Source organism: Melospiza melodia, chromosome 27, assembly GCF_035770615.1.
Source record: "Melospiza melodia melodia isolate bMelMel2 chromosome 27, bMelMel2.pri, whole genome shotgun sequence".
In the NCBI taxonomy this organism is placed as follows: domain Eukaryota; kingdom Metazoa; phylum Chordata; class Aves; order Passeriformes; family Passerellidae; genus Melospiza; species Melospiza melodia.
The window spans coordinates 4,231,252-4,302,043 of NC_086220.1; the positions used below are offsets into that span (position 1 = coordinate 4,231,252).

Genomic DNA, 70,792 nt, shown 5'->3' on the forward strand with positions numbered 1-70,792 from the left:
CCTCTGGATCCTGGGGAGGTTGGCACTGCTCAGCCATTTGAGGGGAATTATGAAAAGTGAAGCTTCTGCTGCCTCCAACAGCTGGATTTTGCCCTGATCCTCAGTTTTACCCGGGGAAAACTCAGAAATTTTGCTTTTCAAGGTCAAACCTTTTGCTCATTTAACCAGCAGCTTTCCCTGTGAATTCCTGACATTCTGGATTCCTCATCCTTCTGTCAGACCGAAATCCCGCGTGGTCTGATGCAATTTATTCCTGGTTATCTCACACACTCGAGCATTCCTGAGCATTCCTGAGCATTCCCAGCTATCCCCAGCCCGGGCTGGCATTTCCCAGCTAATGAGGGAGTGATGGCTCATTATGCCCTGGGAACGTGGTGTTCCAGCAGGCTCCAAGGAGAATCAGGCAGGAAGCTGCATAAAGCCCTGGATTTGCTCAGCAATTTGCCAATTTATTTGTTGTTCTTCCCTAAAAGATAAGGTGGAAGTAATTGGGCTTCCTGCGGGTTTTGAGGAAGGTGGGAGCAGGTTTTTCTCGGAGCTCCTCCAGAAACAAATTGTGCTTTTCCCTGCCCCAGGGTGACATTTGCTGCACAAAGCAAGAGCAAAGCACCGTGTGATGTTTTGGGATGTTGACAACCAGATTTGCACGAGGATTTGTTGGATTTCTGCTGTGGGAAGGAGCAAGGACCGTGTCCGGTGTTTCTGGAAGCTTCACCTCCCTAAATCCCTGTACGACCTGTTCCTCTTCCCAGGCAGGGGATGGGGTCACCCTGAGCAGAAGGGAAAAGATGGCTGGAATTCAAGACAGAGGGGAAAAGTGAAAAAATAACCAGGGAACCAAGAACACAAACGGTTGTGGAGTTTTCCACCTTGCAGACATTGAAAAGCCACCTGGGCATGGTCCTGGGCAGCCCCGCTGGAGATCAGGGTCAGCTCCAGAGACCCCTCCCAACCTCCTTCTGTGATTCTGCCTCATGGATCAGCTCCAGAGTGGAAGGCAAGAGGGAAACAAGGAGTGTTTTCCTTTTTTTCCCCTTTGTTTTAATGCCTTGGATAAATCATTCCAAAGCTCACTGCTCCAGCTCTTTCAGCTGTCATGGAAAGGTTTCAGGGAGAGCCTGGAAATCCAGGGCAGTTTGTTCCACACAACCAGAGGTGACAGGAGACAGCAGGGCTTGGGGGACCTGTCTGACAGCAGGAAAAGAGTGCATGAAGAGAGAGGGATGTTGAATGGTGTGGAAGAGATTCCAGAGATGAGGACCCAGCACTTTCATGGACAGCTCAGTGGAAATGTCTCTCCAATCTGCAGCAGCGGCCAATGCTGTGAGCAGCTGTCAGACTGCATTTAGAACAAAAACTGAGACAAAGACTGACTGTGTTATAATGAGTTTTGTATTTTCTTTCACTAAGCCCCAAAGATGAGTTTCAAGAAGAATTAAGATGTTTAAACCTCCCAGAGATTTTTCAAGAACTGAGAGATCTGAAGCTCCTAGAAGTTTTCAAGAATTTAGAAGTTTGAACTTCCCAGAGGATTCCAAGCAGAATTGAGAGGTTTGAACCTCTTGAAGGTTTCCAAGAATTGAAAGGTTTGGACTTCTCAAAGGATTCCAAGAATTGAGAGGTTTCAACCTCCCAGAGATTTGCAAGGAGAATTGAGAGGTTTGAACTTCTTGGAGGTTTCCAAGGATTGAGAGATTGGAACCTCCCAGAGAGGTCTTCAAGAATTGAGAGGTTTGAACCTCCCAGAGGTTTCCAAAAAGAGTTGAGAAGTTTAAACTTCCCAGAGGCTTCCAAGAATAGAGAGGTTTCAACCTCCCAGAGGTTTGCAAGAAGAATTGAGAGGTCTGAACTTCCCAGATGTTTCCAAGCAGAATTAAGATGTTTGAACCTCCCAGATGTTTCCAAGAAGACTGGAGATGTTTGAACCTCCCAGAGGTCTTCAAGAATTGAGAGGTGTGAAACTCTCAGAGGTTTTCAAGAATTGAGGGATTTGCACCTCCCAGAGGTTTCCAAGAAGAATTGAGAGGTGTGAACTTCCTGGAGGTTTTCAAACCTCCCGTTTGCACCTCCCAGAGGTTTCCAATAAGAATTGAGGGACATGAACTTCCTGGAGGTTTTCAAACCTCCCATTTGCACCTCCCAGATGTTTCCAATAAGAATTGAGGGACATGAACTTCCTGGAGGTTTTCAAACCTCCCATTTGCTCCTCCCAGAGGTTTCCACCTGCGACAATCAACCCTCAGGTGTCACACACAACCAAAACCTAAAAAAAACCACCTTTCTGCTTTTCCCAACCACTCCACCACGAGTCCCAAGCGAGGAGCTGGAGGAACCAGCCCCATTTTACCTTTTTGAAGTCGGGCGCGCTGCCCCTGGCGCCCTCGGCGGCGCTGAAGGCGCGGCTGACGGCAAACTGGATGGCCAGGCCGGTCATGGTGCCCGTGGAGAGGGGCTGGATCCTGCGCACGGCCTGCAGCAGCGCCGCCTTGCTCTGGGGGCCCTGCAGGGCCAGCTCGCTGCGCACGGCGCTGGCGTAGTTGATGATGCCCACGCGGGTGGCGTTGGGGCCCACGTCCAGCGCCTCGATCACGCGCGACACGAACACCTTGATCTTCTCGAACTCGTGCGGCCGCACGCTGCGAGAGCTGTCGATGATGAACACCAGGTCCGTGGGCTTGGTCCTGCACAGGGTGCCTGGGGACAGCAGGGACAGAGGGGAAATCAAAGGGGAAGTGTCAAAGGAAAAGTGTCCTGAGAAGAAGAGATTGGTGCTGGTAAAGCAGCACTGGGTGGAGACGAGGATCAGGTTTTGGTCCGTTCTCTGTTTCACAGCTTTAACTGAATATTTTAAATGTTCTTAATGGTTTTCTAGGGAAGAAGATGAGTTCCTGGGGGGTAACATGGACATGTGGTGAGCAGGGTGTCTCTTGTCACCCAGGCTGTCTCTGAGGAAACCTCATCTGCCTAGGGCAGCACAGAGAGAAGGAGGGAGGGATAAATTTGTGGAATGGCAGCATGGGGGGACGGAGGGAGGAAAGGAGGAAAGGAGGAAAGGAGGAAGGAAGGAAGGAAGGAAGGAAGGAAGGAAGGAAGGAAGGAAGGAAGGAAGGAAGGAAGGAAGGAAGGAAGGAAGGAAGGAAGGAAGGAAGGAAGGAAGGAAGGAAGGAAGGAAGGAAGGAAGGAAGGAAGGAAGGAAGGAAGGAAGGAAGGAAGGAAGGAAGGAAGGAAGGAAGGAAGGAAGGAAGGAAGGAAGGAAGGAAGGAAGGAAGGAAGGAAGGAAGGAAGGAAGGAAGGAAGGAAGGAAGGAAGGAAGGAAGGAAGGAAGGAAGGAAGGAAGGAAGGAAGGAAGGAAGGAAGGAAGGAAGGAAGGAAGGAAGGAAGGAAGGAAGGAAGGAAGGAAGGAAGGAAGGAAGGAAGGAAGGAAGGAAGGAAGGAAGGAAGGAAGGAAGGAAGGAAGGAAGGAAGGATAAAGCAGCTGTGGTCTGAAACCTGAGCTGCATTTCTGCATCCAAAAAAAGGCTGGAAAGGAATTACTGCACTTCAGACCTGGATAACCAATCCCCACAGGTGTCAGTCAATGGGAATGGGACCAGCACCAGGCACAAGACTCAGCAATCAGCTGGGATTGGGAACAACATTCCCAGGTCAAGGGTTAACATTCCCAGCACAGCAGGAGCCAGAGCCCTGTTCCCCCATGATGGCACCAATAATAAACCCCAGTAACAGCACAGAGCTGGTTCACATCTGTCAGGGGGAAACAACAGAGAAATCTGGAACCCATAATTGATAATTAATAATAGATAATTAATCTCTACAGCCCCATAAATACCCACAGTGAAAAGGAGAGGCTATCAGGAGGCATCAGCAATGCAACAAACTGAATAAATTGTTATTATTATTATTGTTTTAATTTCTCGCTTTCATGCCATTTTCCATCTTCATTTTCAGCTGTGGCAAGACATAAAAAAAAAAAAAGCCTGGTGTTTTTTTATGATTTCCTAAATGAATGGCCCCATTTCCTCCAGCACATCTATGGCATCCTGTTCTTTTTAATTTTTTTCTTCTCATTTAGCCTGTCTCTGTCAAGTGCTCTGTTAATATTTGATTTCTGCAGGGCCCAGGGAGTTCCTGTCATAAAGGAGATTTCTGTGGACAGATTTTTAAATGGGAGCTTTTGGGCCAACAAATCAGCTCCAAATGATGGCATAAATATTACAGCTGGTCCTCAGTGTGAGATCTAATGGGTCTTTCAGTCTTTGAGGCAGATAAAAATAAATACTCAGTGATGGATCTGTAAATGAAATAATCAGGTTTCTTTCCTGAGAGGCATCAAGGCTGAATCTGCTCCAGAAAGGTCTGGGAAGGTGGGAGCAAAGCAGGCAGTGGTCACTTTGTCAGGAACTCTAATTCCCACCACAATCCAATCTAACATGTTCCCATATGGATGAATTTCATTTTCCCCCCATAATTCATTGCAAAGGAAGGAAAACTCCCAGGGAGATCCATCTGCAGCACTGGAATCCCTGTTCCAGGGGGGGCCAGTTTACAGGTGAGAAATGAAGGTCCAGGGAAAGGCTCAATTAATTCCTCCAGAAATAAAACACAGGTCCCCCTTTGTGCTGATGAATCATCCCTGGATTTAGTGACAAACCAAGCAGCAGAAGTTATTTTATTTCTGTAAGAACAGCTGGAGCCAATAGAAATTTTGAAGTCTATCTATTTTATTTATTTCTGCTCTGTGATTTGGCCCTAAATAACATTTTCAAGCTCTTTTTATGAGAGTGGAATTTATTTCAGAGAAGGGAAGAGTAAAGGAGGGATACCAGGTGGGAGATTTTTGGGATTTCAGCCACAGTCAGGGTCTGCAGGACAGGCCCATTCTCTGCAGGGGGTGACAGTCGCTTGCTTTGATTGGCACCTTGACTCAGCATAGTTTAGTTCAAACTGAAATTAAACCAGAAATAAAATCTTACTCTATATTTACAAATATCCACACTAGGAATCATTCAGGAAAAGCTGAATTAATGCCCTGACTTAGCAGAAAATTCCTCTCAGGGCATCTTTGTCATATCCATTAAAGCACTGGGAGAAGAGTTCAGTAACCCAGGAGTAAAAGAGGTTTATTTTAGAGAGCTGACTGCTCACAGCAGGGCTCAGCTCAGTCACTGCTCTGTTTCTCTTTGCACAGCAAAGAGAACCCTCCTTTCCCAAATTCCTGTGGAGAAAGGGCTCAGTTTATCTGCAATCCCCTCTCCCTCAGCCCCAGGTGCCTCTGCAGTCACTGTCACACCTGCACAGCTCAGGCTGCCCATGGCTGTGGCTGAGCCATCATCAGCACACCGTCCAAACATTTTGAATTCCCACAAGTCTGTCCTTGCAGCTGAGTTTTCCTCTCCTGCCAGATTTCTGGAGAAATCCAGGAATCCCTGGGCTGCCTGGAGCCCGGGAAAGAACAAAGATGCTCCCGAGGATCAGACGCTCCCTTCCTTTTGTGTCCAGCCCTATTCTGGGTATCCATCCCTTCCCTGGGTGCCCATCCCTTCCCTGAGTGTCCATCCCTTCCCTGGGTGTCCATCCCTTCCCTGGGCGCCCATCCCTTCCCTGAGTGTCCATCCCTTCCCTGGGTGTCCATCCCTTCCCTGGGTGCCCATCCCTTCCCTGAGTGTCCATCCCTTCCCTCAGTGTCCATCCCTTCCCTGGGCACCCATCCCTTCCCTGAGTGTCCATCCCTTCCTTGCATGTCCAGCCCTGACCTGAGTGTCCATCCCTGACCTGGGTGTCCAACCCTTGCTGGTGTCCATCCCTTCCCTCAGTGTCCATCCCTGCCTGGGTGTCCATCCCTTCCCTCAGTGTCCATCCCTTCCCTCAGTGTCCATCCCTGCCCTTGGTGTCCATCCCTGCCTGGGTGTCCATCCCTGACCTGGGTGTCCAACCCTTGCTGGTGTCCATCCCTTCCCTGCATGTCCATCCCTTCCCTGGGTGTCCATCCCTTCCTCGGGTGTCCATCCCTTCCCTGCATGTCCATCCCTTCCCTGCATGTCCATCCCTTCCCTGGATGTCCATCCCTTCCCTCAGTGTCCATCCCTTCCCTGCATGTCCATCCCTTCCTTCAGTGTCCATCCCTTCCCTGGGTGTCCATCCCTTCCCTGGATGTCCATCCCTTCCTCGGGTGTCCATCCCTTCCCTGCATGTCCATCCCTTCCCTGCATGTCCATCCCTTCCCTGGATGTCCATCCCTTCCCTCAGTGTCCATCCCTTCCCTGGATGTCCATCCTTGTCCCGGATGTTCATCCCTGCCCGGGGTGTCCATCCTTTTCCCTGGGTGTCCATCCCTTGCTGGCCCTCATTCCAGGCTGGGTTTGGAGCCCGTGCAAGCTGCAGAGCAGGCAGCTCCCCTGCTCCTGGCTGCCCACCCGGGAAGCCAAACAGAGCAGGATTCGCTCAGGATCGGATGAAGGAAATCCAGGGAAAGTCCCGTTCCCAGCAACCCGAGCCAGCCCTCCTGCTCGGGAGGTGACCCCGGTGCTGGGCCAGCTCCTGCTCCAGCCCCTGTGGAGCTGGAGAGGGGAGGGAAGGCAGAGCCCTTGTCCCACCTGGGCCTCCTCCAGTGCCAAGGGGTGACCGGGCCACCCGTGCTGTCCTCACAGGAGCCACCCGTGCTGTCCCCACGGAGCCACCCGTGCTGTCCCCACGGAGCCATCCCAGCCCCATGTCCCGCTGCCTTGGGGACACACCGGACGCAGCTCCTGCATTTCCCTGGCTGTTGCTGGGCACTCCTTACCCTTCCCCGTCCCCCGGAGGCACAGAGGGACCCCCAGCCCCGCCAGCCCCCCAGCCCCGGTCCCCACTCACCGCGGGGCTGCGGCGGGGCCCCGCAGGCGGCCGGGCTGTGCAGGAGCAGCAGCAGCGAGAGCAGCAGGGCACAGCAAATCCTGGCCATGGCTGAGCCGGGCTGCGAGTGCGGGGCAGAGCGCTGGCCCCGAGTATTAACCTGCCCTTCTGCGGAGGCTCCGAGCCAGCCCCTGACACGGCGGGGCCGGGGGGGCAGCGAGGGGAGAGGGGCAGGGAGAAGGAGCAGGAGGAGATGCTGCCGCAGGGTGGGGAGGGGGCGATGCCCAGCCCTGCCCTGCCCCCGGGGCCCCCAGCCCCCCACAATGGCCCCATTGCTGCCGAGGGCACCGGGAGCTCTGGGGAGCGGGGGAAGGAGCGGAATGCGGGGCTGGAACAGTGGCAGCACTGAGAGCAGCCCTGGGAGGGGCTGTCCGCCCGCAGGGCTGGGGAACAGGGCCCGGGGGACAGCGAGGGGACAGCGGCAGCGCCACACGGTCCCTCTCAGTCCTGCCTGTGCCGAACCCGGGACAGCATCCTGTGGGACCAGGGGCTTGGCTCAGAACAGCAGCGGAGAGAGAGGCACAGGAAAGCAGAAGGGCTGGGTGCCAGGCTCTGCGCCAGGGCACAGCGAGGGGACAGCGGCAGCGTCACACGGGGCCCCTCTCAGTCCCCGCTGTGCCAAGGGCAGGGCTGGAGATCCCTGGCTTGAGGAAGGCTCAGAGCAGCAGCGGAGAGAGGCGCAGGAGGGCTGAGGGTGCCAGGCTCATGTCCTTCCTTCTGCAGAGCCCGGGGAGGACACAGTGCCAATTTCACACACTCCCCTCTCAATCCCACCTATGCCAAACCCGGGACAGCAGCGGAGAGAGGCACAGGAGGGCTGGCAATGCCAGACTGGTGTCTTTCTCCCGGCAGAGCCCAGGGAGGGGACAGCACCAGTGTCACACGGTCCCCTCTCAATCCCACCTGTGCCAAGCCCAGGACAGCATCCTGTGGGGCCAGGGGCTTTGCTGCCCTCAGAGCAGCGGAGAGAGGCTCAGGGAGGCAGAGGAGGGTTTGGGAGCACGGTCACAATCCGCGATGCAGAAGAATTCACCTGCAGGGAACAGGCGCTGCTCTGTGTGGCTGAGTCCCTGTGAGCAGAGCGGGCTCCAGAACCCAAAGCAGATAAACAGGAGAGGCTGGGGACGGACAGACAGACAGACAGACAGACAGCTGCGGGCTTTGACTGAGCTGGCAGTGCAGCGTTCAGCTCCGCACACACGAGGGAGATGCAGCTCCTGACAGAAACCCAGCAGTCTCAATCAGCCTCCAAGGCTGAGGGTGCTGCAAATGAGGCGAAATTTCCTTTGTGGAGGAGCAGCAGGGAGATTTGGGAGCGGGGGAAGAGAGATTTAATGATGGATTTGTCACAAAGCAGTGCATCTTTTTCTGGTTTTTTAACGACTGTTTTACACTGCTGTCACTTGATTAAAGCCCTGCTCCTCGCATGGATTGGGTTCTGCTCACCTTTCCCAGCAGCACATCCTTGGATCCCTCATCCATTTAATCTGCATTGTGTGAGTGCAGGGCCATGCGAAGTACCTTTAACTCAAAGCACACTTTCTCTTCCCTTATCCAGAGTCTTTCTTCCAAAAGCTCTTCAGTGGCCTGGGAGCTCCCTGGGAGAAAGGCTCTTTGATGAGGGGAAAGAAGGACCTGTCCTCACTGAAGCTCCCAGGCCCCTCTTAATTCTTTGACATTAAAGATTTTAATTAAAATATCAAAATCTGGCAATGTTCTCATGCAAAATCAGCATGGAATTGTCCCACTGTCTGCCACAGCATCAGTCCCAAGCTTTCAGCCAGCTCTGGAGCTGACAGATTTTCAGCCAGGAGGAGGAAATGCTGCAGGTGAGGATGGAGCAGCTGTGCCATGAGGAAAGGGTGGCAGGATTGGGATTGCTCAGCCTGGAGAAGACAAGGATTGGGTTGACCTCATTGAGACCTTCTGCTGCCTGAAGGAGCTGCAGGAAAGACGGAGAAAGACTTTGGACAAGGGATGGAGGGACAGGACACAGGGAATGCCCTCAAACTGAAAAAAAATTGGATTGGATGGAATATTGTGATGGAATTGTTCCCTGAGAGGGTGGGCAGGGGCTGGGCTGGAATTGCCAGAGCAGCTGTGGCTGCCCCTGGAGCCCTAGCAGTGCCCAAGGCCAGGCTGGGCATTGGGGCTGGCAGCACCTGGCACAGTGGCAGGTGTCCCTGGGCTGCAATCAGCTGCCATTGAAGATCCCTTCCCACCAAACCACTCTGGCATTCACATTCCTGAACCAAGGATGGAAACCAGCACCAAAACCCATTGCAGCAAATGGAGAAAGGAAAGGAAAGAATGATTTCCTGGCTGGTTCCAGGTGCCCCCAGTGCCATTTGCCACAGGGGGTTTGTAGCCTGGCAAGGCCTGGTTAGAGAGGTTTGGGCTGTGCCAGGGTGCCCAGAGCAGCTGTGGCTGCCCCTGGAGCCCTGGCAGTGCCCAAGGCCAGGCTGGAGCACCTGGCACAGTGGGAGGTGTCCCTGTCATGGCAGGGGTGGCACTGGGTAGGATTTCAGGTCCCTTCCACCCCCTTCCTTTCCTCTGTGGATGCTTTCATGGATATATTTATAAAACCAGGGATTTAGGGCAGTGCAAACACAACAATCCCCTCCCGTGTTCACATACATAGAGTTTGCTCCCCAAATAAAACTGCCCCCATCCATTTATGACTGTCGGGGCCCAGAGTGAAATAAAAGCCTGAAATTTGGGAGATTTTGCCCTGGACCCGTCTGGGCTGGGGTTTCTCCTGTTTTCCTGCCCTGCACACAAGGATCTCTTGGTGCAGACAGCACTTGCTCCCCATGAATGGGGATCATTCAGAGCCCTCTGTAAATGAAGCCTCTATGGCTGTTCTTGCAGGGAAAATATAAAGTTGCTCTGTGTCATTCTGCTGTTAATTAGCAAAGATAAATACATTTCAGGTGGATATTTTCACCAGCAGAACTTGTGGCACACAAGCAGCATTAAAGCTTTGAAAAGAGGGCGAGAGGCAAAGGTGTGCTGGGAGCTCTGGGGCTGCATTGACGCCTCTGGAAAAGCAGTGTTTATTTTTAAAATATGAAACATCATTTCTCCCCAGGCTCCTGAGAAGGAGAACACTGGAGTCAATATTTCAAGAGGAAAATATGCATTTTGAGCTCTTCCTTAGCCTCCTGCAAGGTAAACACATAAACTGTGAACAGCCCGTGCTGGCCCCAGCATGGCCCTTGCTACTGTTGTGGCCTTCACGTGTCCTGGCAGGGGGAGGCTTTGCCTCTCCTCCAGCACCCTCAAACCCGTGGATCCTGACTCCAGAAGTGATGCTCTAATGTGGAAACTCAGAGCACTGGGAATATTTCTCTGTCTGCTCTGCTCTGACTCCCAGGGGAGCTCTGGCTTTGACCTTCATTCATGGAGAAGTTTCCTAAAGTTTCCTAAACTCCAGAAGTTTCCTAAAGTTTCCTAAACTCCACACTCACAAAAGTGTGAAATAGATTCTAGAGAGCAGTGTAGGTGCATCATTTGGTGAGAAATTGAGGTTTTGGGATTTTTAGTGTGTTGTGGATGGAGGCAAGATGGAGGGCACAGGGTGCTGTCCTGGGTTTCTTCTTCATGCTTCTTTCTCAGGTTGCTGTTGATATTTTCTGCCCTGAGATGTGCAGGATGTCTCTGTTTCAGCCCATGCGTCTGAAGAACGAGTCTGGACTCTTCACTTTTCGGTCTTGAAGTTGTTTATTAATTCTTATCTATAAAATTTTCTTTCTGCCCAGCTGAGGGCAGGGCAGGGCAGCCACAGGCACTCTGACCACCCCCTGTTGTCCTTTTACACTACAAACTACATATAACATATTTACACTTAATTCCCAATACCTATCACCTGTGTTAGACAGTGCACTTCTACTCTAAACCAATCCCAAAGTGCCAACATCACTGCAGAAAATGGAGAACAAAAAGAAGAAGAAGAAAGGCTGGACACGCCCAAGTTCCTCCATCTTGTCCCCATAACCCCCATACCAAAAATCCTAAAATCTACATTTTCACCCTGTGATCATTTTATTATTACACGATTCAAACCTCTGTGACTTTCATGTCTTCATACAAAGCTGGCAACTTTCTCCAGGGGTCACAGTCAAATCCCCAGGTGCTTTGGGCAGCATGCCAAGCTCTCCAAGCCTCCTGACGGGGTCCTTGGCAACTCTGGACAACTCAGGGATGTGCTGGGTTCCGACACTTCTTCCTCCTTCTTCATGGGTTTGGGTGGCATTTTGTAATTGGGTGGAAAAGTCCGCATTGGGGGCTCTTTGGGATCAGTTATTGGGTTAAAAGGAAAATAATCCAGGTGTCAGTTCTTAAGTGGATAATTTAGTCTTAAAAGACCTTGTAACCAGAGATTGTTGGCCATTTTGTGCCTTCTAATGAAAAGCTGCCAAACTCACAGTAGTGAGATTGTTTTACTGGTAAGAAATAATGAACACCTGAGCCCCAACATGAACTACTGTCTCAAGTACCTTCAATCCAGACCCAGAGAAACCCACAGCTGGTGACCCGATACTCTGAAACACTAAATGCTCCCTTTTCCTTCCACTGATGGAGAACCCAAAAATTTTGGTGCCACCTTGCTCCTGCTGGAGGCAAAAGGTTCAGAGTCCCCCATGCTGGGTATTGGTGAGGTGACATCTCAAATTTTGGGGGCAGGTTTGGAAAAGAAGGACATGGAGGGGCTGGAGCCTGTCCAGGGAAGGGAACAGAGCTGGGAAGGGTCTGGAGCCCCAGGAGAGGCTGAGAGAGCTGGGGAAAGGGCTGGAGCCCCAGGAGAGGCTGAGGGAGCTGGGCAGGGGCTCAGCCTGGAGCAAAGGAGGCTCAGGGGGCCCTTGTGGCTCTGCACAGCTCCTGCCAGGAGGGCACAGCCGGGGGGGTCGGGCTGTGCCCCAGGGAACAGGGACAGGAGCAGAGGGAACGGCCTCAGGCTGGGCCAGGGCAGGGTTTGGGTATTTGGGAACATTTTCTCAGGGAAGGGTTGTGAAGCATTGGCTCAGGTGGAATCAAGAAGTGCTGGAGTCCCCATCCCAGGAATGTCCAAAGAGGGTGTGGAGGTGGCCCTTGGGGACACGGTCAGTGGTGTCAGTGGCGGTGTTGGGGGACAGAAGGACTTGGTGATCCCAGAGGTCCTTTCCAGCCTGAGGAATTCTGTGATTCCAATATTCCAGTGTGAGCTTAGGAGCTGCAGTTTGTCCTCCCCAGCACAGACAACTGGGAATCATCATCTGCGCCCGGGCAGGACAGAGCTTTGGGTTCCCCTCACTTCCAAAGCTCTGCAAGATTCCCCAAATTCCTCGTGGTTTCCTCGTGGTTCTTGTTGTCCTTCGGCTCCTCTGTTGTTCTCCAGACAAATTTCCTGGTTTGCACATCCCTGATTTGCCAATTCCCCGTGGCAGAATTCCACTCTGCTGGACCCCTTCACCTTAAAAGTGCCAAATCTGCCAGTCTTGGAGCAGGGAAAGCGAAGTCCAGCTTCAGGATAAGTCCTGAAAGCACTAAAATGAAAACATTCAAGCAAAATTAAAGTTGGGGGAGGTGGCGACTCCTCATTTGTCATCACACAAATAACTGATGGAATAAATTATGTAAATGCAGATCTTCCTCCATCACAGCCCTTCCAGTAATGCTGATCAGCTGGGAAAAGCCAGGAAAAACAACACTAGATTTTCCATGGGACTGGAAATTCTTGTTTAGAAGCAGCATTGCACTCACGCCATTTGTTCTGCTCAGGTTTTAGTTCAAAACTGCATTTTAGCTTTGGATTTCCCTATTTCCAGTAGACACCCCTGACTGCATTTAATATCTTGCTGTAAATTTCACCCTGCAGCGAGCCCAAGTGTTAAAATCAAAATGCAGCAGCAGTCCCTGAGGCACTGCTATGGAAATGACCCAGAAAAATGGGAAGGTTTTCTGGGGGAGGAAAAAGGAAATCAGGGATCTCAAGATGTTCCCAAACTTCCAGTGGAGTTCCAGCAGAAGGCAGGATGAGGAAATCACCTCAGGTTGGGCCAGGAGAGGTTTTGAATTGATATTGAGAAAAATTTCATCATGGAAAGAATGAAATTTTCATTATGGTCAGGAATTGGCACAGGCTGCCCAGGGTAGTGGTGGAATCAAATCCCTGGAATTGCTCAAAAAATCTGTGGATTGGGCATTTAAAGATGTGGTTTAGTGGTGACCATGACTGGACATGAAGATCCTAAAGGTTTTTTCCAACCTTAACAATGCCATAGTTAAACACCGGATTTTTCTTTATTTTTTTGTAGCCCTGGACCAGAAATTCTTCTCCAAAGGGATCTGGAGGGTGCCTGAATCCCACAGGTGAGGCAGAATGAAAAGGCTGGGGAGGGAGCAGCAGCCAAATTCCGAGTTGTTTGCTGTTGGTTTTTATTTCATTCTAAACAAACCCAGGATTTGTAGTAAACACAGCTCTGCTGCCCTCCAGCCTCCAGGAAGTTCCAAGGTTTTACAAATGCTCTGTAATTTCTGCCTATTTCTGCTTTCCTTTGATGTCCCAGGTGAGTGTTCCAAGCTGAATTCCCAGCTCCACTTTTCACCCTGCAGAGAAATGATGACAAAAGCTCCAATTCTTGTGTTTTACCCCCATAATGTTTCTATTTTGGTTTGGGGGATGGAGGGACCCCTCCCAACCTCCTGCATCCCCATTTCCCACCCTGGAAATGAGGAATTACAGCAGTGGGGGCAGAGCAAAGCATCCAACAAATGATGCAAAGGAAAGGCTGGGGAGGCAGGAGTGGCTTTGAAAATAACCCCTGCACCGAGTCAGGATCAAAGGAATTTCTGTTTATCCTTCCAGCTGCAAAAAGCTGGCAAATATCCCTGGGGCTGCTGCTGGAAATAGCAAATGCTGTTTATGCCTGGGCGTTGTTTGTGTGTTTTATGGGTCACACTTATTTCACGGGGATCACTTTTTGTTTGTTCCCCTGTGCCCACAGCTTCCCCTGGGACTGAGCTGCCTCCTGGGCACGGTTCCTGCCTCTCCTGCTGGCCACCTGCAGGGCTCTGCTCCTCCATCCCTGCCTGCATTTCTCCACCTGTGCAATTCCTCATTTCTGGCCTGGACCAGGAGCCTCTGAGGTTGTTTCTGTGCTAAAAACGGCTGGGATAGCACCAGAACTTTGTGCAATTTTGGGTGGCACAATTGAAAAAAGGTCTGAATGTGTTAAAGAGCAGCCAAGAAGGGACAGGGGGCTGGGGAAGGATTTGGAGGAGCAGCTGAGGGCACTTGGAGTGTCCAGCTGGAGCAAAGAGCTCAGGGATCTGCAGCTCCTCCCGAGGGGCAGCTCCCATCTCTGCTCTGGGACTGGGACAGCAGCCAGGGCACGGCTGGGGCTGGGCCAGGGCAGCTCAGGCTGGAGATCAGGGCAAGGCTCTTCCCCCAGAGGGTGCTGGCACTGCCCAGGCTGCCCAGGCAATGGGCACGCCCCGAGGCTGCCAGAGCTCCAGGGATGCCCAGGCTGGGCTTGCAGGGGGCTCTGGGCAGGGTTTGGGGTTGGGATTGATCATCCCTGTGGGTCCCTTCCAGCTCAGCACATTCCATGATTGTGTGAGAGTGAGGGATGGGGGAGATGAAGGATGGGGGAGAAATTTGGGCAGCGCTGCAGGGATGGCCAGGGTGGGGTTGGTGGGGGTCTGGGCAGGGCCAGGGTTCTATCCATGATCCTGTGGGTCCCTCCAGCTGAGGATATTCCATGATTTGATGATCCTATGAAAGAATATAAGGATAGGATTTACCATTTGCAAGTATGGTCACTGTGTGGGTAGCTCCTTTTCTCCAAGGGTAATGACCCCAAACACCTGATGGATCAAGGCAAGGCACATAAAAACCCCAGAAATCAGAGGATCCCAGAATCCTGGGGAGTTTAGGCTGGAAGGGATCTTAAAGCCCATCCAGTGCCACCTCCTGTCATGGTTAGGGTCACGTTCCACCCTCCCAGGCTGCTCCAAGCCCATCCAAAATCGCTGTAAAATACTTCCATTGGCAGGAATGTTCTACAAAATCCCCTTTTCCACTGGAGCTTTTGCTGGGTGGAAAAGGCACAGGCAGCCAGGGAATTTAATGGTCATCCCTGGAGTCCAGGAACATCTCAGACTCCAGGAGATGTTGTTGGTTCAGTCAAGACCCTCTCATTTATCTGTGCTGAGATCCTCATCTCAATCATCAGCTCAATCTTCCCCTCCACCAGAGAACTGCTGCTCATTTCTCCTCTGCCCTGACCAAAATCCAGCTTGGAGCAGCGCTGGGATCTTTGTGTGAGCTGGGTCTGGGCTGGGGACACCTCCATAAATCAGTTTGGAGAAGCCAAACCAGAATAACAGGGACATTAAAAGGGTCTTTTCTGAGTCTCCAGCCCAGCCCTGGTGGGGCTCAGGAGCAGCCTGGGCCAGGCTGGGCTCAGTTTGTGTTGGCCGAGCCCTGTGGCATTTCAGAAACCCAACCCCACATCCTGTCTGCAGCTCAGCCTGGCTGGGAACTCACAATAAATCCACACATTTTATCAGGGCTGGGGAAACTGGAATGCTGGAATGCTGAGCCCTGGAGGGAAAGCAGAGCCCAGGCAGGAGATGGGCCGGCTTGGTTAGAGCCAGGCTCAGTTAGACCAGGTGTGAACCCACACTGAAACCAAGCCCAGCTCTGCCAGACACGTGCTGACCGTATCTCAGTACAGCAGCTCTGTTATCAAAGCCGATTAAAGCAAGAGGCCCAGGGACTGATTTACCCTGCTGCAGCCACTCAACAGCCAGGAACATTTCCCATTATTAGCAGGAATTTAATTAGAGAGAGCATCTGAACCACTGAAAGAGGCAGAGGAGGGGTTTTAACAGGATTTAGCAGGACCACATTGAGGAGCCCTCCTCTGGTTTGGAAACCAAGAGAATTCCCAACATTTCTCATTTGGGCAGCTGCAGTTAATGGGGTTTTGGTGGGAGGAGCCTGGTCAGATGTCCCAGAGCTGTCCCACAGCATCCCAGGCACTAATAAGGAATATTTAGGGGAGGATGTGCTTTTCCAAAGGGAAGCCCCATCCCCAGGCCTCCTCCAGGCCTGGCTTGGAGCAGCCATGGTAAGAAATAAGAAGAGTTCCAGCACCCAGCCAGGTCCTGTGGCTGTGAGCAAGAGCAGAAGTGTGAAATGTTCTGTCCCACAGCATCCCAGGCTCTGATATGGAATATTTAGTGCTTTTCCAAAGCAAAGGCCCATCCTGAGGCCTCCTCCAGGCCTGTCCTGGAGCAGCCATGGAGGGAAATGAGAATAGCTCCAGCACCCAGCTTGGTCCTGTGGCTGTGAACAAGAGAAGTGTGGGTGCTCAGTAACCAATTAATAATTTAAAGATCACATTTAATCTCCCCACAGAATAAAGCAGGAGATCAGCCTGGGCCTTGCTGCAACAATCTGGGCCTTCCTGTGAAGTTTCCTGGTGGAATTTCCAGTTGCTCTCTTACTCTTTGGTTACAGTTAAACAATTGGCAGATGTGGGGGCACAAAATTGATTTTCTGCTAGGAGGACTGGAGTAGTTTGAGCTTTTGGGGGGATTTCTGAGCATGTTTAAAAGCACTGGAACCACTGAGATGTCATCTAGGGCACCCTTCCAGACTCCAGGTCTGCTGTGGAGCATCCTGGTGCCCAGAACAAGGAGATGGAGAACAGAAAAACAGAATTATCCCCCCTTAATGGCACAATCAGCTGGAAAATATACAACCAACATTATCTTCTTCATCCCCATTACAGAAACGCACATCGAGTGAAAAGAGCAGGGGCAGCAACACATTTCTTATTCATCCTCTGCAAATATTCCATTGAAGTTTGTTGATAAATATTCCATTGAAGCCTGGTTTGTGCTGGTTCAGAGTGGAGCAGCCCCCTCTGGGCTGTGATCTGACTTCTGCATGAGGCTGGAATGGAGACTTTATTTAAGACTGAGAAAACCCCACATTTTCCCCACTGTGATGTTTGAAAAGAGCAGGAAATTATCCCAAATGGGGAGCAGATGTGGAATTCCAGGGACATCAGCAGCGCCATTGGTGACATCTACAGGGTCTGAGCTGTGCAGAGTCACTGGTGAACAGGCCACAGATCCTTATCACTGCTGATAAGGCAGAGAGGCAGGTTTTGAGAGGAAATTGAAGCAGAAATATCAGCTTTTCCTTTGCAGGCAGCACAAGCATGAGAAAGATGAGGACAAGGTCAAAGCACCATTTTTTGCTCACAAATTTTTTTTTAGAAATCAAATTATTTCTTCCTTACTCAGCAATCAGACACCCTCAGAAACCAGACTCACAGTTTGGAAGCCATTAACATTTTTATTTTAATTGAAACTCGTCTTCCAAGTGATATAAAAGCAGAGAAAAATGCACCCACTCAGGTATGAAACTGCAGAGCTGGATATTCTGGGTTGTGTCAATCACCACAAGCAGACAGGGTGAGGGCTGCAGTTCCTGGGGAATTTTTGTCTGATCCCTTTGCTGTAGGAATTCTGCTGGAGGAGCTGCAGGGCTGGGTTATCCCAGAGAAAATTCCTTCCCTGTTCATCCCTGTCACAGTTTGACATGGGATTTCCATGTCCCATGCAACATTTCCATTTCCATGGAACATTTCCATTTTCCCTCCATGTCCCATAGAACATTTCCATTTCCATGGAACATTTCCATTTTCCTCCCATGTCCCATGCAACATTTCCATGGAACATTTCCATTTTCCTTCCACGTCCCATAGAAACATTTCCATTTCCATAGAACTTTTCCATTTTCCTTCCATGTCCCGTGGAACATTTCCATTTTCCTTCCATGTTCTATGGAACATTTCCATTTCCATTGAACATTTCCATTTTCCATTTTGGTCAGAGGGACTGATAAGACACTGAGTGAGCCAAGCTACAGCCCACCAAGGGCACTTTTCTGAGTTTGTCATCTCTTTTGGAGTGGTAAGAGGTTTTGTTGTTTAATATTGTTCATTTTTTATGCTGATGAATGCTTTGCTTATTAAATAAACAGTTTTTTCCATTTGTCTCCAAGGAAATCTTTTTCCCGAATCAGTTAGGGGAGGAACCACTTGAATTTGTTTTTCTAGAAGAAATCCCTTTAGAAGTTTTTCTCTCAAAGTTACCCTCAACCAGGATCATCCTTTAATTCCTAAAGGTCTCCCTGCTGAGCCAGAGGAGAGCCACCATGGCACAGGGCAAAACTGGCAGGGCTCAGGCCAGCCCTGCACCCACAGCAGCCAAATCCCAGATTCCAGGGATGGCAACCAGAGCCAGAGTCAGGAATTTGGGGTGCCAGAGTATGGAAATTGAAGTGCCAGAGTCAGGAATTTGGGATACCAGAGCCAGGAGATTTTGGTTCCAGACTCAGGAAATTGAGGTACCAGAATCAGGAACTTGGGGTGCCAGAGTCAGGAGCTTGGGGTGCCAGAGTATGGAAATGGAGGTGCCAGAGTCAGGAACTTGGGGTTCCAGAGTAATGAATTTGGGTGCCAGAGTCAGGAAATTGGGACGCCATAGTCAGGAATTTGGGGTGCCTGGATCAGAAAATTAAGGTGTCAGAACCAGGAAATGGAGGTGCCAGAGTCAGGAACTTGGGGTTCCAGAGTCATGAATTTGGGTGCCAGAGTCAGGAAATTGGGACGCCATAGTCAGGAATTTGGGGTGCCTGGATCAGAAAATTAAGGTGTCAGAACCAGAAAATTGAGGTGCAAAAGTCAGGAAGTGGAGGTGACAGAGTCAGGAATTTGGGGTGCCAGAACCAGGAAATTGAGGTGCCAGTGTCAGGAAATCAAGGTGCCAGAGTCAGGAAATTGGGGTACCAGAATGGGGAATTTGGAATGCCAGAGTCAGGAATTTGGGGTGCCAGGGTCAGGAATTTGGGGAGCCAGAGTCAGGAAGTTGGGGTGCCAGAGCAGGACAAGACTCCAGCCGTTCCCTGGCAGGATGTGGCTGGAAAAGCCAGGGAACTGCTCTGGGTGAGCACTGGGGCTCGGCTGGGGGAGGCACCAGCAGCACCCAGGGTCAGCTCCCCCAAGCTGGGCTCAGATGGCCACGTAGGGAGGGGGACAATCCTTGGAAGGCAATTCCAGGGCTTCCTCATAGGATGGCAGCACGGCCTGGAAGAGATCAAAGGTTATGGGATCACAGGGATTTCATCCTGGAGAATTGAGACAAAGAGTTAGAAATTGAACTTAAAGTAGAAACTACTTTTAGATTTAGCTGAAGAGTGCTGTTTCAACTTTTTTAGTCTATAGCTTGCTAAACCTATTTAATCGACTAACTTACTGTGCTCATAAAAAACCTACAGAAAAAAACAAAAAAAAGTTAAAGTTACTTTAAAAACCACAAGTTTCTAAACTAAAGAGAGATAAGGAGGGGCCCCACTGACCTTAAAAAGAAAACTGAAGCTGAGTTGCAGACACAGCAATGTTACAACGACCTTACTAGAGAGCTGCACAGGCTCATAAAAACTGATGAGACAGTTTTAATATGAAATGGGACTAGGAAATAAATGTGCATGAACCTATCGTGAAACTTTATGCATATGCAACAGGTTAGGGGATAAAACAGACTCAGGAATTCTCAGAGGTACACCTGTCCTTTGGGGGAGCTATCCCACATGTGTCCAACCCTGAAAGAAATCAGACCAACTTTACAATTTTACACATTGTAGAGTTGGTTTTTTCCACAAATCAGAGTTCCTCTATATAGTAGGAGTCCTAGTAAAATCTATGTATTGTATAAGTGGCCTTGCCCCAATCCTAGTTGTTCTAAATGGGCTGCAGCTGTGATGTCCTTAATTGGGTGGCAGCTGTGGCTAATGAAGATAACTGGGATAAAAGGGGTGGGTTGGCTGGTCAGGGAGAGCCTTGGAGGAGCCCTGATGAAGAAGCAGGAATAACACTGCTGTGAAGAGCTGCGTGTGAGAAAACCACTCAGAAGGTATGGGACTGTAGAAATCAGATAACAACAATATGAATATAACCAGTGGTGACCCCGACGAAGATGAACATGGCCTTTGAGTTAAGGAGCTGTGAGAATATGGCCTTTGAGCAAGGAGCTGTGTGTGTTGTAAATGGCCTTTGAGTCATGGGGAAATGTATGTATTGTACTTGAATGTCTATATTGTATTTGAATATCTGTAAGTAGAAGAAAAGGGGGAAATATAGTAGTAGTCCTAGTAAAATATATGTATTGTATAAGTGGCCTTGCCCCGATCCTAGTTGTTCTAAATGGGCTGCAGCTGTGATGTCCTTAATCAGGTGGCAGCTGTGGCTAATGAAGATAACTGGGATAAAAGGGGGTGGGCTGGCTGGTCAGGGAGAGCCTTGGAGGAGCCCTGATGAAGCAGCAGGAACAACACTGCTGTGAAGAGCTGCTTGTGAGAAAACCACCCAGAAGGTATGGGACTCTAGAAATCAGATAACAACAATATGAATACAACACCTCTGTCGGGTTCCAAGCAGGGACAAAGAACCACTTGGGCTTTAGGGCACAAAGGGCAGAAATCCAGCAGGGTTTTGATGCACCTTGTGCCTGTGCCTCCCCCATTCCCTGGACAATGAATGGCCCAGGGCTCCTGAGTGTGCGGAATCCCAGCCTCATTCCCAAGGAAAGCTGAGGAATTTTGCACAGGGGCACTGCTGCTGGCAAGGGAGGGCCCAGCAGATTGGCGGAGATAAAAGCCAAACCACAGCATTCCATACCCTCAGCATTCCACATCCCCCAGCATTCCCTGTTTCTCAGTATTGAATCCCCTCAGCATTCCACATCCCCTCAGCATTCCATACCCTCAGCATTCCCTATTTCTCAGTATTGAATCCCCTCAGCATTCCCTATCTTCAGCATTCCACATCCCTCAATATTCCATCCCCTTCAGCAAGGTTTGGAACATCCCCTCAGCATTCCCTATCCCTCAGCATTCCCTATCTCTCAGCATTCCACATCCCCCATCATTCCATCCCCTCAGCATTCCCTATTCCTCAGCATTCCATCCCTCACCATTCCCCGTCCCCTCAGCATTCCATCCCTCAGCATTCCCTATCCCCCAACATTCCATACCCTCAGAATTCTACACTCTCAGTATTCTATCCCCTCAGCATTCCCTTCTGATCATTCCATCCCCTCACCATTCCATCCCCTCAGCATTCCCCATCCCTCAGCATTCCATGTCCCACGCATCCTTACAACACTGAAAAGCCCAACCTCTCATAAGAAAAGTGAAGAAAAAGCTGATTTTAAACACTTTTTAGCCATGGAAACCAAAGTCCAGCTGGAATTGCCCCTAAATTCCTGAATCAGGGATCATAGGGAATCCATTCCCATTTATCTGCTGTGTCTGAGTTTCACCTTCCTTGCACATTGACTTTAAAGATTTTATGCAGAAAATAAAGAAGTGAAATTAAGTGGATATATTGTAATTAAAAGCTGATTATTACCACTTCCTACTGGCGATTTGATGGGTTGGAAATTCTCTCAGATCCCAAAAAAGCAGAGATAAGGATCACCAATCTAAAGGATTCCTGCTCATGGAATAAATTCACTTTTCCTCACCTCTCCCACTGCTTTTGAGTCCATTTTCAGGAATAAATTCACTTTTATGCCCCTTTTCCACTTCTTGTGGAAGTGGAAGTGCAGTTCCTGGGGGATTTTTGGCTGATCCCATTGATGTAGGAATTCCGCTGGCAGCGCTGCAGGGCTGGGTTATCCCAGAGAAAATTCACTTTTCCACTGCCTGTGGCTCCACTTCCAGGAAAAAATTAATTTTTCCTCACTTTTTCCACTGTTTTGGGTTCACTTTCAGGGGTAAATTCACTTTTCCTCACCTTTTCCAATGTTTTGGCTCCACTTTCAGGGGTAAAATTCAATTTTCTTCACCTTTTCCACTGTTTTGGCTCCACTTTCAGGAGTAAATTCACTTTTCCTCACCTTTTCCACTGTTTTGGCTCCACTTTCAGGAGTAAATTCACTTTTCCTCACCTTTTCCACTCTTTTGTCTCCACTTTTGGGGTAATTCACTTTTCCTCACCTTTTCCACTCTTTTGTCTCCACTTTTGGGGTAATTCACTTTTCCTCACCTTTTCCACTGTTTTGGCTCCACTTTCAGGGGTAAATTCACTTTTCCTCACCTTTTCCACTCTTTTGTCTCCACTTTCAGAGGTAAATTCACTTTTCCTCACCTTTTTCTCTGTTTTGGGTTGACTTTCAGGGGTAAATTCACTTTTCCTCACTTTTTCCACTGTTTTGGGTCCACTTTCGGGGTAATTCACTTTTCCTCACCTTTTCCACTGTTTTGGGTCCAGTTTCAGGGGTAAATTCACTTTTCCTCACTTTTTCCACTGTTTTGGTCCACTTTCGGGGGTAAATTCACTTTTCCTCACTTTTTCCTCTGTTTTGGGTCCACTTTCGTGGGTAAATTCACTTTTCCTCACCTTTTCCACTGCGTGTGGCTCCACTTTCACCTCCTCCCTCCTGCTGGCTTTGATGAACTTGAAGCAGCTCAGGACACACTTGAACATGTAGGCCTGGAAAAAAGGGAAAAGGGAAGGAAAAGGACATTTTCCTATGGCATCGCAGGGCAAAAAAGGCATTTCCCCTTTTGCCACCAGCCTGGGATTTTCCTGCTCTTTTCTCTGGAGGGAGAAGTCTGGGACCACGATCCCAGGGCCTTAAATCAGTGTGTCCATCCTTCTCTGGGAATGTGATAATTCCATGGATTCAGAACAGCACTGGGTGGGACTGGGATCAATAATTCAGTAAATATGAAGTGGTTAAATACAAACCCCATTAAAGACAGCACTGAGAGCACGATATCCTGAGTAGAAAAGGAAATCATGGCCTTGATGTAATTTTTCAGAGCAGGTTATAAAGTCTGGATTCCATGAATTCAGAATACTAAAAGTAATATGAAGTGATTCATTAATAGAAATATAAATCTATAAAAATATAAATTGATTAAAGTGCTTATTTCCATGAATTCAGAACAATGCTGGGATAGGACTGGGATCAAGAAAATAAAAAAATAACTAAATGAAAAGTGATTAAACATAAAATCCATTAAAACACAACATTGGACACCTCTGAGATCACAATATTCTGAGTAGGAAAGGAAATTGTGGCCTTAATGTCATTTTTCAGAGCAGGTTACAAAGTCTGGATTCCATGAATTGAAAACACTGAGGTGGGACTGGAAATCCAGTAAATATAAAATGATTAAACATAAAATAATGGGACTGGGATAAATAATCCAGTAAATATAGAGGGATTAAACATAAAATCCATTAAAAACTCAACATTGGACACCTCTGATACCACAATATCCCAAGGCAGGAAAGGAAATGGTGGCCTTGATGTGATTTTTCAGAGCAAGTTATGAAGTCTTGATTCAGTGAATTCAAAACACTGAGGTGGAACTGGAAATTCAGTAAATATAAAATTATTAAACATAAAATAATCCCATCCCAATGTTGGAATGGGACTGGGATCAACAATCTAGTAAATAAAAAGTGATTAAACATAAAATCCATTCAACACAACATTGAGACCTCTGAGATTACAATATCCCAGGTTAGGAAGGAAAATCGTGGCTTTGATGTCATTTTTCAGAGCGGATTATGAAGTCTGGATTCCATGAATTGAAAACGCTGAGGTGGGACTGGAAATCCAGTAAATATAAAATGATTAAACATAAAATAATGGGACTGGGATAAATAATCCAGTAAATATAGAGGGATGAAACATAAAATCCATTAAAAACTCAATAATGGACACCTCTGAGATAACAGCATCCCAAAGAAGGAAAGGAAATCGTGGCGTTGATGCCATTTTTCAGAGCAGGTTACAAAGCCTGGATGCCTCAGGAAAGCACCAGTGGCACCACAGAGATCCAAGGACTGGCCCAAAAATCCCTTCATTCAGCAAAATCCCATTTTTGCACCTCCCTGACAGGACGTCCTGGCACCCCCCGGATTTATCCATGCAATAAACGGATATTTATCCATGCAATAAATGGATATTTATCCATTTGCTGAGGAAAAAGGGCTGATTGAGGGGCTGTGGCCCAGGGAAATAAGCGGGGTCTGTGGGGCTGGCCCTGTTAAATCAATATTTTCCCTGCTCTGAGCAGCTCCAGTCGTGTGCCTGGTGTTTGTGTTGGCCTGGGAAGGGGCTGGGAGCAGTTGGGATTTTCAGGGAACACAGGGAGCCACAGATCCCAGAGCAGGGCTGTGCAGCTGAGCACGCCCAGGACAATGAGGGCTCTTTGTGTGGGCACCAAGCCAAGAGAAAGAGGAGAAAAAAAAAATGAATGAAATATCTGAGGTGAAAAAATCCATCTCAACATTCCAGAGATCGGAGGTAAATCCAAACTTTGAGCATCTTTTGGGAATGTTACAAAACCCTTCCTGCTTCCAACACCTCTTCATCCAGAGAGCAAACCTGGAGCTGCCATAGAAACTCCAGGTTAGAGTTGGGTAGAACCTCCACTCATCCATGGGGAAAAAACCTAGAAATCTGAAAAATCTGAAAAATAAATCTAAGAAATGAATAAAAATTGCACAACAAAGGAATGCACTCCCTGATTTTGGTTTTGAAATAAAAACTACCCAGCAAAATAATGCGCTCTCTAATTTTGGTTTTGAAATAAAATCATACAAAGGACTTCATTATTCCCTGATTTTGACTTTGAAATAAAATCATACAGCAGAGGAATGCATTCTTAAATTTTGCTTTTGAAATAAATTAAAATCGCTCAACAAAGGATTTCATTCCCTGATTTTGGTTTTGAAATAAAATCATACAAAGGACTTCATTATTCCCTGATTTTGACTTTGAAATAAAATCGTACAGCAGAGGAATGCATTCTTAAATTTTGCTTTTGAAATAAATTAAAATCGCTCAACAAAGGATTTCATTCCCTGATTTTGGTTTTAAAATAAAATCATACAAAGGATTTCATTCCCTGATTTTGGTTTTGAAAATAAAATCATACAACAAAGGAATGCATTCCTCAATTTTGCTTTTGACATAAATAAAAATCACTCATGAAGGAATGCACTCCTTGATTTTGGTTTTGAAATAAAAACTACCCAGCAAAATAATGCACTCTCTAATTTTGGTTTTGAAATAAAATCGTACAAAGGACTTCATTATTCCCTGATTTTGGCTTTGAAATAAAATCTTACAACAGAGGAATGCATTCCTTTGTTGAGTGATTTTAATTTATTTCAAGAGCAAAATTGAGAAATGCATTCCTTGATTTTGATTTTGAAATAAAATCATACAAAGGATTTCATTCCCTGATTTTGGTTTTGAAAATAAAATCATACAACAAAGGAATGCATTCCTCAATTTTGCTTTTGACATAAATAAAAATCACTCATGAAGGAATGCACTCCTTGATTTTAGTTTTGAAATAAAATCATACAAAGGACTTCATTCTCTGATTTTTGTTTTGAAGTAAAATCATACAACAAAGGAATGCATTCCTCAGTTTTGGTTTTGACATAAATAAAAATCACTCATGAAGGAATGCATTCCTTGATTTTGGTTTTGAAATAAGATCATATGTAGGATTTCATTCCCTGATTTTGGTTTTGAAAATTAAAGCATTCAACAAAGGAATGCATTCCTCAATTTTGGCTTTGACATAAATAAAAATCATTCAATGAAGGGCTGCATTCCTTGATTTTGGTTTTAAAATACATCAAAATCATACAACAAAGGAAAGCATTCCTCCATTTTGTTTTTGAAATAAATTAAAATCATACAACAAGGAATGTACTTCCCGATTTTGGTTTTGAAATAAATCAAAATCACAAGGACTATTTTTTCCCCTTAATTTCTGCTTTCTTATCCCTGTGGTGCTGGAGGCCTTTATGACTCCAAAGTGAGGTAAAGATTATTGGAATATTTGCCCACCTGCCACCCCTGGCAGTGTCCAAGGCCAGGCTGGAGCACCTGGCACAGTGGAAGTGAGATGAACCCAAAGGTGCCTCCAGCCCACCTCACCCCATGGATTTAGGACCACTCACGGGTGCAGAGTGGAATTGCCCTAATGGTGCAATGGCAGCATCACCCTGCCCTTGGAATATTTTTTCCAAGGAATTTCGAACAGCTGATCCTGTTCCTACTGGAGTCCCACACACCCAGTCCCACACTGGCCTTGGAAAATTTCTTCCAAGGAATTTTGAATAACAGATCCTGTCAGAGCCCTACGGGCTGCAAAAACCCAGCCCCACACTGCCCTTGGAATATTTTTTCCAAGGAATTTCAAACAACTGATCCCGTTTCCCACAGCCCCAGCCATACACCGCCCTTGGAATAATTTTTCATAGAATTTTGAACTGGTTCTGCCCCCACAGGTAATGCAGGGCCAGCCCCGTGCTGCCCTGAGCTGGGAGGCTGCAGGGAGAGAATTCCATGGGATTTTACCCATGGAAAAGGAGAGGGAGTGGCACTGGGATTAAAGGATGGGGGTCCTGATGGCTTTTTAGGGTTTTATTATCCTACTCCATCCCTCCTGTTACAACCCCAGCACAAAAACCCACTGAAATTCCAGCATTTTGTGGGTAGAGCTGTGGAAAATTCCAATTAATCCATGTGCCAGGTCAGGGAGATTCCTGCCAGCTGGGGCTCGGGGTTATCTTCGCTCCAGCTGCACACTCCATGCAAATATTAAAAAGAGATTTTAAAGCTTTAAATGCATCCACACAAAACTCTCCACTCCCCACTGGCTTATCTGGCCCACCTGGAGGGCTCGGAATATAAAATGGTTTCCAGCTCACAAGCAGCGCTTTCTGTCCAAGCACCTGCAAGATTCTGGTTTTCTTCACGGGGCTGAAGGTGAAAAATCAGTTCTCTGGGCCACTGAAGCAATAAAAGAATAAAATTCCTCTCTAGTGGAGCTTCCTGAGGCGCCAGCAGGGTTTAGCCCCCAATTTTAATGAACTTTGGGAGCGTCAGGGTGGAGAATTCTGCTCCCATCAGAGAGGACACAGCCACTCACCCCGTGAAAGATCTCACCTGCTGCTCAATAATCTCATTTATTTGGGCACTTTACAGCAGAGCACTTTGCTGTGGGTTTTTCACCCTTTTTGTCCTTCTAGACAGGAATGGACAGGGCTAATTTGAGGATATGAGAGGGATTTTCCTTGGTAACTCACACAGAGGAGCAAAGGCAGGGATTTGGATAAACCATACAGAGGCACAGCTCCCACTGTGCCTGAGTGTTGGATTAGACTTTTTTCTGACCCAGAGATGGGGTTACTGAGAGTGTTTTAAAAATTTTATTCTATTTTCAGTCTCATGTGAAGGGTGTGACAATACAGATGTTATAATTCACACCATCACAATCAGAAGCCAACTATTTCCTAATTAATAAATAAAAGTGTTTCTTGGCTTATCAGCTTTAGCCACACCATGCTGTAAATGCCTTAAAGCCAATCATCTAAAATTCCCCCTCGTGGGTCCCACTACAATGCGTCTTTCACAGTTCTGTTTCTCCAAAGTATCCAGCCTTATTTGCAAGGCCATCCTTTGAAACTTGCTCCTAGTTCCATTTCTCACTCAACAGTGTCTGCCCTATTCCATGGCATTTCTACGTCAGCATTTTTTATCTCAAAGTTTCCCATATCCAAGGAGAGCCCAACAGGGCAGATCTGGAAGAGAATAAAAGCTGAATTTCCTGGGGAAGCCTCACTTCAGAGCCTTTTACCTTGAGGGCGAGCACAGCCACGAAGGCGATGGTGAAGGTGATCATCACTTTGACATATTCCTCTGCTGGCAGCTTCTCCAGGGCTGGCAGAGAGCCCTGGGGGAAAAGAGAGAAGGTCTCAACCCAAACCACTCAAGTCTCAGCCCAAAACATTCGTTCCCTCTGCCAGGGGCACCCATAGAGAGGGGTTCAAGGTTCAGGCAGAGCAAGGAATGAGGGATCTTCACTGGCAGCAGGATCACAGGGATATTGTTTTCCACCTGCCGTTTCCACTCCTTGGGCAAAGCCCTGTTTAAATGAACTTTAAAAATTTTAATTTCCACTTTTGCCACCAGCCTGGGATTTCCCTGCTCTTTTCTCTGGAGGGAGAAACTTGGGACCATGATCCCAGAGCCTTAAATCAGTATCTCCATCCTTCCCTGGGAATGTGATGATTCCATCTGTTCATAACAACACTGAGGTGGGACTTATTAAATGTGACTGTTTAATAAAGATGAAATTTGAGGCATTTTCCATGCCAGCAGCTCCACAATTTGCATCCATCAGATTCTTACAAGGAGAAACAAGGTGTATTTTTAAGGAACATGGGAGCTGTCAGTCAGGAGTAATGCTGGGAGAACAGAGAAAATCCCCTTTGTTGTCAGACTGAGCAGTTCTGGATGCTCCAGAGGAGCTGCACAGCCACGCAATGAGAATTTATAGGAGTTCCAGGGTGGGAAATGAGCAGAGCTGGCTCCAGACCTACCCCACTCTCCACAGGCTTGAGGCTGAGGAACGTTGGCACCTCCATGTAGGAGCTGCACAGGGTGAGGATGCTCAGGCAGAAATCCAGCAGCTGCAGCGCCAGCAGGGGAGTCCTGGAGTGGCCCTGCTGAGGAGACAGGAATTGGGTTACAATCACAGCATTGGGTCACTTCTGCTCTGCAGATCATTCATACTTTACACAGAGCTGTGGCTGGTTCACAGGGAGTCTAAACCACTAAATTCCTGTAAATTCAGCCCAAACCTCCCCTTCTGCTGGCCCAGAGAGTGAGCAAACTGTTTGTGGGGCTTTATCAGAGCTCCACAGAAGCCTCTGGCCAGGGCAGTGGCAATCTCAGTTTATCTCCAGTGATGCCTTGTGAAGGCTGACCTGGAACAGAGGCTGGACAGAGCTCCAGAATAAAGCAGGGATTCATTAAAAGGCCTCAATGGATCTACCTTGGGCAGCACAACCCAAAATGGCCACAAAAATGGATGAGCTCACGGGGTCTCTCATTTTTATAAGTTCTAATCCATTTGCATATTGGAGTTAATTGGAGTTAGCCCATGCAGTCCCACCCTGCTTGTTTTTCTCTCTCCAGCCTATGGTGTTTGTGCTCTTGGGCTGAGATTTGGATCATTTGTCCTTGGTGCCCAGCTGGAGCAGGAATTGTTTTTTCTCCCTGCTCTGTGCACACAGCTCACCATCCCATAATGTGAAGCCCAGACCCACACACCAAAGCAGCACAGAACCTGAAAATATAAAATTTAAACACTGAGGCATCACCAGCAAACCCCTCCTGTTAGGGGCACATGCAGAGCCACCTCCCTCAAAGCCAGGAGGAAATCAACATTTCAAGACAGGGGATGATGAATATCCCAGCTGCCACTGGTTTCCTTCAGCCTCCAAGATTGCATCCTGTCTGGCCAGGAGAAACCATCTCACATCTGGATTCAGGATCCTGACAGTCTTTTCCAAACTAAAGGATTCTATAACAAAATTCCCAAGATAATGATCCTTTATTCCAACCTTCCAGGTTCCTGAAGGTCTTTTCCACCCTAAATAATTCCATGAAGAATTGCAGCCCAAGATAATGATCCTTTACTCCAACCTAAAGGATTTCATGCAGAACCCCAGCCCAAGGCAATGACCCTTCATTCCAACCTTCCAAGATCCTAAAGGTCTTTTGCATCCTAAAGAATTCTGTGAAGAGCCACAGCCCCAGGGTAACCATCCTTTACTCCAACCTTCCAGCACCCTAAATGTATTTTCCTTCCTAAAGGATTCTGTGACAAACCACTGCCCAAAGTAATGATCCTTCATTCCAACCTTCCAGGATCCTAAAGGTCTTTTTTACTCTAAATAATTCCATAAAGAATTGCAGCCCAAGATAATGATCCTTTATTCCAAACGAAATGATTTCATGAAGAACCACAGCACGGGGTGGTGATCCTTCATTCCAACCTTCCAGAATCCTAAAGGTCTTTTCCATCCTAAAGGATTCCATGAAGATTTGCAGCCCAAGATAACGATCCTTTACTCTGACCTAAAGGGTTCCATGAAGAACCACAGCCCAAGATAATAATCCTTTATTCTAACCTTCCAGGACCCTAAACATATTTTCCAAACTAAAGGATTCCATGACAAGCCACAGCCTGGGGTAAAGATCCTTCATTCCAACCTCAATGATTCCATGAAGAATGGAATCATTCCCCACACCCCAAGGGAAGGATGCTCCATTCCATGCACTCCCCACCTCAGGAAAGCCAGGAGCCTCCAGGAGGTGAGGAATCTTTGCTTCTTTTCTGCCAAGGTCAGGGCTAAATCGTGAGATGGTATTTCTCATTTGGACTCAGATGTTTGTTAGCACTTATCTCTGTCAGAATTTCACAAACCCTGAGTTCTGCAGCACTTCACTCTCACACACTGAAAATGGAGCCCTGTCTCTCTCTCTGCAAGGCCTTTGAAGGATAAACTGTCCGATTAAGAAATGACACCTAAATTATTTTTACCTTTAACCCAATAACCAACCACCTGTGATCTGCAATGGGGACTTTTTATCCAATTACACAAAACCACCCAAACCCATGGAGGAGAAGGAGGAGAAGAAGGAGGAGAAGAAGGAGAAGGAGAAAGAGAAGGAGAAGGAGAAGGAGAAGGAGAAGGAGAAGGAGAAGGAGAAGGAGAAGGAGAAGGAGAAGGAGAAGGAGAAGGAGAAGGAGCAGGAGAAGGAGAAGGAGAAGGAGAAGGAGAAGGAGAAGGAGAAGGAGAAGGAGAAGGAGAAGGAGAAGGAGAAGGAGAAGGAGAAGGAGAAGGAGAAGGAGAAGGAGAAGGAGAAGGAGAAGGAGACTCCACCCCAAAGCCTCCATCTTGGTCTATATCTATTACTACATTCTAAACCCCAAACTCTGAGTTTCCCTCCCTGTGATCTCACACACTTCTACTCAAACTCCACACCCACAACCCCAGTTCTGTCATTCCATTCTGGAAGCTTCTCCACAGCCTCAGATCAGTGCAGTGTTCTCTGGGGGTCAGTGCCTGGCAGCACAGAAAGTCTCAAATTCTCAGTGACCAGGGCTCCAACAAGGAGGAGGAGATGTCACCCACCCAGAGCCCCCAGGAGGAGGAGCTGTCACCCACCGTGTGGCCCAGGGAGGACACGGAGATGATCGCTGGCACCTGGATGTAGGAGCTGAACATGGTCAGGAGGCTCAGGAGGAAATCGATGACTTGCAGAGCCAGGAAGGGGATCAGGAACCGCTCCTTCATCTGAGGAGGAAAAGCAGTGCTGGTTATTTAATATAACCATTATATTTCATGGTTATTTTCATTCCAACTGGGAAACGAGACCAGCTGGCAATACCTGGAATGGAGCACCTTAGATGGTGCTCCAAGAACTAACACTTCCCTGGAATTTCTGATTTCAGTGACAACGGATCCAGAGAAAATCATCAAAGATGATTTTTTTTCACCCCTTTCGAAAATTCCTGTGAATTCTCACTCTGTGGCATTGGCACTTCCCATCAGAGCTGTCATCCCACTGTCCCTGAAATTCGCCTCTGCAGAGGGAGAACTGGGTTCACATTCCTGGGGTTTCCAGGCTTGGCCATTCCTCCTCCTACCCTGGGGAATGAGTCCCCGCTGCAGCAGGGCAGTGACAGCTCTCTCACAGACCTGACTTGCAACAGGGCAAGGAAATGAGGCAAGAAAACATTTCTAAATCATAAAATCCCCTTCATTTGACACCAAACATAGCCCTGATGGAAATGCTGCCCAGATTTGGTATATCTGGGTGTTCGAAGCTTTTCCCAGGAACCTGAAGATTCAAACCAGTCCCTCTCCCCCCCCCTGCAACAGAGACATTTTTATCTGCCTTTTGTCCCTGTGTAATTCTGGGATTTTTATCTGCTGTTTTTCCCCATGTGATTCTGGGATTCTGGGATTTTTATCTGCCTTTTGTCCCTGTGTGATTCTGTGATTCTGGGTTTTTACCTGCCTTTTTCCTGTGTGATTCTGTGATTTTGGGGTTTTTATCTGTCTTTTTTTCCCTGTGTGATTCTGGGAATTTTATCCTTTTTTTTCCCATATGATTCTGGGATTTTTATCTGCATTTTTTTCCTGTGTGATTCTGTGATTCTGAGTTTTCTATCTGCCTTTTATCCCTGTGTGATTTTGTGATTCTGGGATTTCTATCTACCTTTTCTTCCTATGTGATTCTGTGATTCTGGGATTTTTATCTGCATTTTTTCCCTGTGTGATTCTGTGATTCTGGGATTTTTATCTGCATTTTTTTCCCTGTGTGATTTTGTGATTCTGGGAGGTTTTCCTGCTTTTTTTGACCACAATTCCAGTGATCACCACCCAAACCCTGAGTATCATTTGTGAGGAACGTACCTTGAGCACCCCGAGCAGGAGGTGGAAGCTGATGACAAACAACATGAGGATCAGCAGGAAACTGGTGGTGATATCAGCTGAAAAGGATAAAAATGATAAAAGGAATCACCACATCATCAAAAGATGTCCCAACTCCATCACACCCCTAAGGGAGGGTTCAACCTGGCACAAAGAATTGTGTCTGTGCAGGAATTATTGCACACAGCTGGAATTAACTATCTTTTTCCTTTTTACACCCATTTTTATCTCTCTTTGCAGTTCCTGTATCCAGGAACTGTGGGTTGTGAGCTTGGGGGATCCAAGGCCTGAAATGTTAAATACCCCAGGCTACAAAATGAAGAATTAAAAAAAAACCCAGAGGGCTTTTGGCTCATAGCTCTGAGCTGGAAATTATTTAGAGGCTGAAAGGCAGATAAAGGAACCAGCAGTGAAGGATCTCTCAGAGAAAGACAGAAATTTTCACCCCAGAGAGGGTTGGGGGGGATCTGTCCCCCAACTCTGCAGCTTTGGGATGCAAGGGACACCTCAAAAATGCCACGTGAGGGGGTTTAGGGTGATTTTTGGCAGCTGCTTTGGGTGTGAGGGTGATGTTTTGTATCCACAGAGTTCCTGCTCAACCTTTGCCTGGAAGCAGCTTTCCCTCCTGGAATCACAGCCTGCCCTGCTGCTGATTCACTTCTCCAGAGGCAAAACTCTGTTGCTTTTTTAAATCTGTCTCTGCATAACCTTTCCCAGAGGTTCCTCCAACTCCTTTCCTTTTTTTTCACCTTTCAGAGCAGCTGGAATGTGACAGGGGTTCTACAGTTTAAATCAGCATTGGCCAGTTTGGGTTCTTCAATTCCTAAGTGCTTCAAGAAGGGGTTTAATTCTGCTAGAAATGAGCCAAAGTTTTACTTCTTTTTTTTTTAAGCAGCTGATCCTTCCCATAAGTGCACAGGACTGATGGTTCTTGGGGGTCCCTTTCAGCTGAGGATTCCACACAGCCATGAATAAATCCAGTGCCAAACTCTGTTTTATCCATGATGCCCTCACTGTTTCCATAAAGAACTCTGGGAATTGTGCCTGTACAATCCCTGCCACATTCCAGCTGCTCTGAAATCCTTAACTGCTCCATGTCACCATTTTTCCCCCAGGAAAATTCATCTCCATCTCCCCCAGTTCTGAGTGTTCACCTGGAGCTCTGGTGAGGGAAGATTTCAGTGCTTGGGCAGATCTCAAATCATTCTTTATTCCCTTTCTAGAAGTGGATAATCTTTATCTCAGTGAATATTTCTTAATTAAATATATTTCTTTTTGTTTGGTTGGTTGGTTTGGAAGGTTTTTTTTGTGGTTTTTTTTTGGGTTTGATTTTTTGTGGGTTTTTTTCTTTGTTTTGTTTTGGTTTTGGGTTTGGTTTTTTTGCAGGTTTTTTTTTTTTTTGGTGTTTTTTTGTTGTTTGTTTTGGTTGGGGTTTTTTTGGTGCCAAGAGGATAAAGTCCTTCCTAAAGACATCAAGGCAGAGAAACCTGTCCCTGTTTTTCAGGCAAGTGACCCCAACAATGATAACTTTATCAGAATTTGGACATTTGCTGTGTTTAGGGGAAAATGCAAAGATTCTCCCTAAGGTAAAGTGACTCAAATCTACCCCCAGCTCCAGTAAGGACCAAAAATGTCACTGAAAAGATCTGGAACAATTCTAGGTTTGTTGAAAACCTTCCTGAGCCACATCTGGGCAGGTGGCATCAGCAGTGCCACCCCTCCCATCCTCCCTCTGCTGACAGAGTCCATTTAAATGCAATTTAAATTCATTTCAATTGATACAAAAGAGATTTTCAATTCTACTGTCTCCTCTTTAAATCTCCTCCAGAAATGAGCTTTGCTGATGGGAAACTTTCAGTGAGCAAAGCCCTGCCCAGCACTTCCTCCCCCAGCATGAGGAGCCTCTTCCTTCCTCAGGCTTGGGGAAAAAACCCTCTGGGGAGGCTGCAACCCCCCAGGAACAAAAAGAAAAAAGCTGATTTGAGGGGGACTGGAGCCATCTGGAGGGGTGGGATACAGGAATGATCCAAATTATCCACCCACCCTGCACCAGGAAAGGAGGGCTGCAATGGTGCAAAGCAAGGAAAAGGATTTTCCTCATTACCTGCTAAAACCCCAGGGAGTTCAGAACGGCACTGGGTGGGACTGGGATCAATAGTTCAGTAAATATGAAGTGATTAAACACAAACCCCATTAAACTCAGCGCTGAGAGTTCTGAGAGTACAATATCCTGAGCAGGAAAGGGAAGCGTGGCCTTGATGTCATTTTCCAGAGCAGGCTACAAAGTCTGGATTCCATTAATTCAAGAACAATAAAAGTAATATGAAGTGATTAATTAATATAGATATAAATTTATTAAAGTGATTTATTCCATGAATTCAGAACAATGCTGGGATGGGACTGGGATCAACAATCCAGTAAATATAAAATGATTAAACATAAAATCCATTAAAACACAACATTGAGACCTCTGAGATCACAATATGCCCAGGTAGGAAAGGAAATCATGGCTCTGATGGCTGCTCTTTGATGCTGCTCCTTCTCAGGCCTTGGAAATTGAGACCCAGAGGAGGAAGAAATCTCCTTAAACAATGAAGGGAGAACCCCAAACCCAGCAAACCCTGAGGAAGAGGGGGAAAGGGCTTTGTCCCCTGGAGAAAATCAGGAACACAAAGGGCAGCTCCCTCCAAAGGCAGCCACTGCTGCTTTCCTTCTGCTCCCACGGGTGTGGGGAAGAGAATTCCAATTGGAATTCCAAGGCAGAACAACAAGCCCAGCTTTGAGGAGCAGGGCAGTGGAACCAAGGCTGGGATGTGGTGCACAAAGAGCCAAAGATTACCAAGGAACGGCCTAAACCCAAAACAGACCTTTAAAAAGGAGCCAGACTCAGCCTTTGTGGGACCAACCCTGAAGGAGCTAATCCCAGTCTTATTAAAAGCCCAATCTGCCAATGCCTTTTCCCTAAAGGAACCAATCCCATTAAAGCCCAATCTGCCAAATCCTTTTCCCTAAAGGAGTCAATCCCATTAAAACCCAAACTCCCAAAGCTTTTTCCCTAAAGGAGCCAATTCCAATCCCATTAAAGCCCAAATTCCCAAAGCCTTTTCCCTAAAGGAGCCAGTCCCAATCCCATTAGAGTCCAAATTCCCAAAAATCTCTTCCCTAAAGGAGCCAATCCCATTAAAGCCCAATCTGCCAAAACCTTTTCCCTAAAGGAGTCAATCCCAATCCCATTAAAGCCCAAACTCCCAAAGCCTTTTTCCTAAAGGAGCCAATCCCAATCCCATTAAAGCCCAATCTCCCAAGGTTTTTCCCTGGGTTTTGCCCAGCACCAGCACTCAGGAGTTTGCCCAGAGAGGATTTCTCTCCTTATCCCAGGATTTTCTGGGGTCCAGCACAGCCACATTTTCCTGCCTCTCTCTCTCTCCATGGGCTCCTGCTCCAGCTCTCTGGCAGGATCCCTAATTAATTGGGAAGCAGCCATTGCCAGCTAATTGCCCAGCTGGATTTTCCAAGCAGAACCTGGATCAAACCCCTCCAAACAAACCCCCCACAAACACAAAGGGATGGAAAGAAAAGGAAAACCAAGGGAAAACAAGTTTCCATGAGCTGGCTGCCTCCTGTTTGTTCCCAGGCAACAGAGTCATCCTCCCTGCTGGCAGCAGGGGTGGCTTGGTGCCATGGACAAAAACCCAAACAATGCAACAAAAAAAAAAAAAGTCCCCAACCCCCTCCAAACAAACAACACAAAAACCCCTAAACAAACAAAAAGCCAAACAAAAAACACAAAGAAAAACCCCAGACAAACAAGAATCCAAACAAACAAACAAAAAAAACAACCAAAAAACAAAACCAAAAATCCCAAACAAACAAACAAAAATTGTAAACAAACAAAACCCCAAACAAAAAACAAAACAAAAAAATTCAAGCAAACAAAAACCCCAAGAAAAAAACCAAATACACAAACAAACATAACCCCCAAACAAACATAACCCCAAACCAACAAACAAAAAAACCAAAAAGAAACAAAAAAATCCAAGCAAATAAAAAACCCAAATGCACAAACAAACAAAAAACCCAAATAAACAAAAAACCAAACAAAAAAAACCCAGAAAACCAACCAAACAAACAGAACTCCCAAGCCCACAAACATAAAAAAATGAAAACACCAACCCAACCCAAAAAAAAACCAACCCAAAAACCTCCCATGAAACAGCAAAACAACAAAACCCTGAAAGAGGAAGGAAACCCTTGAGGTTACACTTGCATCAAGTTCTTCAATTCCCATCAAAAACTAGAAGTGGGAACACGTTTTACTGGAATGGATGGATGGATGGATGGATGGATGGATGGATGGATGGATGGATGGATGGATGGATGGATGGATGATGGATGGATGGATGGATGGATGGATGGATGGATGATGGATGGATGGATGGATGGATGGATGGATGGATGGATGGATGGATGGATGGATGGATGGATGGATGGATGGATGATGGATGGATGGATGGATGGATGGATGGATGGATGGATGGATGGATGGATGGATGGATGGATGATGGATGGATGGATGGATGGATGGATGGATGGATGGATGGATGGATGGATGGATGGATGATGGATGGATTGGTGATGGATGGATGGATGGATGGATGGATGATGGATGGATTGGTGATGGATGGATGGATGGATGGATGGATGGATGGATGGATGGATGGATGGATGGATGGATGGATGGATGGATGGATGGATGGATGCTCCTGGTTTCCTTGTGCTGTTCCCAGCCCTGCCTCTGGAGCCTGCTGGATCATTCCTTGCTGGGTCATTTCCTGGGAAAGCTCTTCAGGAAGGGATTTCCACCCTGCACTGGGGGCTGAGCTGAGCAGAGCAGCCTCCAACCCATCCACAGGAATATTTGGGATTATTGCTCCATGGGAAACCTGGGAACCACTGCACTGGCCCTTGCTCAGGTTCCTATCAGCAGGACTCACCCAAATTCCCATTTTTTGCTCACTGCTGATGCCATTCCCCTTGGAACCAGGTGATTTACGTCCCTTCCAATCCAGACACTCCATGATTCTCTTGAACCAAACCTTTGAGTGCTGATGTCAAACAGCCCTGGGGGATTCCAGGGTGCATTTTTCCTTGGAAAAACCTGAAGCCAGCTTTTATAACTTCACCAGGCAGTGCCTATTCCTGGTGTGGCACTTTTCCCTATTTCTGACTTCTGTCCTGTGGACAGGAAGGTTTGGAATGTGCAGGGATCTGTACTCATCCTCCTTTTCCTCCATGTACAAAGAATTTTGAGCCCAGGAACAGCCTCTGGAAAAACAGGGAACAGCAATTCCTGGCTGCCAGGGTTTGTGTTTTCTCTCCGTGGGCATGGACAGGGCAGGGAGGCGTCCTGGGTTCCTGCTTTTTCTCCCAGGGTTCTCTCAGCTTGTGGTTTTTCATAGAAAATGACTCAAGAAAGGAACACTCCCCTGCACTTTTTTCCAGACAGCTCTGGCAGAACATCCTGGTTGGGCAATATTTGAGGGCTTTGGTTTTTTAGAAGGCACCTCATGAGGCAGCTCTGGGTCTTTGCGAGGATCTGAGCTGGATCCTTCTGGAGGAATTCAATCCTTCAGGAATTGTGAGCTATGGGACAGCTTGGCTGCCTCTTCCAGCCACCAATGCTTGGGAAAAATACACCAGGGGCTGGGAAAATCTGGGAATGGGGGTCACAGCGGGAGGGCGGGGTGGTGGGGCTGTCCAGTTGAGAGGCAGGAGATCCATGGGAATGGCTCCGTGAGATTGGTTCAATGGCAATGGCTCCATGGCAATGATCCCATGGGAATGGCTCCAAGGGAATGCTTCCATGGCAATGGCTCCCATGGCAATGCCTCCAAGGGAATGGTTCCATGGGAATGGCTCCCATGGCAATGCCTCCAAGGGAATGGCTCCATGGCAATGATCCCATGGGAATGGCTCCATGGGAATTGTTTGATGGGAATGGCTCCTTGCAAATGGCTCCATGAGATAGTTCCATGTGAGTGGCTCCATGGCAATGGTTCCATGGGATTGGTTCCGTGGCAATGATTCCATGGCAATGGCTCCATGGCAATGGCCCCATGGGAATGGCTCCATGGCAATGATCCCATGGCAATGGCCCCATGGGAATGGCTCCCATGGGAATGCCTCCAAGGGAATGGTTCCATGGCAATGGTTTCATGGCAATGGCTCCCCTGGCAATGGCTCCATGCAAATGGCCCCATGGAAATAGCTCCATGGGAGTGGCTCCATGGCAATGGCTCCATGGCAATGGCTCCATGGCAATGATCCCATGGCAATGGCCCCATGGGAATGGCTCCCATGGGAATGGCTCCAAGGGAATGGCTCCATGGCAATGGCTCCATGGCAATGGCTCCATGACAATGGCTCCATGAGAATGGCTCCATGGCAATGGTTCCATGGCAATGGTTCCATGGCAATGGTTTCATGGCAATGGCTCCAAGGCAATGGCTCCCAAGGGAATGCCTCCAAGGGAATGGTTCCATGGCAATGGCTCCATGGCAATGGCTCCCATGGGAATGGCTCCCATGGCAATGGTTTCATGGCAATGGCTCCCATGGGAATGCCTCCATTCAAATGGCCCCATGGAAATAGCTCCATGGGAGTGGCTCCATGGCAACGGTTCCATGGCAATGTCTCCATGGCAATGGTTCCACGGGAATGGCTCCATGGCAATGGTTCTATGGGAGTGGCTCCTATGGCAATGGCTCCCATGCAAATGGCCCCATGGCAATGGCTCCATGGGAGTGGCTCCATGGCAATGGCTCCATGGAAATGATCCCATGGCAATGGCTCCATGGCAACGGTTCCATGGCAATGGCTCCATGGCAATGGTTCTATGGGAGTGGCTCCGAGGGAATGGCTCCATGGCAATGATCCCATGGCAATGGCTCTATAGCAATGGTTCCATGGGAATGGCTCCATGGCAATGGCTCCATGGCAATGGTTCTATGGGAATGGCTCCATGGCAATGGTTTCATGGCAATCACTCCATGGCAATGGTCCCATGGCAATGGCTCCAAGGGAATGGCTCCCATGGCAATGGCTCCATGGCAATGGTTCTACAGGAATGGTTCCATGGGAATGGCTCAATGCTAATGGCTCCATGGCAATGGTTCCATGGGAATGGCTCTATGGAATGGCTCCATGCCATGGAGGGGTTTTGGTGTGTTGGTGGCAGTATCCCACAGCCCACACATCCATGGGATCAGTGTGGGGTGGGATTTGTCCCCTCTGTCCATTGAGGAGTTCTGGGACACTTCAGTGTTTCCCTGGAAATGTTCAGAATGTGAAAGAAGTCAGGAGTGTGTGTGAGGCTGGAATGACGCACAGCTGGGGGAAAGGGAGAGGAAGGCAAATCGGGATTGCCAGGGGAATCCACAGGACGTTCCAGAGGGAGCTGAAGGACTTTGCGGGTGCTACAGAGTTTGGGCTGATCCTCTGAAATAAAAACTTCTCTGGGCTCCACGTTGATCTCCAACACAGCCCTGTCCTAAAGCAAATCCCAAACAGAGCCTAAATTCCTTCCTGAGCTTTTGACCCAGAATTCCAAACTCTGATGGAAAAGGCAGAGGGAGCACTGCAGGACTGAGGGATCCCTCCCTGCCCCACTGCTGCTTCTCAGGACCCACCAATTCTGTAGTAATCCTTCTCCAGGTCTTTGCAGAAGCCCTTCCCGTTGGCCACCTCCAGGGAATACTCGATCAGCAGCAGGATGCTCATGACCTGGAGAACAAAGCAAAAAACAAAATTCAGGGGCCTTGGCCCAAATTCCCAGCAGTGAATTTATTTCCATGGGATGTTGGATGGATGAGTCTCCAAGTGAGCCAAACACAAAGGGTTTAAATCCCAGGAAATTCTGAGACAAGTTATCAGTTTGTTAATATTTTGGATTTAGCTGCCAGCAGAAGGAAGATGGAGAAATAACAGAGGTAGTGAGTTTTGTTTCAATGGTTTTTATCCTGGTTTTATGTTTTGAATTTGCCTTTTGCTCCAGAGTTGAGGAAAATGCAATACCAGTATTCCAAAGTGTAAAAAGAAACACATAAGAGATGAAAGATCTCCCTGTAAGTGCAGCTGTGCCACTCCACTGACAAAACCATCACTTTCCTTCTTTTATTATTTGAGGAAAATCTCCAAATGTTCTTTTTTCATATTGAACTGGAATGATTTTCCCCAAGTTTTCCAAGCGGACCATCAAACCCCAGCCTCATTCTGTGTGGAGTTTAATGAGCTGGGAGATGGAGGAAGGTCCAGAGCTGTGGGCTCAGTCCTGGCCCTCAACTTCTGCACTCAGCCAGGGATGTCTGAGCCCAGCTTAGGAGATCTCCATGGAATCAGGGAATCCCAGAAAGGATGGAACTAGCTGGGTCATTCCCTGCTGGATCATTTCCTGGGAAAGCTCTGCAGGAAGGGCTCTGCACCCTGCACTGGGGCTGAGCTGAGCAGAGCAGCCTCCAACCCATCCATGGGAATATTTGGGAATATTGCTCCATGGGAAACCTGGGAACCATTGCCCACATTGGAAGGGATTTGCCCTTGGGTTGGAAGGGATTGGGAAGCTCATCCCATCCCATCTCTGCCATGGGCAGGGACATCTCCCACTGTCCCAGGCTGCTCCTGGCCTGTCCAACCTGGCCTTGGGCACTGCCAGGGATGCAGGGGCAACCAAAGCTGCTCTGTCCATCCCTGTGTGTCTCTGTCTGTCTGTCCCTGTGTGTCTGTCCCTGTGTGCAGAGCTCAGAGCAGCCCCAGGCTCTGCTCCAAGCCCAGCCATGGCCCCAGAGCCACAGGCAGGGCCTGAGCCCAGGAACTGCCCTGGGCAGTGCCAGCCCTGAGCAGAGCCCAGAGAGGGGCTGGAGTCTCCTCCCTGGGGCATTCCAGAGGCACAGGGACATTGTGCTGTGCCCTGAGCTCTGGGATGGCCCTGCTGGAGCAGCGAGTGCCACCAGTGACCCATGGGGTCCCTCCAGCTGCCCCTCTCCATGACCCCGAGCCCTCTGCTCCTCAGCGATGCAGGAGCCAGGCCCTATCTGCCACCCACATCAGCACCAGCTCGGGCAGAGATAAAACAACTTTTCCACCAGAGCTGCACCAACCTTTCGCTTCAGCCACAGCCTGAGCAGTGCCGTGGGTGAGGAGGAAGTGGCACCGCTGTGGTCTGAGCTTGTGTTTGCAAACTGGGGCTGCTGGAGCAGCTCAGAGCCAGCTGCAGCATGGGGCTGGCATTTCAGAGGGATCCAGACACACTTTGGGCAGCTGGATGCAAAAGCCTGGGGAGCTGGGCTTGCAAAGGAGCTATGGGGGAAGGCTCTGCCTTGCCCAGAAAGGGGAAGGGAGGCTGGGAGATCACAGGAGCTGAGCACAGCCCCTCCCTCTGCCTCCGTGTCAGCTGCAGAAGACCTAGAAATAATTTCAAACTGAATTCATCAACTTTCTGAGCCCCCAGCTGCAGCTCCCAGAGCTGTGGCACCCACCAAGCCACACTGAGCTGTGAGGGGACTGGGAGCCCCTGTCCACCCTGTCCCTCCCAATTTAAAATCCTGTCCAGAGTCTGAGTGAGAAGGAAGGATGTGTCAGGCTTTCCCTGGGCCTGTCTGATACCAGCTGGTTCAAGAGTCACTCTGCTGTCTTCCCTTTTTTCCAATTAAGTAAATGAACTTTGCAATTTGCTCATGAGCTGGCAGGAAAAGGAGGAATATCCAGATCTCATTACACGAGGACACGACAAAGTTAACACGAGTTCAGCTTAATGGAACAGCATTTCAGCTCCCAGGGCAGCTCTGAACCCTGTCAAGGATGAAATTGCATCGATCCAAAGTGTCTTTGCAGCTGCTGGTGCCCCTTGGGAGGAGAGGGATCTCTTAATGAAGACACATGGAGATCACACCTGACTGCAAGGTGGCTGAGAGGTTTTGTGCTCAGGCTCCCAAACACATTCTGCTCCCTTTATTTCTGCTGTTGTCCAACCCCTCAATTGCCAGCTTGGGAAATACGGGCAGAAATTGCTTTTTCAGGTTCCACTTAAAAGAGGCCTGAGCAAAATGGATGAGCTGGGCCCTAAATATCAGTTTTGCTCTGAAGGAGGAGTGGCTGAGAGCAGGACAGCAAACCCCAAATTCCCCCATCCCCTCCAGCAGATCTGGAGGCTGAAGTTGAGTGTGAAGAACCCTCTCTGATGTGTGCCAGAGAAAAACGAGGCCCTGGTTTCCTTTCTGGGGGAAGTGAGCCACACAGCCCAGACCAAGGCAGTCACACAAGATAAGGACATGGCAGGAAACCCCAGCCCAGCCTGAGAGATTCAGGAGAATTTAAGGCAAGAGTGGGTTTAAAAATTTCCATTTTGTGTAGAAAGAAAGAAGCACTGAGCTGCGAGCAGGCAGAGACCTCCAGGTCTTTCTCCTGGCATGGAGAGCCAGGCTGGCACAGGACACCTCGCCAGCAGCTGGGATGTGGAGCCTTCCTTATTCCTGCAGGGAATTCACATCCAAGGGGTGAACCCTCTGCAGAGGGGCCTTTTGGGGAAAGGCAGAGAAAGATGGATGTGGTGCCTGCCCTGCTCTCCTTGCTCAGCTGCTCCCACTGCAGATCCACCGCTCAGCTTCAGCACAAACCAAACACTTCTCATTTCACACAGAAAAACACCCCAGTTTCCTTTCCCTTTGCAATGCCACAGCAGGACAAATGCAGGTTTAAAATGGAGGATTTCACTTCCAGGTACTCCATTCCCAGCCCCTCTCCAGCCCTTCCTCCCTGATCTCCTCGAGCTGGAACAACTTTTGTTGCTGCCTGTCTGTAAAAGGAGCTTCACATTTCTTGGTGGAAGAAATTTGAACCCCCAGGAAATGAACAGCTGGGGCTGGGCCAGGGCAGCTCAGGCTGGAGCTCAGGGCAAGGCTCTGCCCCCAGAGGGTGCTGGCACTGCCCAGGCTGCCCAGGCAATGGGCACGCCCCGAGGCTGCCAGAGCTCCAGGGATGCCCGGGCTGGGCTTGCTGGGTTCAGGAGCTGGGTCAGTGATCCTGTGGATATTCCAGCCCAGGAGGCCAGGATGGGGTTGTTTGGGGGTTCAGGAGCTGGATCAATGATCCCTGTTGATATTCCAGCCCAGGATGCCCAGGGTGGGGTTGTTGGGGGACTGAACAGGGACAGGAGCTGGACTGGATGATCCCTGTGGGTTCCTTCCAGCTCGGGACATTCTGGGATTCCATGATACGCTGAAATAATGTAGGACTGAGATAAATCCAGTCATTAAATTGCGGGAGATAAATAAGGGAATCTTGAAGGCAGAGTCTGACACACAGAGCCCCCATTCCCTGGGGACAATCCTGCTGCAGCTGCAACTGCTCTTTGAGGTCACTTGGTGCCAGGTTTTTTTCTGAAATATTTGCAGCTTGACTGATCTCCAGGTGATTTATCTTCGTGCACATGGCCCTGGTGTGAGGCTGCTCCTCTGCTGCTCCACAGGAGGGGTTTTTGCCAGGGGAGCTTGAGGCTGTGGGGAACAGGAGCCCCTCGGGACAGGGCCAGGGCCAGGGCCAGGGCCAGGGACAGGGACAGGGATATGGACAGGGATACGGACAGGGACAGGGTGCTCTGGGTCCTGGGGGGTTCTGGGGACACCAGCACAAAGAGCACCACCCAAAAACGCTGCCCTGTCACAGCTTCTCCTTTTCTCCCTTGAATTTCTGAGTGGTTCTTGTGGCAGCTGCGGGTGAAGTGAGGAGAGCTTGGAGTTCTCATTTTCTTTCCTTTCACATTTCATCTCCTCCTGCTGCCTCCTTGGTTGAGCTGCTCCAGGAGAAGCAGCTCGGGCTCTGTGGGACACCTGGGTCAGCCCAGCCTGGTGAGAGCTCAGTGAATCCCTCTGAGCTCACCTGAGTCACATCCAGAGGTGATGACAGGGCCTGGGAGGGTTCCAGAGCTGAATTTCTGCTCTGTGAGTTACAGAGCTGCCAAAAGAGGGGCTGGAGTGAGTGCAGCTGAGGCCAGACGGTGCAGATGCTGCTTCCCAAGGCTCCTCTGGCTCCAATCAAGGAGCAGCAGGAAGGGAATTCTGTTCCTGCACTGGAGCAGGTTTCCAGCCCTGACCTCAAATCTCTCTGTCAAGCACCTCGAGGCTTGAGGAGCAGGACAAACTCCCCAGTGCTGTCTTTGAAAGTCACCTGCAGGTCACCTCCCCACACCACAGAGCTTTGCTGATCATACACCCCCATCCTCTCCTCACTCCCCTCCTCCCTCTCTGTCTGCTCCAGAACGCCCAGGATTTATTCCAGTTGTCTCTGCAGAGATCAGCAGCGAGGCAGAGCTGATTTAAGGGAGGAGAAGACCTTGCCACAGAGCCTGAGAGCTCTTTGGTGGCACTGCTGTCACCCAGCATGGCTGGGATTCATCCCTGGCACCTGCAGCAGGAATTTATCCTGACCCAAAGCCCCAGCACTGCTGGAGCAAATCAGCCAAGGCAGAAATCCCCTTTTCCCTTTCCCTCTCCCTGCCCAGCTGCACCATCAGAAAGGGAGAGAAGAGGCAGAGGGAGAAATGATGGGTATTGTGCGACAGCTCTTAAAGCAAGACAAGATCTATCCAAAAATGACCCTGTTTTCCAAGGGCCAGAGGGATGGCACAGCTCCTGCTGCTCCAGGGAAGAGAGGGGACCTTGGAATGTCCTTCCTGTGCCACAGCTGCCATTCCCATGGGATTCCTGCAGGCTGCAGGTCCCCAGGTCCCCCTCTGTTGTCCCAGGAACCTGGGACAGCCCCGTTACCACCCCAGGGGCTCCCAAACCATGACTGTGCACAACCAGGGCAGCACAGGGATTATTTTAATAACCCAGCCATGCAAGAAACCACATCCTCAGGACGGTTGAAAACACCTAAAACTCCTCAGTGCCACCAGGAGCGTGGGAGAGAGGGGCCTCCAGGCTGTCCTGCTCTGCCATCCCTGCCCTGAACAGCTTCTAGACACGGCCATGATCCCAATGGAAACCAAAAGAGGCCCAGAGGAGGCAGCTCTGCCCATCACCCTCTGCTTATCCAGCTCCCAAATCCTTCCAGCGCCCCATTCCCACATTCCCACTGCCAGTGCTGCCCGTTCCCACCCAGCAGGCTCTGGGTACACTCAGGTAGGAGCTCCTGCACTGAGCAGAAAAACAGGAAGCAGAGCGAGTTTCCCTGAGCTCCAATTGGCAGAGCCAGGAACAAAATTCTTCAAAACTCCTCCCAGTGCAGCGAATTCTGCTTCTCCCTGTCCCCCACCACCTTTTGTTCATCCCTCTTAACTCATTGGGTTTTCCTCTTGGGAACAGAGAACATTCCAGTGTCAGGAACCCTGTGAACCACAACAAGGCACCTCCTGGAGAGGTTCTGCCTCTGTTTTCCTGCCTCCCTGTCCCCCATGCAGGACTCACCATGTGGAAGATCCCCAGGGCCACTGTTGCTGTCTTGATGTTGAAGCAGCAGCATTTGGGGGGCTCAGGGGGGGTTTGGGGGCTCATTTTCGGGTCCCTCTGGGTGCTCCTGAGATAATGAGGTCGGATTTGCAGCTGCCCCACGGAACACGAAGTGAGAGCAGCTCGGCTTCCTTCCTGCTCTCTGAATGTGTGAAGTCATCTACAAAGTCACATGAGGGTTTCTCAATCACAAAGAAAGCAAAACTGGGGGGCTTTTTCAGCACATCCAGCTGGGAAATCAGAGCCCCAGTGCTGTGTCCAGCACGGGGTGTCAGGAGAGAACCATGAGGAGCAGGATGGGGCTTTGTCCTACAAAAATCCTCAGGAACAAAACAGGGGCCAGGAATTTCACCTCAAACTCACCCTGCTGTTTTTGCAGTGAAGCATCCAAGTTCCTCCCTTTGGAGCTGGCGTTCCCTGCCAGCAAAGGCTCCGTTCTCTGGAGCTGCTGGTGGAGCAGCCCTGGGCTCTGTGAGGAGGAGGAGGATGGCAGAGGGTGTTGGTGCTTCTTTGGGGCTACCTAAAAAACGCAGGCCAGAGACAAAATTAAGGGAATAAAGAGCAGTTCTATTTATTGAAGGGCCTTCAGGTACATTTAGGGCAGACAAAGCTCCCCAGAGGCTACACCCAAAAATGGACCAGGGGTCACTGGTTTTCACACTTTAATAATTTTGGTCCATTTGCATGTTGGGGGTTACTGTTCCAATTACTTCAGCTAATGAAGTCATTGACCCCAACTATGCTGCCCCCAACTCACTTTTGTTTCCATCTCTCACTGAGGCAGTGAGGTGTCCTTGATTGCCAGGCCTGGAGAGGAATTGTTGTGTCTGCCCAAAATGGGGAAGCAGCAGCTCCCACTGTACATGGAGCTTAGAGTTACACACTAAGGAACTGCAGGATTACAAATGTATGAAAAATATAAAAGCTAAAATCCTAAGGCATCAGTGTTGGCTGGGGAATCTGCAGCTCTGGTCCCAGCTCCTGGGGATGTGATTTGTGTCCTCATCTCCTGGAAATGAAACCAGCAGGAAGGATCTGAGCGTGGTGGCTTTGTCACTGTGCAGGACATCGGGGTGTCCCCCTGCCTGAACTAACCAAAATGTGCTCTTTGACAGAGATTTTTTACTGTTCTCATTAAAACCCCCATTTTTAAGTCTCTTTTCCTCTTCCCCCACCCCATGGGACAGAGATTCCCTCTTTAGACCCCACTGTGGAGTGGATTGCTCAGAGGTTTGGGCTTTCTGACAAAGGTTTGATGTGTCCCAGTAGGGGACAGCTCTCCAGGAGGGAAATGCAGGTAAATAAATGAGAACTGGGCTCACATGAGCTCTTGTGGGTGTCAGATCCCAAAAACGCCCCCATGATTTGCTGTTTGATGCCTCCAGGAGCATTCCCAGCACAGCATCCCTGAAGTGATGCAGCAGAAGGGCTTCTTGGTGCTTTTTACAGAATTAAATGCAGAGACTCCACCTGGGTGCTTCACAAACACAATCCAGCTGCAAATGCTCCTTGATGAATCCTTGGTGGAGCAGGAAGGTGAAATCTCTTCACCAGCAGGGAAAGTACAAAGCTGCAGGTGCAGACTGAGGGCACCACATCCACCAGCACCCCTGGAGCTGCATCCACCCGTGCAAAATAGGCTTAAAAATCAGGTTTATTTTTACAAATAGATCATTTTGAGCATCTTTCCTTTACAAACCAGATGCAAACACGGGCTTGGTTTTGCCTTTCCCACATGAAAAGTGTTTTCTTTAGGGGTTGTCTCCACCCCCTCATAAATAGGGCTAAAAATAAGGGGTTTTTTAAAAAAATAGATAATTTTGAGCATCTTTCCTTTACAACAGGCTTGGCTTTTCCTTCCCCACATGAAATGTGTTTTCTTTAGGGGCTGCCTCCCCTCCAAGCCGGTTTGTGGAAGGAGGTGCAGGAGGATGAAGCATTTCCTGCAGATCTGAAAAGCTGGTTTATGATCTGCCCCTGCCCCTTGCCCCCTCAGGGGCACACAGAGCTCTCCTTGTGTGCCCAAGCATTCCAGACCCAAACTGAGCTCTGGCTGTGGAAAAACAAACACAAACAGACACAAGTCTGTTCCATTTCTTTTCGAGTTGGTGCTGCAATGAGCAAATCATCCATGTAGTGTGAAATCCTTGACCATGGGTGTTTTTGTCGGGATGGAGACAAAGCTTTTGCCATGAAATATTGACAAATAGTAGGCAAACTTTTCATCTCTTGAGGCAAAACTGTCCAGTGGTAAAACCTCGAGGTAAAACCTTTGCAGCGGTTCTCCTCTGTTGGTGGCTGGGACCAAAAAGGCAAATCCAGGAGCATCCTCTGCATGCAGTAGAATGTTGAGAACACAATCTTTTAAGTTGATGAGAACAGGTGGCCAGTCTCTTGGCACTGTTAAGTCAGAAATGACACAGAGTTAGTCAGAAGGCTGAGTTGCATGAGCATGCTGTTTTCACTGAAGCTGCTTCTTTTATAAACTGGTCTGATACAGGTGGATCTGATTGGTCATTTAATCAATACATTTCACATGATTAGCTAATTAACAAGACACCCATTTGTGAACAATCTTATGAGAATAATAGGAAAACAGATATTAGAAAAACTCCACCTGCAGGCTGTTTTAATATTTGGCTATCATTGTTTATCTCCAGCTCTCTAAAGCTTCCCAGGCTGATTCTGGAAAAACTTATCTGGCTTTCTCTCTCTCTGACCAGCCTGTCACATCCACATCTCTCTTTGAAAAAGAGGGAAGTCCAGGCTGCAGAGGCCCGATGTCCTCTGTGATCTTGTTGATGTTCCTCAGGCCATGGAGCAATCTCCAGGAATCAGAAGTGTTTTTATGAATGATGAAAACTGGCAAAAGCTGGGCCTCGGGTGCTGCTGGAGCCTGGAGGCCACTGAGGCCTGGCAGTGCCACCCTTGTGTCACCTCTGGGGAGTCCAGGTTTTAGGAGGTTACTCTGCTCAAATGGCCACAGCCTTGGGCATGGATTTGAGGTGTTTTGTGGTTCTTTGTCTGTGACTCCTTCCTGGAAGCAATTCCAGCTGGAATTTCTCCTTGGAGAGGTCATCAGAGCATCTCCCACCAGGAGAGGCTGGGACCAGGCCCTGTCCCTTGTCCCCAGAGGAGGGAAGAATTCCAGCCCTGTGTGAGTTGCTCCTCCAGGAAAGCTGGGCTGGACAGTGAGGCAGCCATTGGGAATAAATCTAATAATAAATAAATAAGTAAATAAACATAAACATGCCAATAATAAATAAAAATAAAATAAATAATAATAAAAATAAATATAATATCATTATATGATAGAATATATGTGACATAATATTTTCTATATAAATATAGCAATATAAATATAATCTTAACAATATAACAATGTAATTATATAAATATACAAAAATAAATAAAATATAATGGACATAATAGATATAAGATATAAAATATGATATTATTGAAATATGTTAATATTTCCTATTTATATAATATTAATATCTGAATATTTATATTATATAAATATAGGTAAATATAAAAATGTCAAATAAAATAAATATAAATAGATATAAATATATGTCTTGGTTTAGGACAAATTTAGGAGGAAACTTTTGAAGTGGTTTTCTTTAGAAAATAAATTCAAGCTGGCTCTCCTCTAACTAGTTCTCCCCGCTTTACTCTTGGAATCAGGCTTAAAGGTTAAACTTGATATCCAGCATAAACAGAACAAACTGGGGATACAAGTGTCATAAAGTCACCCTAAGACAATATAATAATGCATTTTGATAGATATATTTATTATATTATTTAAAGATACCTAAATATAAAAATACAAATAAATATCTATGCCAAAAAAGTAGAGAACTATAAAATCCATGGGGGGATTTGAGGGAGATTTGGGGTAGATTGGGGGGTTCAGGGGGATTTGATGGGGGTTGAGGGGCATTTGTGGAAGTTTGGGAAGATTTCTGAAGTTTTGGGAAGGCTGAGGGGGTTTAGGAGGATTTGAGAAGGATTGGGGAAAACTGGGAGGGTTAAGGAGGGATTTGGGGGGCATGGGGAGGTTTAGAGGGGATTTAAAGGGTTTTGGAGGAATTTGGGGAGGATATGGGAATAATTGGGGATTTAGGAGGGATTTGGGGGGCATGGGGAGGTTTAGAGGGGATTTAAGGTGGTTTGGGGGAGTTTGGGGGAATGTGGGAGGGATTGGGGGTTTAGGGCGGATTTGAGATATTTAGAGGGGATTTGGGTGGGGTTGGCAGAAAATTTAGGGAGACTGGGGAAATTTCGGGGTTTGGCAGGCACTCAGGAAATTTCCCTGCCGAACCCTTTCTGCCCATTTCAGAGGTGTTTTGGGGCACTCATTGCTCTGTGGAAGGGGCAAGAGGTGGGGTTGGGACATAAAGCTTTGGGTCTGTGCTGCCATCACGGGTGGGCAAAGAGAGCAAGAGGAAGTTCCCGAGTTTGTCCCAGATCCAAGCTGGGCTCAGCTCCTGCCCAAATCTCCTGTCCAGCTTTCAGTCCCCACCAGCCCTGGGAAACATTTCCTCGGTCCTTCCTGTGAGAAACACAGCTCACTGTTGAAAATTTTATAAATAAAAGTTTATTAAGGGGTAAAAGGGACAAAATCTAGTGCTGGGGTGCTTGGCTCTTTGCTAGAAGCACACCTTAACTTAATCCATTTCTGTATATGCTGTTACATTTCAGGGGGACATGCATATTCATAAAGTTTATACATATTCAAATATTCCTTTGAGTTTAGATTAGTTTTAGTTTAGTTTCTGAGGTTTTTTGTTTGGTTTTAAACTTTAATTTGTCTTCATGCCATCCTGTAGATTAAACTAATATATCTTATTTCTTCTTGTGGTTCCACCCTGTTGTATTTTCACTCCCTGATAAAGAGGGTCAACAAATTCTGCTTTTTCTTTTTCAGTATTCTGGTTTTTGTTTCCGTTATCTTGTCTTTCAGATAAGATAGTCCCCAAACGTGGGAAATCACCTAATTCTCTTACACCATTTCCTGAGTTAGTTATATGAAAAAGCATTTCAACATTTCACAGTCTCTATTATGCTACAGTCAAAAATAGTATGTATTACACTGTATTTACACTATATAGTAGTATAACACCATATAACTATATATTACACTATATTTACGTTATATAATAGCATTACACCATGTAGTAATATCCATTACACTATATTTACACTGTATAATACTATTACACCATATAATACAAATGACACTATATTTACACTATATAATCATAATACACCATATAATAGTATATATTACACTATATTTACACTGTATAATATTATTACACCATATAATAGTATATATTACACTGTATTACACTACTATTTATAAAAGCTATACAGTGCATACATAAACTGACAGATTATATCAAAAGAGAAATTACAAATTGTACTATATCAGGATTTTTGTGATCAATAATAACTTGCAAAACAAAAGTTAATATACAAATTAATATTTATATATTGGTGATAGCCAATAACTATATTGACATTATATATATTATAATACTATATATTCGATATATATTTATACATTATAAATATTTATGTATAATATAAATATATATAACAAATAATAAATCTATAATATATAATATGTATTTAATATATTATATATAAAATAGATAATATATTTTGTATATTTGATATTTGTTATATATATTTATATTATACATCAATATCTATTATATATATAACATATAATTATTATATAATTATTTATTATTATAAATAATTTCAACATACATATTATATAATTTTATTCTATATATAATTATTTCTATTATATTTTCATTTATATCAATATGTATATTTATCACAAATATATTTATTATATAGTATTATATATAATATATTTATTATATACAAATATAGTTATTCATACCATTCCTGATTGGCTTCTCCCCAGGTTTTGCATGGTGGATTCACCCTCCCTCCACAAGAAGCCAAACAACATAAGAGCCCTAACGAGGGGAATGTTGCATTTGTTGCCAGCAATAAATGCAATAAATCCCTGCCAGAGCTTGGCACTGGGGCTGCCACCACAAATTTCTGCTCCCATTTGAGGCAGACTAAGGCTCTGCTGCTGCCAGGGAAAAGGTTGAGTGGCAGGGAAATGGGTTCTGCTTCTTGAGTGCCCTAATTAAATGAAATGGATGTTTTTAAATGCCGAATGGATTTGCACAGGGAGGTTGGTCCAAAGGGTGGGATGGAGGTGAGGAACTGTGCGGTGATGGAATCACAGGATCTGCCAGATCCCAGCTGGAAGTGTTGGGGGGACAGGGGGGCAGGTGGGGCTTTCTCCAGAAGTCACAGAATTATGGGATCATGGAATGGTTTGACTGGGAAGGAACCTTAAATCCCATCCCATGGCAGGGACACCTCCCACTGTCCCAATGTCCAGCCTGGCCTTGGGCACTGCCAGGGCTCCAGGGGCAGCCACAGCTGCTCTGGCAATTCCAGCCCAGCCCCTGCCCACCCTGCCAGGGAACAATTCCCAATTGCCAAGATCCCATCCAGCCCTGCCCTCTGGCACTGGCAGCCATTCCCTGCCTCCTGTCCCTCCATCCTTGTCCCCAGTCCCTCTGCAGCTCTCCTGGAGCCCCTTCAGGCCCTGCAAGGACTCTGAGCTCTCCTGGAGCCTTCTCCTCTCCAGGGCAGCACCCCCAGCTCTCCCAGCCTGGCTCCAGAGGGGCTCCAGCCCTGCAGCAGCTCCGTGGGCTCCTCTGGGCTCTCTCCAGCAGCTCCAGGTGCTGCTGAGGTTGAAATTCCCAGCTCTGCAGGTGGGGAATCACCTGAGGGGGCCACAGAGGCATGATCCCCCTTTTCCTGCTGCCCCCTGGGATCAGCCCAGGGCTGGGGGGGTTCTGGATTGGGTCATGTCAAGTTTCACCCACCACCACCCCCAAATCCTTCTCCCAGGGCTGCTCCATCTGGATCCATCCCAGGAGTTTCTCCATCTCAGGGTGTCGTGGGTTGACAGCCTTTATCCCAATATCGTGTGTTGTGTCTGGCAGCTGTGCCTTTTCTCTCTTCCCCCTCCCCGGCCGTCTTGCTGCGGCGGGGCGGGGAAGAGAGGGGGGGGAGTGTTTGACCAGGCCTTTTTGCTTTTGGGCCTTTTGCTGCTTGGCTTGGCTAGCCGCTTTGCTTGCTTGCTTTCTGCTTTTTGCGCTGTTTTTTTTTCCTTTTCTTTTGTTCCCTCTTTCTTACCCTCCCCTGAAGATACTGGACCGGTTCCGGACCTGACCTGAGACGTCCAGGACACCTGGAGCTTGCAAGAGAAGCTTGACGCCCTCACCATACACAGTCTGTTTCTTTCCTTTTCTTGTGTTGGGGAGTGTTCTTTTGTTACTTGTAAATAAATAGGTTTTGTTTTCCACTTTGCTCCTCCGAGAAATTCCTTCTCGAACCCGGTGTTGGGGGAGGGGTAGTTGGAGGTTTGTTTTGTTTTGGGGGGCTCCCTTTTGGAGATTTCCCCTAATTTGTCCTAAACCAGGACACAGGGTCAGCGCCAGACTTGGTCTTGTTAAACCCGAGTGATTCCCATGGGGAGGGGGCTGTGCACAGCCTGGACTTTCCTACATTCCCAATTTTACCTGCGCATTTACAGCATGGTGTGCTAAAGCTGATAGGCCAAGAAACACTTTTAGTGTACAGTAATTAGGAAATAATTGGCTTCTGATTGTAATAGCATGAATTATAACACCTGTATTGTCTCACCCTTCCCATGAGAATGAAAATGGAATAAAAGTTTTTAAAACACCTCTCAATTACCCCATCTCTGGGTTAGAAAAGGGCTCAATCTGACATTTAGCCCCTCCTCCCAGGAGTTGGAGTTGCTGTCCTGTCCCTGCCCTGTGTCCCCAGCCTGTCCTGCTGTGTCCAACCCCCCCTGAGCCCCACACCAAACGTTCCCAGCCTGGCAGGGGTTTGGGGCTGCTCCTAACATCCAGCAGAAGGATTTGCAGGTGTCAGAAATCATTCATTGCTGAGTGAGAAATCCCAACCCCTCCCACAGCAGCCAGGAGCTCTCTGAGGGCTCCAAAGACAAAATTATCATTTTGCTTATTGGGAGTGACAACAGAACCTCTCCATTAATGTGACTTTCAGGCAGCAGCTCGTTATGCTTTATGTCTGTGCTGATGTGTGTTTGGCCATTTATTATTCCTTTTCTCCTCACGCTGAGCCCTGCTTTAGGATTTATGGCAGCCTCTTCCCTGCTTTATTCCTTCATTATATTTTATAGCAGCTTTGCTATGCTTGATGTCCACACAGCCTCCCCGTGGATCCACCTTCCTGGATTTATCCATTACCTTGCACGACTCCTGCCTCACTCAGAGATAAAAAATCATAATCTGGAGGATATTTAAGTGCTCACAGAGGTGAAAGTCCATTGTTGTCATTCAGCTGGATGGAGGGAGCTGCTGCTCTGCCTTTTCCTCACACAGCTCTGCGAGGACAGGATGATACTTTGGTTTGAAGGGAGGCAGCAGCTTCCCTGCAAGATTCACCCAGCAAGGATAAATCAATTAACCACTGCTGCTGTTTAATTTTTATTAATGGAGGATTCATGCAGAGATCCCTCCCACACTGATAAACCTTAAAAAATTAAATGCTGGGTTCAGCTTCCCACACAGGATCGTGGGATGGTTGGGAGGGAAGGGATTTGAAACTCATCCCATTCCTGTGCTATGGACAGGGGCACTTTCCATTGTCCCATGTTGTTCCAAAAGGCTGTTCCTTCACCTGGAGCTGATTCCCACTCTCAGAGTCCAGTCTGAGATCTTTGGGATGATTTCTCCCTGGATGAGGAGCCTGGAGCAGCACCTTGCTCATAAACAACTCACTGGCAGAGAGGGATCCCTTTTGCAGTGCCCCAGACACCCGGAGCAGATCACCCCAAAATGGGGAGGATCTGGGGCTCTGAGTGTGTCCCACAATCCCTCAGAGCCCCCAGGGCTGGGAGGCTGTGCCTGGCAGGGGCTGGGACACGGGGCATGATCCCACGGGCAGCCACAACCCCAAAAAGCACTCCTGGAACCCAGCTCCAGGCTCCTGCAGCACCAGGTCATCCCTGGGAGCATCCACTGAGCTCCAGAGCACTGGGAATGCTGGGCAGTGCTGGTCCTGCTCCAGCACAGGGATCAGCTCGGGCCAGGAGACAAAACTCCACAGGAGGGTTCACATGCAGAGCCAAACTCACCTCATCTGAGGGCAAAGGGCAGCCCAGGGCTGGGCCCTGCCCGCTGCAAACCACAGGACATTTGCTCCATTAGCTCTTCCCACAGTGGGAAAACAAGATATTTCTGGGATTTAATCACCAGGGGAAAACCTTATCCCTTCCTGAGCTCTGTGCCCAGCCTGCCCTCCTCTCTCACTGTCCCATCTGCAATTCCCTCCCATTCCCACTTCTCCATCCCTGATCTGCTCTGCAAAAGGGAAAACAAGAAACCAAGTGGGTTACTGAGCTGGAGAGGGAGCATGGCTGCTGCTCTGCCTGCAAACCCCAAAATATTTATTAGGAGACACCAAAAAAGGTGAGAGTTCCTGCACCAAGCTTGGCAGGACACCCTGTGTGGGTAACTCAGTGACCTCTCCAATGTTTCCACGTTCCTTGAGCCTGGGGCAGGGAGGCTGCTCCTGCTCCTGCTCCTGCCCCCATTCCCAAACAGATTCACAGCAGGGAGAGAAATTCCTGACAGGTTTTTATAACAAACCAGCCACAGCCAGCAGCAACAGCCAGGAAATGTAGGAAAACAGGGATTTTTGGGCAGCAGAGTGAAACCTCTTCAAGCAGCAGGAGCTGTAAGCCGAGCTCAGAAAAGCTAAAAGCTCCTGGAGCTGTTGTGTTGGTGGAGTCGTAGGGAAGGAGGGAAAATGGGATAATAAATCCCCCCTGTCCTGAGTAGAAAGGGAAGTTTTGCTGTGCTGACATGAGCAGCTGGGTAAAATTCCACAGGAGAAGGAGGAGACTTCGCCATTTGATCCCTGCGCTGCTTTCTCCCGGGAAATGGGAAGAGGACCCAGCTGCGCATTTTTCAGAAACAACATCTTTTTCTTCCCCTCAAAAGCTCAGTATGAAATCCTTCTCCAAGGCTGGAGGCCCTGCTGTGCCTCTGCAGGGCTCCAGCTCCTGCTCATCCTGGCCTGCAGGGGCTTCCCAGTAAATCCCATTTTTGGGGCATTTACTCAGCACAGCCCCATCCCTGCTCTGTTCTGCCTCAGTACAGGGGGTGCTGGCCAGGTCAGGGTTGGGAGGTGGCACCTCGGGGTCACCCTGGGCTGTGTCCTGGCCTCAGGGATGTCCCTGAGTGTGGCACTGCTGTCCCCACCTCCCGCTCTGGGAGCTGGCAGAGTCCCCAGCACAGCTGTGGCTCTGGGTGTCCCCACAGCACAGCTGATCCCAGCTGATCCCAACCCTCTGAGTCTGCCTGGGAGAAACCTCCCCAGCAGTTTCACCCACTCCTACGAGGAAACATCAACATTACGATGCTTGCATTGAGCTGCAAGTTCTTGTGGCTGTCCCTGTAGGAGCGTTGGGGGGTAGGATGGTGGGGATGGACAGAGAGCAGAGATCTCTGCAGCCAGGGCTGGGAACTTGTGGTTTATTGCAGAGGGCCTGGGTGCAGGGCCCTGCTGGGAGCTGCCAAACACAGCTCAGAGCAGGCTGAGAGAAGAGAGGGGGAGAGAGGGTGAGAGCGTGAGAGAGTAAGAGCATAAGGGAGTGAAAAAGGTAAGAGAGTAAAAAGGGTGAGAGAGCAAAAGCATAAGAGAGCGAGGTTCCTGTTACAATACCATAAATCTTTTTCTGTGCTGAATATTCTCATTCTCACTAACCAATCTAGTCCAAGATACAAATCCTACAGCATTTCCATACAGCCCATAAGAATCATTACATTCCCACACTGGGTTACATTTTAAACCCTAAAAACTCCTCTTTGGGCCCCTTCTGCCAAGCTGGCAGGGTCTGCTCTGAGCCTTGGGCCTGTCTGCAAGCAGAGGGGATTGTTTGATCCAAAGGGGATCACCTTCAGCTGGCCATGCCATTGTTTTCCAGTTGTTCAGTAAATAAGGGATCTCAAAGCTTGCCTTCATTTAAATCTAGCTTATAGTTTCCATATTTTCATATTCTTTTGCCAGGCAATCATATTTATAAGGCTTTCCTGTTTTGTCTTCCCCAACATGTCCTCACTCACACTGATCCCAAATTCTTGTTTGAATTCTGTGTTTTGTGCTCAGATCACACAAAGTCCATCTTTTCTGCAAGGATAAGAGCAATCCATGTTCTCCAAATATTCCCACAATTATTGGTGACAAAGCCCCTGTGCAGGTGCCTCACCTTTAGCATAGATCACACAAAATGTTGAAGTCTAAACCAAAATATTTGAAGCCCAAACCTCAGCTGAGGAGAAGCTGGAGCTCTCTCCAAAAGCATTAAAACTTTGCAGAGTTTTTAAAAAGAAAATTCATCCACCCACAAATACAAGAACGGGAACATTTTGTTTTGCCATTTTCCAAATGAAACATTTCACCTCCTCAGGTTGAGAAAACATTTGACCTCGGAACATGTCTCTGAGTTATATATGGGAAAAAAAAACCCTGCAGCAATCAACTCAAAACGTTTCACTTGACCAGATTTTGACAGCCTGGTTTTTCAGGACACCACAGCTTTGAATCCTTTCAGGCTGATTTTCTTTCTTTTTTTAATTCCAAATTTCAGCACTGCCCAAGGCCTCACTTGAGTCATTCCCAGCTGTAATTAGCCAGAGCTCTCCAGAACCCAATCAATGATTACTCGAGTGAGCCACAGAGGCCTTGCAGGGATTGAAGGAGGGAAGAGGCCTTAAGCTGATTTCCTGGCCAGAGATTAATTCCATCTAGAGTAGAAACAAATGGAATTTATCCTGCAGCTCCTTGAGAAGGGGCTGAGATTCCAATTCCTGCTCCCATCGAGTCAGTGAGGCCTTGGGGTGGGACTTGGATTTGGTTTTGAATGAAGCGGGTGCAGCTCTTGCACAGAGCCCTCCTTTGTTCTCATCCTTCATCCCAAACATCCACATCCCAAAATTCTGCAGGGATTTCAGTGGGACAGCTGGAGATGCCCCCATGCAGGGCAGGTCCCACATCCCTCACAGGATCATGGAATGGGTGATGTGGGAATGGAGCTCCTGGTGCCACCACGACAGGGACACCCTCACTGCCCCAGGTCACCAGAGCCCCAAGGCCACTCTGACACTCATTTCTGAAGGTGCTTTGCTGCCTGGAAAACACAATTTGGGTGGAATTTTGAGGAGAAATGTTACTCCAATAGGAGTTTTTCCAGCAAGATCAAGGGTTCTGTGTGGAGATTGTGGGTAATGTCCCATTGCCCAGTATGTCATGTGTTGGTTATGATGGAGAACAAGACAAGGGCAGAAGCTGCTGCTTGGGTCACGAAGTATTTGGTGGTGGCTTCAATGGCTCGTGAGTGGTGGGATTTTGAGATTAATGGGAGGATGGTGAGTGTGGTGATTTCAAGGCCGGTCCAGGCCATAATTCAGTGGTTACTTGAGATAGTAATGGTTGTTCCTAGGAGTAGGTTAGTGATGAAGGTTAGATTTGCCTGGGGGTTCATCAGCAGGGGAAGGAGTTGAACCATCATTTTCAGGGTATGGGCCCGATAGCTTGTTCAGCTGACTCTACTAGAAAGTAATATAAAGGAAGTATGGAGAGTTTTGATTCCTCTAGTGTAGGTTTGATTCCTGCTTTTGGGAATGGAGCACTCAGCCCTCACATGAGTACCTTTATTTGAGTCATTTTAGTACTTTAACCTAAAGCAGAAACCTGAATGGAGAACAAAATCCAATTTGATGGTGAATTTTGGGATGGGGCTTGTTCAGATAAATTCCAGCTAGAGTAAGGCAGAGTGGACATGTCAGCTTAGACTGGAACTACCTCAGATTTAAACAATTCCTCATTAAAATGGACCTTGGCTTAAAAACCTCCGTGATCACAGGGAGTTTCACTGCCATGGACTTTGGGTGAAGCTCCTCAATGATCAGAGGCAGTTTCATCCCCAGGAGTGGAATTTATAACAATAATTTTAAAACCGTGATCAGGAGTTCTTCAAAACGATTGAAAGGAATTTCTCTGAGAGCTTCTCAATGCAGTTGTGGGACTGTGGAGTTGATTGGACCTTTTTTAAGATTTCAGTGAAGGAAAGGGAGAAAAATAGCTGGAAACATTTGGCAATTACTGACCCATTCTTCTGCAGCAGCACAGCCTGAACCAGAACAAAACACAGAGCTGCCTCTTCCTCTCCTTTCTGCACTCCAAGAAAAGTGATCTGAGCAGAGTTTTTATAAACCCAGCAGGAGAAAGGAGTTGAGATTCCATGAAATTCACTGATGACTTCATCTGTTTTTATGGATCCAGTTGGGAGGGCCTAGAGGTGGGGCTGATGGGAAGTTTTTTGAAGAGAAATATCCCTTCTTCACGTACCCATTGGATGTTCCTGTGGATTTTCAATGTTCCACAGCTTTGGGAGCAGCTCTGGAGGAGCCCCATCAGCTGGGAGTGTCCTCTGATGCTGGTGCCTGTCCAAAATCCTACTTTGATTTACAGGTTTTCTCCTCAGAGGTTGAAACTCAGCCCAGGATCCTTGGAAGCATTTAATTCTGGCAATTCCTCCTTTCCTGGTGCCTTTTGAACCCAAGGAGGGATCTGGGGTTAACCCAACCTTGGCATCCCAATCCAGCCTTTGGGGCTGCTCCTTTCCCTGCTGGATGCACTGAATGAAAAATTTGGCAAACCTAATTTTAAAATGCTAGAATTGAGTTTTTACAGGGAAAAAGTTTTGTTCCTCTAAAGCAGCTGTAATAAAACGGAAATAGGTAGGAATTTTTCCCCCCAATGGTTTGACCTCTTAGATCAAAAATAAACTCCCTAAGTGATTCCAGTGCCAGCTCTGTGTCCACCTGCCTCTTTTTTGGGACAGTGCCTCAGGATTCCTGGGTTCTCTTGTCTCCAGGGATGAACCTTGGAAATCTGAGCCCACAGGACAATTCTCTGCTGGCTCTGGTGGTGCAGTCCCTGGGCACAAATCCATCCATCCCACAGGCACAGGGAATTCCTGCTGAGGGAGAACCCCATCCCCACAAGGGAGTGACTGCAGGAATTATGGACAGGGCAGGGAGGGGACTCTGTGTTCTCCTGGGATTGGAGCCAAATTTTGGGAGCCAGATTTTCCCAACCTGGCTCAGCTCTACAGCTGCTCCACAGCTCCAGCAGGGAGGGTTTTGGTGCCAGGGGCAGCTTTCCCTGGAGGAATTTCTGATTTACACTCAGAGGAGCCTCTTCTGGGAGAGCTCCACCCCTGCCAAGCCAAAGGGTCAGGGTGGGAATCCCGGGAATCCCTGATCTGACCTCTCCTCACTCCCAGGCCACCGGTGGAGAAGCTGCTCTCCAAAACCCAAATGCCTGGAGAGCTCCAAAATTACAAAGAAGAGACTTCTGTAGAGCTCCAAACCCCAAAGAGGAGACACCTGGAAAGCCCCAAAACCCCACAGAGGACACTTCAGGAAAAACCCAAAAAGGATATTCCTGGAGAGCACCAAAGCCCCAAAGAGGACACTCCTGAAAAGCCCCACTGACACTTCCAAGGGAGGATACAAATCCACATTACAGGAGTCCAGGGAGGAGCCTTGGTCTGACATTTCCAATCACCACCACATTCCCTGCAGACAAAACATCCTGGAGGGCAACAGGAGTTGTCCAGTCCTGCTAATCTGAGATGGGCCCTGCTGCTGTCACAGCCATTATTTAGGGCTCTAATTTATCTAAATACTGTTTTTTGGGGGCCAAATTCTGATTATTTTCCATTGTTGTCCTCCCAGTTCTTTTATTGGTACTCCATCAAATCCAGGATTGGGAACACAAACACCCCTTCTCCAATCCCAGACATCTGAACCATGAATTCCCTCCTTCTCCTCTTCCAATCCCAGACATCTCAACCCTGCATCTCATCTTTCCCCCCTTCCCCGTGTCCTGGTTTAACCGTGAATGAGCACCAAGTGTGTGTGGCACAGCTGGAGCTCCATCATCCTCTGGCGCCTCACTCTGGGATTCTGCTCCGGAAAACACAGAGCAGAGTCTGCCCTGGTGCCATCTCCACCTCCCCAAAATTCCCTGAATCCCAGCATTAATGGTGCTGCTCACAGAATGGGACTTGTTTGGATGAAGTCTTTCCAAGTGCCTTCAGTTGTAAGATGTGTCTGGGTGTGTGTTCTGTGCCCACCTGTCAGAGCTGGGGCAGTTCTCTGCTGTTCTTGGGGCAGTTTTCTTCATCTCTCCCACAGCCAACCCTCCCTCCAGGAGATCTCTGCTCTCCATGGCCACTGAGTGTCCCTGCAGGGCTGATCCAATTCCAGCATCCCATGGGCAGATGCTGCGCCCAGGGCAGGAGCCAAGCATTCCTGCCTGGATGCAATCTGAGCCTGGCACAGCACAGCAGCCTTTGCCCCCTGCACTGCCAGAGGAGCAGCTTTCTGCTGCCCTGCATGGCCAGAGGGAGCCCAGGCCCATCTGCAGCAGCCCTGGAGCTGCAGAGGAAAACTCCCCCCTTGTGCAGGATCCCTGCTGCAGCAGAGCCACAGCTGGCACTGCAGGAGGGCTGAGCCCCCATGGCATGGGGCTGTGCCACCAGCCTGAGCCACAGCGTGCCAGGGCCTGCTCTCACTCGGGCAGGGTTTGTTTGTACTATTGCATTTGTATTTTTGATTTCCTAGTGCAAAACTGTTATTCCTACTCCCATATCTTTGCCTGAGAGCCCCTTAATTTCAAAATTATAATAATTCCGAGAGAGGGGGGTTTGCATTTTGCATTTCAAGGGAGGTTCCTGCCTTCCTCAGCAGGCACCTGGCTGTTCAAACCAAGATGCCCAAACAAAAGCGGCGGCGCCATTGGCATTAACCAGGGGAATCTTCATTGACCTCTCCAAACCTAAAATTCCTGAGCAGTATCTACAGAATAAAAATCAGAATTTCCCGTTTGCTTCAATGAACATTGTAGAGAAATGGAAGGAGTTAATGAGGAATTGTGGGAGCCAGGGAATGGAGAGCATGCAGAGAGGAGATAATTCCCAATTTTAGCAGTGAGTGTCCCTTAGGAGCCACCAGTGGAGCATGGCTGGGGTGGAGCATCAATTTGGGACAGGTTTGGGATTTCTGAGGGGATGCTTTGGGTGGTTCTGATGTTCCTGCCAAGGTCCAGGTGATCCCAGTGGGATCTGGAGCAGGGAATGTGGGCTCTGAGCGCATCCGTGGGATGCAGGAGTGCCAAGGTGGGTAATGAGATGCAAATTGTGGGAGTTGGAGGAAATAAAAGGGGATTTCTGGGGTGCTCAGAGTTGTGCACCCAAGATAAGGCCAAGAGCTGCCAAAAAAGCCTGGAACAGGAGTTCTCTGAGATTTTCCTCTCTCAGAACATTCCTGAACTCCAGGACACAGCAGAATCTGAACTTGTGTCCTGCCTGCCTGTTCTTCCTGGCTTTTATTCCAGCAGATCCAAGAATTTTCCTGTGACTCTGAAGAAAAGGTGGAGTTTCACTGGCCTGTGCTCCCCACAGAGCTGTGACACTCCAGAATGGAACCACACACTTGGATTCAGGGATCCTCCTCAATCCCATTCCTGCAGCCAAGAACCTAAGGGTGACAGAATTCCCCACCCTTCTTCCCAAAAAGAACCTCCTGTGATCCACAGGAGCCTGGATCATGGCAACTCCTTTGCCCAGCTCCCCACACAAGGAGTTGCCTACAAATGGGAAAATTCTGATGGGGAGATCCCAACTCTGACTTTCCAAAGGCACCAATCCCATTTCCAGCCTGGCTGTCCCAAATCCCAGAGATTTCCAGGCTGCTCAACAAGAAGAGGTAGGCAAAGGAGAAAAGGCAATGTTTGATTGGGGAAAGGGGATCCTGAATATCCACCAATGTGGAACACACTGGAGTCAGTGCTCCCAGGGTAGGGAATCCTATTTAGGATTTCTCCTATTTAGGAATTCTCCCCAGAGCCTTACATGGTGCCTCAGGTCTGTTCTGGGGCTGCAGTTCAACACAGCACTGATAAAAAGGCAAGATTGAAATGGAAATGACTAAAGAAAATGTGGAAATTTGAGGTTTTAAATAAATTGGAACTTTTTCCACTGAGATCTGAGCTGCAGCACCCACCCCATCCCTGGGGAAGAGGGAGCTCTGTCCCTCTGGGAAATGTTCCCAACATTTTGTGCCTTTCCCCAGAGCAGAGGTGATGGCCAGGCCTCCCTGCAGGATCTCTCAAGGGCTAATGAGGACAGGTGAAGCCATTCTCTGCAGGTGTAATTAATTGTGACTAATTCTACCTCTTATGAAGCTGGGTTTGGCCATTTAGAACCTCAAAAATTCCCTTCATAACAAAATCTCATCTGCTTTAATTTTCTGCTGGGAGAAGAAAGGGAAACAACAAGAAATCCACAAAAAATTAAGGATTTGGAGTGATAAAATCATTCTTTATGGCTTTATTTGGGGTTTTCCCTTTAAGAATTCTCCCTACAACCACAACCCCTGAGTGGAAACAAATCCAATTTAATTTTCCTTTCCATGGGCAATCAGGCTCTATTTATTTCCCAAATTTTTTACCAAGCTAATTTATTTTTGGAGAGAGTTCAAGTTGTTCCTTTCCATTCCAAAAAGGGGTTCCAGTCTTTCATTTCTTCATTGGAAAATCCAATTTTGTCACCTCGGAGCAGGTCCCTCCGTTATCCCCCACAGCTGCAGGCCAGCACTGGAGATATGGAATTATTCTGGGGAAGAAAAGCCTGGAATATCAATGACTTTTCCTCCTAATTCCTAAGGAATTTGAGGTTTTTCTGGCACAGAACCAGAGCAAATCCACTCTTTTTGAGGATGGAGTGAATCAGATCCTGTGCCAGCTCTTCCCTTGGTGGTGTGACCCTGGGGACACCAAACCTCCACCAAAGCCTTTCTCAAAGCTGGACAGGGAGAGAAAATGGAACAAAATGTTGTGGGTCAAGTTCAGGATCATGAGAGATCCCTCCATCATGGGGAAACCAGGCTGGAATTAGGGATTTTAATTGGATTTATTGCTAAGAAAATAATAATGAGACATAAAACCACCTTAAAACACCTTTCCCCTGCTCCTTCCCTGCTCTCCCTCTTCCCCACCATCAGTTCCACATCCAGGCCTGGCAGCCACAGGATTTTTGGGTTCCCAACCAGCTGCATTTGAGGTCTCAGGAATGGGGGATGAGGCTGAGGCCAGGAATTCTGCCGATTTTTGGGGCTTTCCTCACATTTCCTCTGTCACCCCTTGTCCTGTGTCATCCCATGGGAATGCAGCACTCCCATGCTGGGAAAACCACTGGAAAAATGCACTGGAGAGGGTAGCAAGGGGTTTAATTTCCAGCCTGCTCAGACATTTCACCAAAACCCCTCATTTGCAGCCTGAAATTCTGCTTTTCACAGAGGTGAGGTGAGAACCTTGGCTGCAGGGCCAGGCTTGGAGCGGCGGGGTTTGGGTTGGAGATCAGCTCTTGGCCTCTCCATGAATTCTCACAGCTTTTCTTGGTTCTGCAGCTCGGGATGGGAATTCACCTGGCATTCCCAGAAGCCAGCAAGGACACGGAGGGTGGGAGTGAGCTGGGTGAAAATGGATTTACTGGAGTTTGTTTGTGGTTAAGCACAGCCAAGAACGAGGCAGAGGGTTCTGAAATCACCGCAGGTTTTGGGGTTTTGTTTTTTCCTTCTGCTTTCACCCCCTGAGTTCACAGCAAAATTCCCCCATCAGCACCTTGGATCCAAACAGGTAAAAAGGCTGAGCCAGGAATATTTGGATTTTATTTGTGCTCTGACTGTACCAGCCAAACCTTCCTGGCCACCACAAGCCCCTGAGTGGCTTCTCCTCGTGTCTCATCCCTGTCGGGGATGGAATTCCTGCCCTTCCCAGTCACTCCAGCTTTCCCCCAAGCCATTTCCCTCAAATCCCAAAACTTTCCTGCCCCACATCCAGAGGTGCCAGCTGTTTGCTGGCTCAGCCCTGGGCGTGAATGAGCTGCCAGTGTTTATCAGCAGCCTCTGGCAGGAAGACAAGAGCCCTTCCCTAAAAACCCTGCTCATTCCCAGGCCTCTGGAGCCCATGAATGGAACCTCAGTGTGGATTTTCCTCCGTGGTGCCTCTGACTCTGATCCCAACAGATCCCAGCCGTGCTCCCAGAGGGATTTGTGGCACTAGGAAAAGGTCCTAGAAATGCAAAGAAAAGTCCAAGAACACATTCCCAGGGATAGGGGTTCCTGGGGGGGAAAATTTTGGAAAAACAGCTCCAGGACACACAAAGGGGGATTTGTGTTGGTCCCTGTGGATGTCTGGAAGGGGCTTTGGGACATCTTGTTCCATAATAAACCTGTTTGAGGAGGGAATTAACACCTCCTGCTGCTGCCTGCAAGGCAGGAGCACGTTCCTGCTGCTCTGGACATTCTGAGATGGCTCAGGGACAATTCCAGCCCCAATTCTCCTGGAATTTCTGCTGAACCCTCACAGAACCATCTGGCTTTGCCCAGGGACAGACTTGATCCCATTGTTCCCACACCAGAGCCCCCTCCACACCAAGAACATTGTTCCTTTTGCTCAGGGAGAATTGGAAAAAACATGGGAAAACTGCCCAGGAATGGATCAACCACTGCCTGATCCAAAGGGAGATCCAGACAGCATCAAAATAAGAGAGAGAGGAGCAAAGGAGAGGGTTCTCCATGGACATGAACAGCCTCAGGCAGAATCGGGAAATGAAACTCCTGCCATGAGTGTGGAGGGAAGGATGGACAAGTTCAGGGATGAGAAATCCACATAAATCCACTTTACAGGAGGAAAGGAGAGTTTTCTCCATGGATATGAACATCCTCAGGCAGAATCAGGGTGTGAAATACCACAATGGAGCAACCAATGGAAAGGAAGTGCTGTTGAGCCTCCAGGAGTTCCATGCAACAATGGAATATCACATTGTCCCAGAACGCAAGGCAATATGGATTCTATTTGCCATCTGTATGGCAGTTGGCTTCTGTTCATGGGCAGTTTGCCTTATCTCTTCCACACCCACTCCTCCCTCCAGGGAGACACCTGCTGATAACAGCTATGGAATGTCCCTGCATGGCTGATAAGAACTACAGCATCCCATTGGGAGATGGGAGCCCAGAGGGAGGAGCCAAGCATTCCTACCCGGCTAGAATCTGGAGATTCTGGAACACCAGCACGGCTTCTGCACTGGATTGCCCAGAGGAACAGCAGCTGCCTCTGCCCCTGGATCTTCAGAGGCAGAGACTGCACCTTTCTCCAGGATCCCTGCTCCAGCAGAACCAGCCCTGACACTGCAGGAGGGCTGAGCCACAATTCCAATGGCACTGCTGCCAACAGCCTGACCCACAGGGTGTCAGGTTGGGTTCTGACTCTGCCAGTGTTGGCTTAGTTCACTGCATTGTTTATTTTATCCTTTTATTTTCTTCCCTATTAAAGAACTGTTATTCCTGCTCCCATATTATCTTTTGCCTGAAAGACCCTTAATTTAAAATTCATAGCAATTTAGAGGGAGGGGTGTTACATTCTTCATTTCAGGGGAGGCTCCTGCCTTCCTTAGCAGACACCTGTCTGTTCAAACCAAGACACAAATCCAATAGAAAGGAAATGCTGCTGCGCCTCCAGGAATTCCATGTATCAATGGCTTTATAATGGAATATCACATCCAATGGGGAGGAAATGTTGCTGAGCCTCCAAAAATTCCAGGTGAGCTCCAGTGGGAAGAGCCAAGGACATTCAGCTCCTGGTGCAAAAATCACTAATTAGCAGATCTTTCCTTGTTTTTAGAATGTTTTCCCAACACTCTGCTGATTCCTGAATCCTTCTGTCTCAGCATTTCTGTTTTTTGGGAAGGTCACCAGGAAAAATCAAAACACGAGTAAGCAGTAACTTTTAAAGCAGAATTTGCTTCAGCCAGTGCCAGTTTTGAATTATTTATATTTATTAAAGAGGAGAAAAAGGAACATTTCCATGTCCTGTTCACCTGGGAATGCTGTGGGGTTGAGGGATTGCAAACAGCTCCAGCACAACCCATTTCTGAAGGGGAGAAAAAATACATATATTTATATCTGTTATTTATACACATTCCCCAAAAATCTGGGGTTATTTCTTCCCTGGATATTTGCATTTGAAAGACAGGACTGAATTAATTCCAGACTAAATGTAAACATGGCATACCTGGATCCGGGAGGACAGGCTGTCCCTGGGATGTTTTTTTGGGAATCTGCAGGAGGACAAGCTCTGGCTGGCTCCCACCTCACTCCCAGAGCCTGGGCTCTCATTCCAGCCCCTCCTTGGGAATGGAGGGAAGTGTGGACAGGGATGGGACACATCTGGGAAAACAAATCCTGAATGACTCCCAGGGAATGAAGGTGAAGCTCATCCAGGTTTGGCTGAAAAAGGAAAAAGGAGCCTCTTGTTCAGCCCCGAACTCACACTGGGAGGGTTTGGATCCAGCTGCCTCTGGATTTGGGATCTGGAGAGCCCAAATCCCCCAGTTTGGGGCTGAGGACACTGCAGAAGGCTGGGATGGTGAAGGAGCGGGGGAATTTGTCACCTCACAGGGACGTGTGGCTGGATTCAATCCCTGAGGAATGCTCCTGATCCAGGAAAGGTCAAAGTTTGGATTCAATCCCCTCCTTTTCTCAGGGAAAGGTCAAAATGGGTTAAATCCCCTCATTTTCCTAGGCAAAGGTCAGAGCCATGGTTCAATCCCCTTTTTTTTCCAGGAAAAGGATCTTGATCTGGGTAAAGGTCTAAGATGAGTTCAATCCCCTCCTTTTCCTAGGGAAGGTCAAAGATGGGTTCAATACCCTAATTTTTCCAGGGAGAGGTCTAAATGGGTTAAATCCCCTCATTTTTCTCTGGGGAAAGGTCAGAAACAGAGTTCAATCCCCTTGTATTTCCAGGGAAATGTTCCCGATCTGGGGAAAAGTCAAAGATGGGGTCGATCCCGTCATTTTCCAGGGAAAGGTTCCTTCTCTTTTGGCTCCTTGCTGCTCCACAGCTGCTCCCACATGTCTGCTGAGCCTCTCCTGGGGCCAAGCTCTCATCCTGAGCTGGTTCTGCTCCCCAAAGAGCTCAAACCTTTTCTGAACCCCAAGCTCTGCCCTCATCCTGGGCTGATGCACATTCCGCTTTTCCATGGGTGATATTTGGGATCCTACATGGAGATCTCAGATGGGAACAACCAAAGCTGCCCAAAATCACTTCCCTTTGCAGACAACAAGGGCAGATCCTTCTCAGGCTCTCTGGAAATGCTGCTGAACATCAGGAAAAGCCCTAAAAAGCAGGAATTGCTTTAGGCCAGCTCTGGAAAGCCCCAGTTTGGGTTTCTGCAGCATCCAAGCTCTGGGGGCACTTCAGGGACCAGGAAAAGTCTCCAGACCTGGATGGGGAAGCCCTGGCATGGAGGAACTTTGGGCTCCCAGCCCTGGCAGTGCCCAAGACCAGGCTGGACATTGGGGCTGGGAGCACCTGGCACAGTGGGAGGTGTCCCTGACATGGCAGGGGTGGCACTGGATGGGATTTCAGGTCCCTCAAACCCAATCCATTCTGGGATTCCGTGAGGCAGGAATGGCAGCAGTGATGCCTGGATGGGATTCCTCCCCAAAGGATTTGCAAAGGGAGAATTTGGGAAGCAGCTCCTCTGCTAAAAAGCTGTGGGGTCAGAGGTTTCAAAGGGACACAAAATGTCCCTCTCCATGGAGAACCCATTTATCCCATGGGACTTGGAAAGGATTTACCTGCAGATTAAGGGGATTTAAGGCCCATGGTCCCACAAGTGTCCAAGTTCCCATCAGAGTCCCCAAAGATCCTGGGTGCAATTCAATTCCTTGAGAATTTATTTCATTTGGAGCACCCTGAGGGCACCCGAGGCCTCAGTGTCTGGGAAATGCAGGAGGGGATGTCAGGAGAACACTTCTCCTCTGGAGGGGCACTGGGAGGCCCTGAGAGATCCCTTTGGGAAGCTGAGTTGTCCTGGAGATCCCAGAATGCTGGAATGGTTTGGGTTGGAATGGACCTTAAATCCATCCATCCATCCATCCATCCATCCATCCATCCATCCATCCATCCATCCATCCATCCATCCATCCATCCATCCCACCCACCCCTGCCATGTCAGGGACACCTGCCACTGTGCCAGGTGCTGCCAGCCCCAATGTCCAGCCTGGCCTTGGGCACTGCCAGGGCTCCAGGGGCAGCCACAGCTGCTCTGGGCAGCCAGGGCCGGACCAGAATAAGGAAAATTTCACCAAAACACCCAAATTCTTCTTTGTGTGTTTGCTTTTCTGAAGAAAAATGGGAACCCTGAATAAAAAGTGGCTGTGGAACGACAGTTCTAAAATCCATGTTTCCTGCAGGAAAAGTTTCCTGTATCCAGGACTCTCCCTGTTATTCCAGGCACCCTTCAATCCATGAAAAATGCTCAGACTGCAATTTCTGATGTCACTCAATCCCTCTCCCATCCCCATTCCTTTTATCTGCCTTTGGAGCTGGAGCTCTCAAACTTGTGTTCATTAAATAGAGCTGGATTTGGAAAATCCAGGAGAAATCTATGTTTAAAATCAATTAATTTAATTTAATTTAATTTAATTTAATTTAATCCTCCCAATCTTTCAGTCTGATTCCTGAAGGCCACAGGCCAGCTCTGCACCCTTCCAGGGGGAGCAGGAATTTCCATGGAGAATTTCCAGATCTGGTTTTGAGTTGGAAATCTGGAAAATGCCACAACCTTTGAACCTGCCCCAATCCTGGGGGTCTCCAGCACAGCCAGAGCAGGGAGCCAAGGGGAGAGCTCCCAAAATTCCAAGGGCAGAGATAATTCCAGCCTTTCCATGAGCCCTGATCCCTGTAGCCTCTCTGCTGAGGGAAGTATTCCCTCTGCTGACTGGACCAAGGAACTCTTCATGGACACAGCAAAATCATCATTTTGGGGCGGAATATTAGAAAGAATCACCGCCTAAATCTGCAGGAAAATCCCCAAAGCCAATTAATAAATAGGGATGAATGAGCCATATAAAGTTTAGGATGAGTTTTTCCTCATAGAAGAGTCCCAGCTCTCAATCAAGTCCTGTTGATGAAGTTTAAGGTCTCAAAATTCCTCCAGGCTCTGTTTGAGGAGTGCAGCAAACCCTGGATATTAATTTTCAAGGAAATAAAACAACAGGTGCTCTGTAAGAGCCCAGAAATGCTCCAAACACCCAATAAATTTCCCTCCTAAATCCTGTTTGCTTTAGGATTCCCCATTGTCCATCTCTCACTCATTTTCTCCGTATTTATCTTGCCCCAGTTCCAGAAGCTGATATCATCAATCACCTGATTTCTCCACTGCTGCAAAAGCTTTCAGAGTTTTGGGAGAAGGAGGGAATTTTTCATGGCTGTTTTTGGTCAGATTTTCAAGATTTATTCCTCCAGCACCCAAGGTTTAAGGACTGAAGTGATGCCCCCCAGTCCTGAGTGAACAGGAGAGCAGAATTCCAGCTGGATTGGGTTATCCAGCTCCTGTGTAAGAATAATTTGAGCTCCAATGAAATTATGTGATACCTAAAATTTGGCTGATCACTCTGTGGGGTTTTCCCTCTGTGTGAACAGCCCAACCACTTGTAGGATCAGCTCCATTCTTGGCTCCACAGGGAAAAAAAAAAAGGGGGATTTTAGCTCTCAGTTGTGCTGTGTGGTAGCTCAGGTGGAGAGAAATGGTTGGGATAAACCTTTGGAGCACTGGGTAGAGCAATCCCACCTTTTTTATGGGGTTCTGAAGGAGTTCAGACTGAGTTACCACACAGGGCCAGCCCTCAAACCCAAATTCAGTTCCAGAATCTCTCAAATTCAGCTCCAGAATCTCTCAAATTCCACTCCAGAACC

At 48.1% G+C, this 70,792-nt stretch overlaps 2 protein-coding genes across 3 annotated transcripts in view; both read right to left on the reverse strand.

The window, feature by feature from the left end:
* Positions 1 to 6,940, reverse strand: part of MATN1 (matrilin 1) — a 24,378-nt gene extending 17,438 nt beyond the window's left edge. Inside the window, exons 1-2 of the mRNA XM_063177343.1 lie at positions 6,853 to 6,940; positions 2,348 to 2,694 (exon numbers count right to left, since the gene is read on the reverse strand). Coding sequence (XP_063033413.1) covers positions 2,348 to 2,694; positions 6,853 to 6,940 — 435 coding nt within the window. The remainder of the gene's footprint in view (positions 1 to 2,347; positions 2,695 to 6,852) is intronic.
* Positions 6,941 to 17,219: 10,279 nt separating this feature from the next.
* On the reverse strand, positions 17,220 to 45,973 carry LAPTM5 (lysosomal protein transmembrane 5). 2 transcript variants are annotated; one of them, XM_063177402.1, is made up of 8 exons: positions 45,752 to 45,973; positions 39,980 to 40,073; positions 32,274 to 32,350; positions 31,020 to 31,148; positions 28,383 to 28,508; positions 27,638 to 27,733; positions 22,356 to 22,448; positions 17,220 to 19,040 (listed from the first exon to the last, which is right to left on the reverse strand). In XM_063177402.1, exons 1-8 carry the CDS (start codon positions 45,836 to 45,838, stop codon positions 18,966 to 18,968), a joined length of 777 nt encoding a protein of 258 aa, XP_063033472.1. In that variant the 5' UTR covers positions 45,839 to 45,973; the 3' UTR covers positions 17,220 to 18,965. The 2 variants fall into 2 exon arrangements, with proteins under 2 accessions (XP_063033472.1, XP_063033474.1); XM_063177404.1 differs by having other exon boundaries at positions 28,383 to 28,505; positions 45,752 to 45,966.
* Positions 45,974 to 70,792: the final 24,819 nt, after the last annotated feature.

Bases quoted from the DNA above. Each gene is read 5' to 3' on its own strand.
- LAPTM5 (XM_063177402.1), bottom strand. From the start codon at position 45,838: ATGAGCCCCCAAACCCCCCCTGAGCCCCCCAAATGCTGCTGCTTCAAC. The intron at 40,074-45,751 runs GTGAGTCCTGCA...TTTGTTCTCCAG, and splicing joins CCCTGGGGATCTTCCACATG to GTCATGAGCATCCTGCTGCT. The intron at 27,734-28,382 runs GTAGGTCTGGAG...CTTTTCCCCCAG, and splicing joins TCAAGCCTGTGGAGAGTGGG to GGCTCTCTGCCAGCCCTGGA.